This window comes from Gavia stellata, chromosome 2 (assembly GCF_030936135.1).
Source record: "Gavia stellata isolate bGavSte3 chromosome 2, bGavSte3.hap2, whole genome shotgun sequence".
Classification (NCBI taxonomy): Eukaryota; Metazoa; Chordata; class Aves; order Gaviiformes; family Gaviidae; genus Gavia; species Gavia stellata.
In genome coordinates this window covers 35,531,464-35,603,552 of record NC_082595.1, presented here as the reverse complement: position 1 = coordinate 35,603,552, position 72,089 = coordinate 35,531,464, and positions in this window count along the sequence as shown.

Sequence of the window (72,089 nt, the reverse complement as noted above, 5' to 3'; positions counted from 1 at the left end):
AGACAGTTTAATAGGTAAAGCAAAAGCCGCACACGCAAGCAAAGCAAAACAAGGAATTCATTCACCACTTCCCATCGGCAGGCAGGTGTTCAGCCATCTCCAGGAATGCAGGACTCCATCACGCGTAACGGTTACTTGGGAAGACAAACGCCATTACTCCCAATGTCCCCCCCTTCCTTCTTCTTCCCCCAGCTTTATATGCCAAGCATGACGTCATATGGTATGGAATATCCCTTTGGTCAGTTGGGGTCAGCTGTCCCAGCTGTGTCCCCTCCCAACTTCTTGTGCACCCCCAGCCTACTCGCTGGTGGTGAGAAGCAGAAAAGGCCTTGACTCTTGTGTAAGCACTGCTCAACAGTAACTAAAACATCCCTGCTTTATCAACACTGTTTCCAGCAAAAATCCAAAACACAGCCCCATACTAGCTGCTATGAAGAAAGTTAACTCTACCCCAGCCAAAACCAGCACATTCTCCACCCCTTATTCCATACCATTTACGTCATGCTCAGGTCTCACACTATTCAATACATTCTCATTAACCATCACCCCCCTTCCCATCCTTTGATAGAATACACATATACCATTCCCTTAGTCTATGGACCACCCCTGTAAAATGTCCATAAATATCTGCAAATGTCCACAAAATGTCCATTGAGTTCATTTGGTCCATGACTTTGGGCTCCATCTGTTATGGTGGTCACTCAGGACAGGAGAGGTGTTGTATTGCATGGAGCTATTGGGCACCACAGCCAGCTCAGGTGGGGTCACTGCTACACTTGCACTGCTTCTTGTAAGGCTTGTCCTCCAGTGGTTCAGGTGGTTCCTGCTACAGTAATTCCTGTAACATGCAACTCAAATCATGGGTTACAACAATTTAAAGGTATTTCCATTACAATCTCTACCCCAGTCCCTTTGGACCAGACCACAGGGTTTAGCACTGCAATTAACTCCTCCCCTTGCTCCTAGCCTGGCTCGCAACAAGGGGTTCTTGCTATAATAATTCCCATAACATGCAACTCAAATCCCGGGTTACAACAATTTAAAGGTGTTTCCATTACAACCTCCACCCCTGGTCCCTTTGGACCAGACCATAGGGTTTAACATTGCAATGAACTCCTCCCCTTGCCCCTGCTCTGGCCTGAACTTATCCACAGACTGCAGTTCCTTAGGATTGTACCTGCTCCAAGTGGAGCCTTATCTGTGTGCCACAGTCTCTTCAGGGGTATAACTGCTGCGGCAGAGAGTTATCCACAGCCACAGTCGCTTCAAGGTGCACCTGTTCCAGCATGGCCTTATCCATGGGTCATAATGCCTTCAGAGATATACCTGCTCCAGCGTGGCCTTACCCACAGCCACAGTCCCTTCAAAAGTAAACCTGCTCCAACATGGCCTTTCCCATGGCTGCAGTCTCTCCAGGGGTGTACCTGCTCTCTCGTGGGCTTATCCATGGCCTCACACTTTGAGGTGCTCCAGCATGACCTCATGCACAGCCGCTGATGCTTCCAGGTGTACCTGCTGCAGCATGGACGTATCCACAGCCACAGATGCTTCAAGGTGTACCTTCTCCTGCGTGGGCTTACCCTTGGGCCACAATCCCTTCAGAGTTACACCTGCTGTGGCACAGACATAACCACGGCCACAGACGCTTCGAGATGTACCTGCTCTGATGTGGGTTTATCCATGGCCACAGACGCTTCGGGATGTCCTGCTCCCACGTGGACTCATCCACAGGTCACAGTCCCTTTGGCTCGAGTTCACACTGGAGTTCCAGCCTGTCCAGTACAGCAGCACAGAAACAGCAGTGATGCCCTGGCCATCTGCCAGCCCAGGCGCATGGCCATTGCTGTTATCAAAATGTTCCCAGGCATAGCAGAGTAAGATGATAAGCAGTATGGCAGTACAGCAAGCAGCAAAAGCAAAAAGCAGCCACTAATGAGCACTAGACTCTAATATACAGTAAGGCAAGCAAACCCCATGGCAAGCACAGGAGCCTGCCAATTAATAGCTAAACAGCAATAACAGCTATAAATTTGACCTAGCACATTCCAATCAAACCTGTCGTTATCTTGAACCCTTCGAGCCCCACGTTGGGCACCAAAAAGGACTGTTGTGGTTTAAGCCCAGCTGGCAACCAAGCACCACACAGCCGCTCGCTCACTCCCCCCAGGTGGGATGGGGGAGAGAATCGGAAGAGTAAAAGTGAGAAAGCTCGTGGGTTGAGATAAAGACAGTTTAATAGGTAAAGCAAAAGCTGCACACGCAAGCAAAGCAAAACAAGGAATTCATTCACCACTTCCCATCGGCAGGCAGGTGTTCAGCCATCTCCAGGAATGCAGGACTCCATCATGCGTAACGGTTACTTGGGAAGACAAACGCCATTACTCCCAATGTCCCCCCCTTCCTTCTTCTTCCCCCAGCTTTATATGCCGAGCATGACGTCATATGGTATGGAATATCCCTTTGGTCAGTTGGGGTCAGCTGTCCCAGCTGTGTCCCCTCCCAACTTCTTGTGCACCCCCAGCCTACTCGCTGGTGGTGAGAAGCAGAAAAGGCCTTGACTCTGTGTAAGCACTGCTCAGCAGTAACTAAAACATCCCTGCTTTATCAACACTGTTTCCAGCACAAATCCAAAACACAGCCCCATACTAGCTGCTATGAAGAAAGTTAACTCTACCCCAGCCAAAACCAGCACAGCACTCCACACCTTGTGTGTGTTCTTCTGCTGTTGTAAATGAGAACAGGTTTTGGGCTCTAGGCAGAGAAACCCAAATTCAAGCTGGGTTTTATTAGCTTTTCTTAGAGCTTAGTGTCAAAAAACCCACAGCCCCAAACCAAAAAAAACCCAAAAACCCAAAACAAGCAACAACACAGCACCAAAACCAAAAACCACTACTCATGTTCTTTGAGAGGAAATGTGGCCTGGAGAAAGAAGGGGATTTTTCTTCATTGTGGTTCTGCACAGTTGGTGGGACACTGAGACGTGAGCATAAAGGCTAAGGGGCACATGCAACCTCTAAGCAGCACAGTAACCAGGACCAGAAGAAATAGTCTTCTCTGCAACCCAGCTCCTTCCCAGTGAAAGAATTGGAGGCATCATTTGCCCTCTGTCTCCTTCACCTCCCTCTTACCCACTCAAAACGCCTTGTAAAGCATCACCACCTATCGACAAGAAGGCTGGAAATTATGCAGACCAGGAATAACAAAGTAAGGAGAACTGAGGTGTTTGCAGTCAGGTGGCTGAGTCTGACCTCCACCACACAGTAATTTAAGACCTCCATTCCCCTGTGATGGCAAGTGAGTCAATCCAAGGTCTCTTGATGAGTAAACACCTTCAGAAATCCAGCGGGGTGGGGGTGGAGGGAGGTTTGGGAAAGAAAAAATACTTCTGCTTCTAGACAAGCCCATACATTACAAGGGCAGATGCAGAAATTAGTAGAAAGTCAACAAGATATGAATGTCTTTGTAAAGCAACTTGAGATGATACAGGCATACACTTTAAGTCAGGGTACAGGCTTATACCAAATCGCATTTGAGAGAAAAGACAATAACTTGCCTTTAGATGAGCTTCTACCTAGACACGAGTAAAGGTTATGAGTGTGCTACCACTCCATCATGAGGGCACTAGTAGTACTTTCAGTTATGAGGAACCACAGATACACACACAGATATCAAATGGGCAGAGAGCAGAATGTGTGGATAAAGAATGAGTCAACCTATCTGTTTTAAAATGTGAAGAGTCAGAAGCACATGCAGAGCACAAGGAATTAGGCACACGGGCACTTCTTAACAACAATGGGAGTTACGTACCTAGTATGGATTACATGCTAAAAACCAGCAAAACAAAATGAACCCTGAAGTGTCCAGACAATATTTTGCTTGTGTGAAGTCTTAGACTATAAAAAGTCTCTATATTATATCTGCCCACATAAAATCTCCTAAGGGGGTGGGGGGGGGGTGGGGGGAGAAAAAAGAGAACACATTAACTCTCTAAATATGTCATACGAATTTCAGCCTTACAATTGTCCTAGGGCAAAACCTTTCATAAGAAAAATGTCAGTTGTTCCTACTCTTGTAGGAACAAAGCTGTCTTCCACACTCTCTGTTTCTGTACTAAAAGAAGAGGTTGTAGCTTATAGATCATTTTTCAACAGCAGAACCTTGGCCAAGGAGACAATACCACTAACACAGCCCAGAAATTTTTTGACAATGGCATGACTTTTGGCAGACCAACACCTCAAAAATTTGAGAAGGACTGTTTCTAGAGTCCAATGAAACTGGGCCCTTTCAGGCGGAAAGTGTCTCAGAAGGGATCTCATCAAGCAGAAGCACTTGGCTAGTAGTCCCAGAGTTACCAAGATCAGACTTTGTTCCTCAAGCCTGGTGAAATGCCTGCTGGTCAAGCAGACATATTTTCACTGTGCACTGCCATTTTTTTGATTAAATTCATTCACATCACACTGCATGGGACATTTTAAAAGTGTTGTATTGCAGTGAGCATTAGAGATTAGCAATTAATGGAGAGCCCAGTAATAGCAACCTGAGGTACTGGCTAGATCCCCCACAATAAGAGGTGGGTTTACTTCCATTTATTTCTACCGGCCTCTGGAAGATTTGAACTTCTGGTGTATCTTTACTAATAATAAAAAAAAATTGTTTTCCATGCCCTCCACTACAACTGTCCAAGTGATACTGCCATGTATTTTCTTTTCAATTACACTGCCCTTCACATAATAGCAAATCAGAAAAAGCCCCAAATATTTCTATTTTCTTCACTGCAAAACTCCATTTCCATTACTTCCCACAAATGATTTCCCCAAAACACCTAGCATTTTTGAAATCCATCTAAAGATATTAATGGGATTTGCACAGGCGCATCACCTTAAGTGGCTTTGAAAAATACCACTTTTCATTTTTTTGTCTGCCATGGGAATGAACAGAAGTGCTGCCCTGTTGCATACATGGCTCAGCAATTAAGCGAGGGCTCCCTACTGTGTTAGTACAGTTCCTTTCTCCCAAAATAATCCAACTGAGGACAGCCACACAAACATGGCATCAAACCCTACTAGCGAAAAAAAAAAAACAAAACAAAACAAACAATACAAAAACAAATAAAAGACCCAAACAAACAAACCAGACAAACAATATTTTCCAAAGGCAGGGCAGCACTTTTAATATGTTAAGAAAGCTATTTTCTAACATTGACAAGGAAAATCCATCAGGTCTAATATTATACTTGATTAAGCAAGTAGAAGGAAGGCAAGCAAGGGTTCTTTTAACCATAGTTTGCAATTCACCCACCCCAGCTCTCTACTTGTTACTGAAGTTCATTATTGCAAACACAGAAACACAGGTATGTGTATTGTAAAACTCAGTATTAAACCCTTTATTTAAAAGGACAGAGGGGCTTGTTTAGGAATCAGGAACAGATTACTGAAGACATGACAAGTGCCAGTCTAAGCAAAGTGTTTAAGTCAAAGCACAGAAGATAATTACATTTCTATTTCAGTGCAGCTCTTGAGCACGTGCCTATCTTTAAGTGGTGACATAAAAGCTTTGCTGAATAGAGATGAGCCTTCTTGCATCCTGAGGATGAAGCACACGCTTAAGTCCTTGTCTGAATCAGCATCTACTTGAACAAATATAATCTTCTGGATTTCTTCTTATTGTTTGCACACAGAAAACCTGCAAGGACAAACACTAAAAGCATCCTGAGAGCTGATAAATACACTCTCCCTGCTATAGCAGTGGGGCTTTTGCCTTTGGGATTAACTTTTTGTTTCCTTTCTGAGCCCATGCTACTCAAGAAATACAGATAAGCACTTCAGGAAACTTCTTGGAAGAAAAGTAAGTGTCTCAAGATGTTTCGGAAATTGCCCACAGTGGGTCAATGTACTGATGATATGGCCTGAAAATGAGGAAATTACGACTACGCTACCAGCAAAGGGCCCATTTACAGAACCGAGAGTTCCTCATGTACGTAGACCCAGATTAGTTAGCATTAAAAATCAGTGAATTAAAACTGGAATGTTTAAAACAAGTCATTATTTAAAGTCAATCAGTAGGAATCAGCTGGGTAAAGAAAAATGGGGATCACTGCTTCTCTTCAAGTCCATCGCACCTCTGAAGTAAGAGCTCCCAAACTTTTACAGATTAATGATAACCATCTAAGATACTAGATGGCATCTGCTACAGGCCACCACTGCACACTGGAGTACAGCACAACCTTTCCTGTGGGTTAATTATCTGTTGCAAAGGGAAAAAACAAGTTGAACCTTTAACCTCAAATACTAGAGGTCTCAGAATATTAGTACTAAAATATTCTGGTTTATACTTGTTTTACATAAAAAAATTTGACTCACAAATATTCCACATCTAACACATGGTTATTTTACACCAGCCAGCACCTGGACAGATGAAGCATTCCCAAAACAAGAGAATGAACCATTGCTTAGATACAGTCAGATGTCACTATCCTGTTGCATACGGGCGTAAAACTGAAACTACTAATCTAAGTGCAATGGCTGTAAACATATCCATTTGCCAAGCTGAAAAGCAGAGTGTAGTAATCTTAGAGAAGGAAAAAAAATGCAAATTATATTTAAAATAGTTAAGAACCATTTAAAACAAGTAGGAGATGTCCCCAAAATTCACAATCCATCTGTTATGAATGAAAGTTATGTGGATTAAGAAAAGTCTCTTTTAGAGAAATAAGAAAAATCTGTCGATAAATACAAGCACTCACAAAGAGAAGTTGACAGTATTATAACAGTGAATATGAATTAAAAGCTAGAAAGACCAGAAATTTTATACAGTAAACAATAGAAATAAAAGTAACTCTGATTAGCACTCAAAGGTTTTTAAGCACAGCAAAAACACAAGTGGATCTCTGTAATAGTACATATGGATTACATGTTATGTACAATAATATAAAAAAGGGCAGAGGTATTAAATATTTTTCTCCTGAATTTTGTAAAGGAAAAGTGGAAAGTATTTGCATCCTCTAAAGATAAAAAAATACTTCTGCATCATCTTCAGTTACTGTTGGAATGTAAATACCAGTTTAACATTTAAAAAATAAAGTCCTCAGGAAAACAAAACAAAAAAAGCCAAAAGACACCTGTAATCATACACAGAGCTGGCCGAGAAGCAACCTGAACAACTGAAGTACATTTTCAATAGCTTCTGGAGCCCTAAAAAAAAGTTCCACGGTACAAGAAAATAAAGTAGTGATGGAACAATACTTTATGCAAAGGCAAATGGGCTGACTGGTTTAACATCAGCAATCAGTAGACCTGGCACCAATCCCAACAAAATAACGGAATTACTACTTTATGGCACAGTTAGGCATTAAAAGGAATGTAATGTTATCAAAGACAATGAATGTGGGCTTATGAAAACTAAATCTTGCTTTCAGATGAGCTTTTGCTGATCGGAGGGTAAACTTGATAATGTAATAGATTTCTGTAAAGTATTAGATTTTACCTTAATTAATGAACTATAATTATGCAAGATCAGGATGGCATGCATTACATAAATTCAAACCTCCCAAAGTAATAGACCTTAAAATGTTGTTTTAAACGTGGAGCCACCATTGAACAGCAGCATTTCTGGAGATGTGTTCTGAGACCTAAGCTATTTCCCAAATATTAAATTGACCGCTCAGGGGAGGAGAGAAGCATTCCAGATTACAGCCAATAAATTTACAAAATATGCATCCCAAAAAAGGGAGAATGGACAGCAACCCCAAGCCATTTGGATCAACCCAGGCAGTTTTCAAACATTTCCACCCCCACCAAGAATTAGATTACGCATCTTCTAAGAATACAGACTTCTGGGACAGGTAACGGGCATAGTCACACACAACCTCTATTCCCAGCTTAGTCATCCAGAGCCCTTTGCTGCCATTCAGGAGATCAAGGTATCCCAGGAAACGTTTCCATGCACCTTGCTGTGAAAGAAGCCACTTCAGCTAATCAACTCTGAAATACAGAGCAAAGAGCCAAGTCCTATGTGCCGTTGTGATAAGCGCTATAGAAGAATTTAGATCTGGCATCTGTTTAGCAAAAAGAAAATGGCAAAATAAGTGTTTTAAAAATAGCTTAAAGAATAACAAAAGGCCTAGAAAACTTGCTTTTTAATGAACAATCAAAGGAGCTCAGGCTATTTAATGGTCAGAGAGAATGCTAAAGTTTTTTTTTTGACTGTATACCAACATAAACACAGAATAGAAATTTGATAGAGGGCATTTCAATTTAGCAGACAAAGAAATTATGAGATCCACAGCATCTTGAAGCTTTGTCTGGCTATGTTCAGAGTAGAATGAGGGATGTATTCAGGGAACAATGAAGATAACTGAACAGTTAGTTTAATCAGCACAGAAACAAAAAAGCCAGAATATTACACTACTACTATTGCTATTCCTTTTCCTATTGATAATTTATGCAGTGTGAACAAAAAAAAAAAGGGGGGAGTCAGACTGCGTCTTTGACAATATGCCATTCAGGCACATCAGCACAAGTGTTATACTTGTAGCGCTTGGGTTGGGAACACATAAAATAAAGTCTGTTGGTTTTTTTGTTTTAATGCAAAATGCCAGTCAAATAAAGTTTTCTAATACAAGTTTTTCTAACACTTCACAAAATCCAAGCAGCAGATTCAGGCCAAATTTCATCTAAAAGTGTCTTCTTACATTTGTACCATCCTAGTACCACTGCTGTTAAACAGTGAAGTAATAAACTATTTCATACACACTCTTCTCTGTGCAGTCCAGCATTAATCAAAATACCCTGATCTCCTGGAGCGCTAAGAAGTTGCTGACTGCCTTGTCCCACTACTGCAATCTTAGCAAGATTGTAACTGAATGACAAATAGTCACAACCTTTAGCTTTACCACTAACATTACAGACATAACAATAGCACTTCCATAAAGTATATACAAATATAGCGTTATTATTCCATATATTAAGATTTTGCTGATTTCTTACTATAAAGATCTATAATCAATAATAATATAGGCAGTATAATACACAGTCATTTTGCTAGTATCTCTCAAGTCTCTGTAATTGAATAACTATGTTAAAACTACTATAACTGTAAACTAAGAGTTAATTTGATGTTAATCTTCAGTAAAATCATAATAAATCATTGGTTACTTTGTATAAATCTTAACACATTATGAAATATATTATTTAAGCTGAAAAAAAATAAATTTTAAGATCTTTAACAAAAGTTTAAGCATTTGCTTTAACTCTGATTTACATTGCACTCCATAACTTGACTGTAATGATGAGTCCAGCAGATTTGGTCTTTAATGAGTGCCCTGAGTAATGATGAACAGCTGGCTATCTTAAATCAGGATGTCTGCTGAGAGTGGGCAATTTGAAAAACCATAGGCTATTTATTGCCAACGTTTCAGAAGCAACGCCAAAAATCTAAGAAATTAGGGGGCAAAAAAATGCCTTTGCTAGGATTTAACCCTCTGGCTATCCCAGGTGCCTGGAGAGAGTCACCACATTCATTTAGTCAGCAAGGGAGCAATACAGCACAAGAGTGAAATTTGACTGTCTTTTCACAACTGCAGTCAGACGATTTTGGTGAGGGATGTGAAAACCCATAATCTTTTGCTCTCTCTTCCTAGGAAAAGGACCAGAACTTTTTCATAGCTGTACTACACAGACCACTGAAAGCTACTACAAAAGAGCAGCTGTCCACAGGTGAACGGCCTTATCCCCTTGTTGCTATCTCTTGAGAAAGAAAACCTCTGCAACACACTGAAGTTACCAGTAATACATGTTATAACTTGCATTATAGAGCTAAGCAATGTATTAGAACAACTTAGTAAAGAAAAACTTTTCCATTAAATAAGTCTACTGGCTACAGTACATATTCTCTTAATAACTGGGACTAGACTAGAATCCAAAGTCCAGAAGGATGTAACAATGGCAGACTTGCCATCTTTTTTCTTTTAATGTTACCCCTTTCATATTTTACAATTTTCATAATCAATTACTATAAGATCCATCACAAATAGCCCAAGAACATCCCAAACTATGACTAACTATCACAGTAAACTGAGGGAGAACATAACCAAGTTACCTCGTACCTGAAAGATTATCACCTCTCTCCTCACTGTTTTCTTTCCTAAGCCATTATACATCCCACTAGTTTTGCTAACATTCATCTTCCATCCTGCTTTTATGCTGTCATCTCTTACAATAAATTCAACATTCTTTTCTTTAAATCAATACAACATCAGTTGCAAATCCGTGGTGATTCAGCCTTGCTCTCTATTTACCCTAATAGCCATTCTCACCAGAGCTCTTGTTAAACACCATGAGTAGGGTCCAAATAGTACACACATTATGCCAGAAGGAAACAGTGGCTCCTATCTGAAACCTCCTTGATCAAACACAGACAACCTCATGCGTGCTGGCTGCTTCTTCTAATAGCACTGTATGTGCACCAGGACAGCAAAGAAAGAGTGGGTGAAGGGGAAGAAAACTTCATGAACACTGGATGAACTGCCTGTGCAGACTCGGACCATGCTAGACTCAAATCTCAGATTGCGCAGGATTACCAGAGAGAGTCCACTGGCCATTGGACTCTCATCTTATAGGCAAACTTCTGGGTCAGTCTCACTCTAGCGTATGTTATGCTTAAGCCCTCAAACCAAGGCTGAGTTACTCAATGTTTCTTTGTAGAAATGGCATGCTCTTTCCTTGATAGATGTGTTATCTTTGACTTTCTAAGAGACGGTTAAAAGCAAGGGGCAACCAACACTGCAAAGGAATTTCCATCCCAGCCATTTTACAAGCAAGACACCCTTCCCTGAGTAATCAGCAGATCAAAGTGCAGAAGATACCTCTGGAGACTGAAAACACTGACCTAGCTGATTCACAGGATTAATAGAAAGACTTGCTGCTTGCACAGACAAATGAGAAGGCGTGGGAGACTAGAAGGGAGCTTTCACACTCCTCATGTCTTTGGAGATACAAATCTGCCACTAGACTCAGAGAGAAGTGCTGCTTGCAGGCCCCAAAAAGGAGAAGATTGAGAGTAGGCTGTCATCGTTTTCTTCAGTAAGGGTTTATAGAGCATAAAGTAGAGTTGTCTAAAGTAATTGGTGCAAAATGGCTGTCAGGACTTATTGATTAGACTCCATCCTACCAACTGTTAATTACTAGCTATGCCTGACCCCATATGACTGCATAAAGGAAATGGAGGTGCACCAAGGATGGCATTCGGCCTGAGGTGCCTTCATGTGCAATTAGAGCAGAAAAGCAACGGTGGGAACATTAATGTACTTCTCAGTAAAATGTTTTATTCTCCATTTGCAGCTTTGGTTTTAATATCTTACATTACAAGACCACGCTTCATTTTCTCCTGCTTATTTCCTCTCTTAGCAAAGGTACAGAATTCCATACAGTACTTAAATCAATTACACTTTTGAATGTAGAACGTTGAGCTATTCGACCAAAAAATTACATTGCTTTAAAACCACGTATATTAAGAATCTGAACAAGAGATTCTTGCAGTATTTCATAAGAACTATACAATGCTTCTGCTGAGGTGTTTGTGTTTTGCATATAGCTCATGTCCCCTTTCACAGGCAGTTCTGCAGTGCTTGTTTTCTTTAAGTTACTGCCTCATGATTAGGAATCAGAGTGACTGCATTACTTGTATGGCATTTCTTGGAAGGAGACTGAACTGCTGCACTAGGGGAACATGCATTTTGAATGCGTCTCCTGGAGAAGCAATATTTCCTCTAAAGTGACTGAGAGACAGATGAAAGAAAGAGAGTCAAAAATATGGGACACAGCTGCTACAGCTGTGAATAACTATCCATTTTCACCTCATAAACATTTGCATGGGGAAAACTAGTTGTTGCAAGTACAGTGTCTTCAGTGTAATTTAGTCACCAGTTGGCACTTAATTTGATCCTCCATTTAATTTGATCAAGACTTCTGAAACTAAATCATCCAGTGCTTAAAAATGCAACTTCCACTTCTAATTTTTTTTCTGCTTTAGTCAGGATAAATTGCTGCTGGATAAATTGATTCTTGGTTACAGATAGTTGCTATTTAATTAATGATGATGAGCATAAAGAAATGCTTAGAAATAAATGAAGAAGAACATGATCCAAAAAAGATAGAGGCTGATCAAGAAAAACTTGCGAAACAGTTAAGGTTAGCTACAAAGCTAAGAAAATATTTTTATCAGTACTGCCATAATAACACTGAGGGCTTGTCATTTCTTTCCTCTTACTAGTATACTACGAGGATGTCATTTACTTCCAAAGAGTTCTTGTTAAGTAATATTGTGTCCGTTTCACAGGCAGGCAAACACAGACCTATTAAGACTTTGTACATGATTACTTGTATGAGCCATCTGCACCACATCTGGGAACAGAACCACTTCCTTGAGAGTCTCTGTTCAGGAGACTTGACACAGGACTAATCTGACTCCTCAAAGGCCAGACAAGCTACAGCATAGACCCCAACAGCCATATCAATAATACAAGAAACCACAGGTTTCAATAAGAAGGGGGAAAAAAAAGGATTAATATTAAACAGGAAGGCTGGCATCATACAGTCCAATGCAGGGAACACTTTACCTTTACCTTTCAACTCTGTTCCTACAGGGATTTTGCTTTTCATCTTCTGAGTTCAAATATTTGTCCCATACGGATTTGGCAGAGTTCCACCTTGATTTTCTGCCAAACAATATGGAAAATTGATTTGGCTAATGCAGAAAGCCCTTGGTAGATGACCAAAGAGACATATATAGAGGACAATGGATAATGTCCTTGGTAGACAAAGAAAACAGATGAAACACTCTGTAGCATATCAAATTCCAGGGCTCAAACGTTCATAATATCACTTAGCATCCCAAGTCATTATTTAGATTTAACAGACCCAGATACATAATGTATGAGTCCCTGAATGATCCATCATCACTGCACAATATCTTGGTAAAGATGCCGTAAGTAAGAATACAAGCATGGTAGATACTAATATGCATCAAGCATGGGAAATACTGATATCTAGCCTTTCCAGGGCTCAAGAACTTTTGGTTCTGCCCTGTTGTCCCACCACCGCCACTACCACCCCACCCTGAGACATTATGTTTCTCGTTGTTCTTTTCTCCAGCTACACAAAGTCACTTGTATGCCTCCTCCATCCTGTACATGTTCTTCCTTGCTGAATTTTATTTTTCAGGTCAGTGGCTGTACTGTAAGTTGTCCAATAACATTATTTTCATTAATCCATCCCGTGCTAGTCTGTTCTGAGGGTAGCTTGTGTCAGCAGCACATTGCTGTAGCTCAGGTAATATTCTCCCTTTTAAAATAAATCAGGGCACTACAACTCCTCTGTTTTGAAAGATGCAATGAGATACGACATCTGTTATTTCCCCCCGCCCCCAGTCAGGATCTTTCCAAAAAAGCTCACTACAGCATTTCTACACCATCTTCCATTCCCTTGCAATGCCTTCCCTCAACAAGCAAACATACAGGAGGAGAACACTAACAAGCGCCTGAGGCAGAGAGGGGCTTAATGAGACTTGTAGTCAAGGGTTCTCAGGTGTGAAGCCATCTTATTAGAGGATGATGTGGATTATGAGTGTAAAGTGAAGCACTACGCAGCAGCATCTCTGACTTTCAGACAATCCCATTCCAGTCACCGTAAAACCAAAAAAGTAGACCTAATTAGTTACTACTGAACATGAGCTATGCCCATTGCAACCTGCCATGGACAATTTCAGAGTCAGGATTTGTGTCTCAAATAGAACATGGTTTTAATTGTTCATAATGCAGATCACTTTGTGTTGACTACAACACTGCTACAAATAACAGCTACTTGACAGGGAAAGAAACACAGCCATAAAGCAAAGCAGCACACTTAAACTGATGCGTATTTTCATTGTCAGTCATGGAAAGAGGATTGTCGCATTAAGGTGCAAAACAGAGGGACAGAAATTTGAGACTGCCCTTTTGCCCCAGCCCAGCAGGCTGCATCATTGCAGATTATCAGAAGAAAAAGGATGGAGTGGACAGAACTAGGTGGGTGGCAGCACCCAAGATTGGCACCAGCAGAAGTAGCCCTCATTTGAGTCGAATGATGGAGGAATGGATTTTGTCTCTCCCCCATCATGGCTGTGCGCCTTGCCCCATCACCACATACCTACATTCAATTTATTTCAACCTAAGCATTAAGTATTTTTGAATAACTATTATGTGTCTGTTTCCCTACAAAGACTTTGAGATGGAGGAATACCACAGCTGAATGCAGTATTTCATGTGGCTTGTAAGAAGGTGTTATTTTCATTTAGAGGAGATTTTGTTATTATTTTTATGTTCTGTGCTTTACAATACATGCAGCATTTGCCATACTCTCAGCTACTGTAATTATTATGCATCCATACATGTTATAAGAAATGAAACAAAATTCAGGCATCATCTTGGTACCTAAGAATAATTCAGAAGTGCACCAAGTGAAGCAACTCTCCTATCTGGTTTTACCCACATCTCTCTTCCCCAAGAGAATTTTTTAAAAATTTTTTTTGCACATTTAATTAATGAAACAATACAAAAGTATACTTTCTGAAGCTGTCTGTGTATTTGTACTTATATTAGCAAAGGCAGCACTCAGTTTGGAAGTTAACACTTTTCTATCATCTCATAAGGGCTTTTCATCAGCACAGCCAGAAATACACACTTCCTGTAAATAATAGATCAAAGTGCTCTTACCCTCAGTGGTTTCAAAGAAGATCGTTTTAGATAGAAAGCTATGTCGGAGCATGAGCAACACCCTTGAACTTCTTAAAAATACACTGTTAAACAGAGAATGTGAAGGACTTTGGGAAGCAGCAGGGGAGAAGGAAAAGAGCACCAGTTAGCTCAGGTGAGAGATGAAGATGATGTCAGCAGCATACTAAGACAAGCAGAAAAAAATGCTCACCTTTATCTGGGGGTCCCAGTGGGCGCTCAGTGCCTCATGTGCAGCTCTGTGATCGACTGATTACATCACAGCAGCCTTTTGCTGATCAACATATAGGCAGTCTCGCCTCACTGGCCTCCTGAAGGAAGGGAAGGGAAGCTTATCGCTGCATAAGTCTACCTAAAGACTAGACTATTAACCTTCCTTCACCCTAAATTAATTTTGCCCCAAAAAGAATTACATGACTGTCGTACAAGCTGAACATGAGATACACTAGTTATTACATGCTAAGCAAACATCTATACTACTTTCTTAAAAATTATTTTTTCAAGTAGAAAATCAAGAGTCAAAAGGTAGAGTCAAGGCCATACCATGAAGATTACAGCACTGTCAAGAGTCTATATCCAGTTCTTCCATGTCCATGCTCCAACCACCAATCTAAACTATTTCTTACACGGACAGTTGGACCAAAGAAAGTAAAAAGGAGGGAAAAAACTAACTAGACACAGGAGATGTGGACAGAGAGCCTGTCACTTGCTGAATTACCATAGAGCTTGTTATTGCTGCTGCATTACATTCAGTTGTTTCAATAATTTAACAACAGTTCAAACAGGGTTGCTAGCTGCAGACAAAACATGGCAGATTGAACAAGTAAATAGGAGGCAAGTGTAGTCAGATAGACCAGCTGGTAGATACAATTTACTAAAGACATAATTAGTAGGAAATATATTACTATTATTATTATTACTACTACTACTATCATAAAAAAAACCAAATCAAAGCACCAAAACATCACCACCACGCTATCCTGATGCAGTTTTGATAAGCCTTCGTTCACACAAAACCACTCATGAAACTGGTAGAGATCTACTGCTACACACAGAACCAAAAATAAATACTGACAGCAACAAACTCAAGATAATAGTAGATGAATAAAGGTATGAAATCACTACCAAAATAACATGTTAATAAAAAAGCCAAAATGCAATTGCAATGGTTTACCATTGTACAAGCTGCCCTTTATTCACAGAAGCAGAAATTATGTCAGATTTTAAGATTAATTTAGCCACTTAATTCCAGACAAGTAAAATAGGGTAGGAAGATTCTAGCAGGATTTGTTCACTATTCATGAGCAGCTTCTAATCTGGATTTAGAATTTAGCATGTAGAAGTGCCAGTTTTCACAGTAAACTGCAGATTTAACAGTATTACACTTTGTTAATTCTGCAGACAGAGCTTTAATATGACTTTCTAACTCACGCATTTAAGTTAACTCCTTGCTCTCCAACTGAGCAGTAATGGCAAAGCAGAAAAAACAAACAAACCAACCTTTGAAGCAGATGACCTTCCTATCCAGCCTGAGGTAGATAACAGCAAATTTTCATTTCTTTTTCTACAGATTCTTTGTGTCAGAGCACTCTCTCCTCCTATTTGTAACTGGTAATACTTAGATTCCACATATCCCTGCCATTGCATTTGGGTTTTTTTCTCCAAATTCCATTCTTCTACTGTCTTAGTTTAGCTTTATTTAGAATCCTTCAGCCTTCAATTCAACCATCAACTCACCACCACACCTGCCCAAAAAATCCAACTAAATTGAACGGAGGGGACCTAAAAATTCAGTGCTCTGGAGAGCTTTCTGGGCAGCAGGGTAGGAAAGAATTGTGAATGCATTCATTATTTCTCTCATTGAAATGCATTTCTGAAATCTCAGAGCATCCAGTTGAATGCTGCTTGATCCAAATGGAGAGAGTCTCATCAGCTTAATGGACATCAAACCTGGATACTGCATATCAGTGAAAAGGCAAAGGATAGTAATGTCTCTGAAATGCCAGTCTTTTAAAAAAAATTATGAGGACACAGAAGACTTACCCTTGGTGGACAAGGGTCAAGTTTGTGAGTGTTTAAACAAGCTGGACAGGCACAAATCCAAGGGACTTGATGGGATGTACTCATGAGTGCTGAAGGAGCTGGCCAACATCATTGTCAGACTACCCACAATTATCTTTGAAACGTCATGGGAAATAGGGAAGGTTCCCGAGGACTGGAGGAAAGCAAATGTCTCTTATGGGCAAGAAGGGAACTACAGGCCAGGCAGCTTCACCTCAGTCCTAGGAAGTTGATGGAGCAAATCCTCCTGGAAACCATTTCCAAACACATGAAAGTGATGAGGAGTAGTCAGCAAAGATTTACAAAGGGAAAAAGTCATGCTTAACCAACCTGTCAACCTACAACAAGGTGACTGGCTTGGTGGATAAGGAGGCAGGGGGCATGGGATGTGTTGCTTATATCAAATGTAGTAAGGCTTTGATGCTATCTCCCGTAACATCCTCATAGACAAACTGATGAATTAGGGGGTAGATAAATGGACAGAGAAGTAGACTGAAAACTGACTGAACTGCCAGGCTCACAGGATTGTCAGTAGCACCAAAGTTCAGTTGGAGGCAGTCACTTGGTGTTCCCCAGGGATCGATACTGAGAACAATACAGTTTAACATATTAATTAAATGTCCCATTAATGATGGGAAAGAGTGCAACTTCAGCAAATTTTCAGATGATACAAAACTAGGAGGAGTGGTTGATATATCAGGATATTGTGCCGCCATGCAGAAGGGTGTCAACAGACTGGAGAAGGGGGCCAACAGGAACCTCATGCAGTTCAACAAATGAAAATGCAAAGTCCTGCATCTAGGGAGGAACAACCCCATGCACCAGCACGTGCTGGGGTCTGACCAGCCAAAAAACAGCTTTGCAGGTAAGACCTATGTGTAGTGAAGGACAAGTTGGACACAAACCAGCAATGTGCCCTTGCATTAAAGAATGCCAACAATATCCTGAGCTGCATTAGAGAAACATTACCAGCAGGTTGAGGAAGGTGATCCTTTCTCTCTACTCAGCACTTGTGAGACATGTTTGGAGTACTGGATCTGATTCTGGGCTCCCCAGTACAAAAGAGACATGGACATACTGCAACAAGTCCAGTGAATGATCGTGAAGATGATTAAAGGCTTGGAGCATCTGATATATGAGTAAAGCCTGAGAGAGCTAGGACTGTTCAGCCTGGAGAAGAGAAGGCTCAGGGGGATCTGATCAATGTATAATAGATAACCGATGGGGGAGTAAGAAGACAGAGCCAGAGTCTTCTCAGTAGTTCCCAGTGACAGGATAAGAGGCAATGGGCACAAATTGAAATACAGGAAATCCTGTTTAAACCTGAGAAAACACTTTTTACTCTGAGGGTGATCAAACAGTGAAACAAGTTGTGGAAAGACGTTGTGGTCCCAAGGATGTTGTCCATCCTTGGAGATATTCAAAACCAGACTGGACACAGCCCTGAGCAACATCCTGTAGTTAGCCCCGCACTGAGCCGATGGGAGTGGGGGGAGTGGACTATGGGCCAGATGATTTCTAGAATTGCCTTCCCACCTCAGTGATTCTGTAGTTCACCCTGGGAAGAATCACAAGATGGGTAGACAGAGGATAGTCTGCAGGCATCGGTTATCCTAATCCTGCTCACCATTACAAAAGCATTTGCCCAAAAGTGAGCAGATTTGCAGCTTCTTGCAGCAGGCAGATCTCGAAGTTGTAGAAGCATCCGAAAATTTTGCTGACAAGACAAAGGCCCTCCAACTCAGCAGTCAATTCTGTGAAGTGTTCACAGCTGCTTCCAACCATGCTGAACAAAACAAATTTTTTGTCAGTCTCCTGTGACTGTAAACAACACTCTAACATGGCTTTACACTCAGCAGAACTGCATGATCAAGCAACAACTTTTCATTGTGCTTCTAGCCTGCTTGATTGTTTATTCATTCGACTCAGAATTCATTGCATTTAGGTTAACATTAGGAGTTTTTCAGATATGCCTTCCTCTTAGCTCTATGAACCACCAGCACATTAGCAAGGTTGCTTTGAAGGTGATGCTTTTTCAAGTTATATTTTAACAGATGCAAACAGCCCACACTAACCCACTTCTGCTCTGGACCTCAGTTGTTTAACAGGCAACTCAAACATTATGATGCAGACTGACCCAAAGAGCTACAGAAAGGGTCGCCAGCATGCTAGTTTGGTATTATTCCATTATTTCTGTACTGTTGCAAACACTAGTTAAGATTGTCTATGTTGGCTTCTCTACAGAGTCTTGCTTTCAACTCTGGTGTTTGAATGTTTTCTTGCAAAATAATTAAAGAAACAAAAATTAATGGCTTGGCACTCAGACATATGGCAAGGACTCACATTAGAGAAAAGGTTTAAGAAACTGAGAGAATTCATGCTAGTTCAACTTCTGCATGTGCAAAATGGGAATAGTCCATTTGTAAATAAAAAGTTTTTAGACTGCATAAATTCCTAATATTTTTGTCTAATTGAGAAGTAAAACTATATTTCCTACTGATTTCCAGAAAATATTGGTTTCTTTTTTTTCCTGCCAGGACAGGACCATAACTTTTAAGATTTGCTTACATCTCTCATTTCACCTCCATCTTTTAACTTTAAGATTTTTGCAATTTGAGAGTGAATGAGTAGCAGGGACTGAAGAAAGCTTCTGAAGACTGCTGCAGGGGAGAAAAAAACAAACAAAAACCCAAGGAGCACTTTTCTTAATGGCAGTTCAGAATGGCAAGAGTCACGCATGGAGAAGCATGCTGGGCTGGCAGCTTCAAGCGAGGCTTTTCTTTCAGTTGCCATGACACTTGTTTCCAGCTACCAAAGAAACCCCTGAGGGCACTAATATAGAAATGTCCAGCACACTTTCTTTTTAACCCCAAAACTATGAAACTGGCTTTAAGGTTTGGAAAAGAGTGGACCAATCTGTAGAAAACAAATTACTGTGAATTGATCTTCTTGGAGGGCTTGACTGTAAAGTCAAAAACAGAGAGATTTTCAGATGAAAACAGTCTACCATCACAATTGCCATTTTGGCTTTAACACTGGAATGTCAGAACTGCAAGTATTTTCCACTAAATAGAGTTAAAAAAATTCACTCAATTTATCCTTCAGGAGATCAGCTACTCCCACAATATCTCTACAAAGAATGGTTTTACTGTAAATGTATAAGAAATCTATTCCTGCCTGAGGAACTCAAGAGTGGTGAAATATGCAGCTGATTAATATAATCAGAATTAGTGGGAAGATCACTAGACTTCACAGCTGTTCACTAGAAGAGGAAGGATCCATCCACATATTTTTACACAAGAGACAATAAGCAGACTTCTCTACTCTTAATTTGTGGTTCTGCAGAACCTGCCAAATATCAATATGTATCTCTTTGGAGGCTTCTGGCCATTAAGTCTTATCACTCACAAGTCAAGGGCATAACATCTGACTGCATTACAGTGGTTCCTTAGATCATGCGTGTTAGGCAACTCCCTCATGAAGGGGACCTAGTCACAGACATTAGTGTGAGTGATTACTCTTTCAAGTACTTCTATACTTCCTCCATCTTACCCCTTGTGCAGCTTGGGATGCTTAGGGGAAAGGGAAGAGCACAACCAAGGAAGTCTTCATATGAAAAATAATCCACACCCCAGCACCACTGTCCTAGCCTCTTTATTAAAAAAAACACCTAACTTTTGCTACAACTACCACCAAAAAAACCTATCCACACCTGGACACAGAGCACTCGAGACAAATCACGTGCAGATATTTGACATGTAATAACCCAGTTCTCAGAGATACTGAGTACATTAGGAGTCCAACCAAACTCAGCTTGATGTTGTGTCTCCAAATCAGGGATTGAAAATTAGCAGAATGCACACCTCAGAGTGGAAGAGACTTGTCCCAGTGGTTCAGCTTTGTTCACTGCAACATTTTGCCAGGGGATGCTGCATGCCAAGAGGAAAATGGCCTCTTCAGTTCTGAATGAAGCCAAGGAAAGCTGCTGAACCTTTACAAAACAGTACCTGTCCTAGAAAAGCTTCATAGTACACAAGAAGAAGCAGCTCTGTGTTTATTTTACAGAATTTTGCAGAACTGTGCAGGACTCAGCCTCATCACGGACATTACTTGGATGAAAAACCCCTCTATTTCACCAGCTAGATGGAACATTTTAGGGTATATACATGCTACAAAAGTTAATAGATTGTCTGGCCTGGAGCAGAGATCAGGGGGGAAAGACCTCTAGTCATGAAACCAGGAGTCATACCTTCCTGGCAAGTCATAGTTAGTATTATCATCAGGTGCTAGTCTCCTTTTCTTTTGTTGCCTACATCCCTTGAACATGGGAAGCCAAGGCACCTAACTCCAAGTTGCACATTCCTGTAGAAATTTAAGTTTCAGCTCCTCATTACACGACATGACAGCATGCACCAACACCCTTTCCAGGAGAAATCAGCCCTTCAGAGCTTGTTTCTGCTACCAATTGTGCTACATCTCCCCCATCCCCATCAGCACATATCACCTCATCAGCAGGAAATGTTCAGCTGTACGTGGGAGAAGGCTCAGAGACAGTAGGTGCTCCCACCACTGCAGGGCTCAGATACTTTTAGGTTCTCCTGTGCAAGAAAAGGCGTAGAAATAAAAGGATATCAGAATGCATTAGAGCCAAGCTACTGACTCAATAATAATGCAGAGAAGAAAGGAAATTAAAAGTGAGACACTGAAGCACCAGTAAAACTACCCTCACAAGTAAAGGCGAATCTTAATTTTTTGCAAGCTCATTAAAAGCAGTTATACACCTAAATGTTTTCTGTAGACCTAATATTTTGAGGCTGCCTAACTGCAGGACACTTTTCTTGGCAACTATTATGGTGGTGACTGGACTTGGCAACCTACAGTCCATGGACAGTCACTTTTTTAAAGTCAGTCCTCCGATGCACTGGAAAGTTTCTGATTCTTTGAACTTCTCTGGTCCAGAATTGTTGCTCTTTTCCCAGTGCTACGTCTCCTATCAATTACTGGTGTGCTGTGGAATACTATTTAATAAACATCATTTTCTTGGTAGAGCACATCTTCTAAGTGATCGATCATTTAGGAATGATGATCATCTAGGGATCATCTAGTCTAGGAAATAGAGTTCTAAGTACTATATCAGCTTCCTGCCTCTCCTTTGAACGGCATCCCATAGTCATGAAAAAACCCCACCCTTGGCATTAAAATGATTTATTTTAATCTGAACAGAGATTACTTTAATTAAACACACCTTATTCCTCTTGAAAGTGACAGAGTATTCCCCTGAAGCCCTCTATCAGTCTATTTATCAAATGATTTCAGTGGGAGCAGTTAGCCACTCCTCCCAGACCACTTTGCTATGGAGCTTCAGTTTTGATTCAAAAACAGGGAGAAGAAAAATCCACAATAAGAAAATATAACCAGATCCAACTAATCTCAGATAACACTACAGCCATGTCAAGGGACTTCTACTACCATTGATCAGCTCCTGAGTTTGTAACTGGATACTAAACAAAGCTGCAAAGTTTGCATAAAAAAAAAATCAAATATATGTTCAACACGGACAAAACGTAGGAACATCCGTAGCTAGAGTTTTGTTCAAGCAAATGAAGGGTCTGGTCCATCTTTGTGATTATTCTGGAGCATTTGTAGTGACTAAAAGTCAATAATGTCCAGGGTTTGCTGTACAGGGGCTGCAAAAATGGAGCATCAGAGATGTCCTGCTCAGAGAATGCTGCATAACAAAACGTTGCTGGAGAAGCATCAGACAAGCAGCTTAAGGAAATGCTGGGAAGGTGTGACTAGCAATAGATGCACATGACTAACTAGCAATACTAACATTCAATCCTTTCCTCAGACATCCCAGAAGATATTGGGAGGAACATGACTGGAGTCAGAGGAATTACATCTGCATAACTCTAGTGCTGTATATTGAAAGCCATTGGGACTGTTTGAAAAGAGAAAGGTGGACGGAAATAGATGCACGTGCTTGCACCTTTCTTTTGGCAACAGATTTTTTTTAAAAAAGCAACAAAATCCATTTCAGAAAGATCAAAATATTCAGTGGATTCCCTTTTCTTGTCACCTCCAGTATATTTGGGGTGGAGGGGAGTCACCATATTGTCACAAAAAAAAAGACTGATTTACATTAGCATTAAACCAGAATATAACTAGAGGTACTCATAAACATCCTGAAATAATCCATTTCCCCTTCCTTCCAAATTTAACATTTCCAGTCTAATTTACAGGCAAGTATCTGAGATGCATCCAAACTATTATCAAATCAGCATGCTAGGTCACTGACATTCACCCTTCACTGAAAGTCTCCTGGAAAAGAGATGCATGAAAATTCTACCCCAGATGTCTGAGCTTTTTAATGACTAATAGAACAGTGTCTTTCCAGGCTCACCTTTCATTTGTTATTTACTCAGCAGTATTTACACACTGTTAAGGCAGGCTAAGCCATTCAGGGGATAGACATGCACAAATATAAACAGAATTATAATGTCCTGGTTGCAAGACAGCTGTGATAGAAAAATATACGGGCTGTGCAGGAGAACCTAGGGATGAGTCACCACACTGAAATGTTCAGGCAGTTCTTAAAATGGCTGTAATTATCCTTCCTACTCAAGTACGGGATACGCCTTGTATTGCCTTTGAACCATTTACTGCCATGCACTTCAATTCCGAGGAATCGTACCAGAGGAGGATGTCAGAAAGAGAGTATCAGTCCTGCAGTACGCATCTTGGAAGACTTAAGGGTACCCACTGATCCTGATCTTAAACTACAGGGGCAGGTTTTGTTTCCCAGCTGTTTTAAGGCACAAGAGTAGAGACAAAGCCCCACCCAAACAGAAAGAAAATTACTAGAAAAACCCCACAGAAAGGTTAAGTTAGAGTACCTGTATCTCCTAGTGGGCAGTATAAATACATGAGAACCCTGATGAAGCTGTTTATCCTGCAGGAAACAAGTCTCCTTTAGACATTTTCATTGATCAAATTATTTATTTGCACTTATCAGTATTCAGGTGTGCTTAATATTTTTTATTCTTAGAGGGCTAATTAAGCCTATACAAAGTCTCTAGTCACTCCATCTCAGGGCTATGTCTTTCTTCAGACAAAACGTGACAATTTAGCAAATAAAATTGTGTTAGCCTAAAGAGACGTTCACATCTCTTTGCATGTAAAAGAATTCTCTTCCCTGTACCTTATTCTCTGCTGAGGGAACAGTCTAGCTTGACAAGACCATGTCCTATGCCCCGATATCATACAGTGGGAGGACTTCATGCACACAAGAGATTAATACTCCATTCTCCTAGCTTCTATTTCTCTCCTTTTTTAGATGCCACCTGCTCCCTGATTAAGTGTCCTGCAGGCAAAAATAACAAGCAAGTAACATGCTATAGGCAACAACATATTTTTCCTACCTTCTTGGCCTGCAGAAACAGAGACCTCCTTACAGCAGGAAGAAATAACAGAGAGGGCTGCAGCTGAATCAGAAGTTAATCGTTATTGGACAAGTAAAGCAGCCTCAACCTTACTATCTTAGCAAACTTGTTTGAATACTCAAAATATGCAACAAATTCCCTTCAGAAAGCTCTTAAAAATTAGTTTCCTAACACAGTCAGAAGGACAGGCTACAAAATTTCTTCCCCTAGTTAGGACAAGCTGTTTGTTAGTTGAATGAATTACAGATGCCTTTCCTGCTTTAAACTTTCTTCTGCAACTTTTGTTACCTCACCTATATTTTTTAAAAAGGAAATTTTAGTTATGAACACCAACAAACTACTTCCTCATAAATCTCTATGTAGGGATACATCCCAGCTCTTCTACTCCTCCCCACAAGAGGAAGCTCAACCACCTTCTCTTAAAAAGGGAGGGTGACTGGCTGCAGCAGCATCCCCTAAGGCAATCCTAGGCTGTCTCATAGATTAATTTTTGGATTGGGAAAGGTCTTTGGAGAGATACAGAAGACACAACAAGCAGATTACCCGTGCAAGTTTCACCAAGAAAACAACAGATACTAGGCCTTCCTCTGGAAACATATTAACAACAGAAAGGAAGAAAGAGAAGAGAATTTGTGTGGGGAGGTGTAAAGGTTTTCTGATTCAAGGAATGAACTGCAGTGTTTTGGGGTTTGAAGGTGCTAGAAATACTGCTATTTAGTGCCTGGTTATCTAAATAATATTCCACTGTATTTTCAGTCACTCTCTACAGCTTACTGTAGGTACCCATGCAGAAACATCTCTCCAGATATAAGATTACAAAACAATAATAATACAAAGTAATATCCTGTATTCCTAAACATGATTCAGTTGTTATTTTGCAAAACGTATTCATAGTTCATAGGAAAAAGTGACCTGTTCTCTAGGGAAAGGGACGAGGAAGAAAGGGGTGTGGGGAGAGATTTTTCCTATATGAAGAATTCCATCTACACATGTAAATTATGGATTTCATTTTACTATCTCATCATAAGAAGCTAACACAATGCTATCATTTCACTCTATTAAAAACATTTATTCAGGATTTTTTTTCTTTTCCACTTTAAATTAAATACTTCAACAGCCCTCACCACAAGCAAGATCTGTTGATACCTCTCAGCACAAGTTAGTGACTTGGCAAACCAAACACACAACCTTCTCCATCCAGTCAGTTCTTCAGACTCTCTCTACAACTACAAGAATTCAATTAGACAAATTCCTAATTGCTGCAGACTGCTTTTCCCCCTAGCAATGACCCTTTACATCATTGTTAGCAGTCTGTTATTATTAATTAGGCCAATGGCAGCAGAACAAACTTCTTATTTCTATAGACTTCCAAAACATAGCGCTCATTAGAGAGGCAGTGGTGAAAAAACTTTCATTATGCCGTTCATTTTGTACCTCAATTTACCACGGCTTTAGCTCTAGCAGCTTTCTGTAAAAGGCACTTCAGTTCTTCCCTTCCCACAGTTCGGAGGTGCAAGGCAAGTGGCCAAAGACAGAACTTGCTACTACCGGGCAGTCTTGCCTTAGACTGTGTTTTGCTTGCCAAAACTGAGGCTGAGAGACAAGGAAGGAAGAAGAGAAAAAAAGTTGCCTAAAGAATAAAGCAACAAGATTTGCATTAAAGCAACGTGTACTACTGTACACAAACAGCAACCTATGTCTGGACAAAAGCTTAACACATATTTTATTGAAAACATAAAATTCAAAATACCATGGGCAATGAGCATAGCTTCTGCCTGTTGTGCTTGTAGCATTTGCCACTTTCTGGAAATAAGGACTGATGACCTGAAAGAATCAGGAGTTTAGAACCCATTCAAGCAGTAAGCACGGAAATAGGAGACAGACCTTTCAACATTTTGAAGCAACCACAGTAAAAATTCAAGGTTTGGGCTAGGAATACTTTACAAATCAATTCCCTATTCATTAAAATTTCTTTTCACCAAGGTAGTGCTGCCTGAAAGAATTTCCACATTGAGAAACAACTACAAGAGAGCATTAAGATGGATGGAAAGCAGGCTATGATATATTGCACAGTAACAATTCCACAAACCCCTACCTGGAAAACAGAGCTACAGCCAGTTTCACTTAAGGAGAAAAAATAATCTTCTGTAGTGTTTTATGCACTACAAGTTTCCCCAAATGTAATAAAGCAACTCTAATAAGTTACAAGTGAACTTGCAGTTTCAAAACCTCAAAGTCATACTGCTAACACAGGCCAAACAAGAGTTGTCCACATTCATTACATGAAAAGACCCCTCATTTTACAGATTTTTTCATTTAAAAAATAAAAATAAATTAAAAACCACAATTTTCTGATTTCATTAAGGGTTAAAAAAATCCAGACCTCTGTAAACACTTGAAACCAGAATTATGTTGAATATTTTAATTGATATTACATGTCCTGTTTGTTCAAAATTTCCTATAAACCATACTAAAATTCCTCCTGTTTAAGTCAGTTTTTCAAAATGAATTTTAAAAAAACATGGAATGACATCAGCTTGTAAACAAGACTTCAGTTTCACCAGTGGAAATGAAATGGACTACTTTCTACATAAATGAGATTCCAGCATTTCCTTGATCTGAACAGCACAGCAGCCATCTATGCCAGGAGGAGAGAAACAAGACAGTTAATGATGTGTCTTAGTCATGGTAGTCTGCAGAAATAAAATAAAAAAACCCACCACACCAAACAATCAAACCTCCCCCCCAAAACAACTACCAAACAACAAAACAGAAAAAAAACCACCCTAGAATTAAAATAGCTTCCAGAACTACTTTGATTGAGGTATTATAAATAATGGTTATTTGAGTTCAAAGACCTAAGAACCAAAGACCTTTTGGCCACAATTTATACCTGGCTAGAGCTCCAAAACTTTACTTTTTCAAGTAGACTTTTCCATGGGCATTTAAGGAATGAATAAATATGTTAAATGAAAGAGTGGCTCATAATATTACACTGTTTCTTGTGAGTTTGTGTTGAAAGTGTAAGAGTAATTGTCAGGATAAAATACTAACTATTTTTTGCAAAATATAGCCATTTTTACTGAAGTGTACAAACAGTATTGGTCAAGCCTAAAAATCAACCCACAACGAAACTTTACCTCCTTCAGATACATACATCTACAGCTGAGATATTTTTGGTCTGTGGCTTGCCGTTTTCTTTAAAAAAGTATTAAAAAGACATCAGTAGCAATTCTTTAGTTGACATGAAACAAAGGCCCCAGTTTTGGTCCTCTAAAATCTAGATACCAGGTGGGAAAATGCCAAATAAAACTGTAACAACCAGATCAGAGTCCAAGAAGAACCTGTTCTCAGATATATTTTACTGATTAAATGCTCTCAATTATTGTTCAACACCCTTTCCCCATAGGTCCAGAGGAAAAAAAAAAAAAAACAAATAAAAAACTCTGCCTTTTTACGTGATTCCTTTTGATCCAAAAATCCAGTCCTTTACTGCAGACTATTGCATAATCAGTGTAATAAGCAGATTTTTTTTTTTTTTGCACAAATGTAAAAACTCCTTTGTGTAATATAGAGGTTAAAACACCCAGTTATCCTGTATTTGTAGGACAATGTTCTTAATGCCTGCTAGCTCATGCCTTCTTACTGGCTCAAACTTTGCAAGAAATGGACAAAAGCCTGTACTGGATAGCAGCTTTTGTGTCTGCCTGGGGGAGCAGGAGAAAACTGGGAGATGTCGGCCTCTGTTTCAGAGTCGATGCACAGGGACAAGCGAAATTTTAGGAATAGTATTCATAGATTCATCTCTGCCAGCTTCCATCCTCTCCTCACCCCCCAAAGCACCCTTATAGAAATTCATCAACTTGTTGAAACTCTGGGATAGAAGTGCCTCAGTCATCTACTTGACCCCCACCAGATCCAGCCTATAATCACATTGACTCCCACTTACCTGCTTAACCTAGTTTGAATTTCAGATGGCTTCAATCTTATTGCTGTAAAGCCAAATTTAACCTCACTAAAAATGCAAAAGCTCTGCAGTAATTCAGTTGCTCAGAATATTTAATAGTATTTTACTGTGTTTTTAAATATGATACACAGTACTGAAGAGACATAGTAAACAGAAAATCACTTAAAATATTGCAGTTTGAAAGGAAATTATAACTCTATAGTTAATATGTCTTTTATAACAAATTTGCTTTTACATTCAAAGATTTAATAGGTGGCTGTTTGAACAGGTTACCCTACAACAATGAGTAGAATCACACATAGCTACAGCATCTAATAAATTTGTAAACAAGCACATGAATCTGACACACTGGCAAGCCACATACAGCTCTATTAGCCAAACTTGAGTTAAAGAAAAAAAACTATGACAGCCAAGCAGCTTCTTCTAAGGGAACATCAGAAAATATTGAGTCACAGAATTTAAAAAGTTTTCAAGAAACATATCCAGTCTCAGAACCTTTCTAATGAAACTTATCAAAACATTTTCTTTTAAAACATAAAAATATTTGAAATAATTCTGGAATCAGTCACAGTGACTTCTAAACAGACTAATTCCATGAGACCAAAACTAAGTGTTGTGAAAGATAATGTTATTTCTACATTTATTCCCAGTACTTGATTGGGGACACTACTTTAAAATGTCCAAGGAGATGGAAGTCTGTACTGGGTTTGTGTGGCAACGTTTTGGTAGTGGGGGGCAGGGAGGCTACAGGGGTGGCTTCTGTCAAAAGCTGCTAGAAGCTTCCCTTATGTCTGACAGAGCCAATGCCAGCCGGCTCCAAGACGGATCTGCCACTGTCTAAGGCCGAGCTAATCAGCAACAGTGGTAGTGCCTCTGGGATAACATATTTGAGAAGGAGGGGAAAAACTGGGAAACGGCAGCCGGGGAAGAGAGGAGTGAGAATATGTGAGAGAAACAACTCTGCAGACACCAAGGTCAGTGAAGAAGGAGGAGGTGCTCCAGGTGCTGGAGCAGAGATTCCCCTGCAGCCCCTGGTGAAGACCACGGTGAGGCAGGCTGTCCTCCTGCAGCCCATGGAGGTCCACAGTGGAGCAGATATCCACCTGCAGCCCGTGGAGGACCCCACGCTGGAGCAGGTGGATGCCTGAAGGAGGCTGTGACCCCATGGGAAGCCCATGCTGGAGCAGGCTCCTGGCAGGACCTGTAGACCCGTGGAGAGAGGAGCCCACACTGCACAGGTTTGCTGGCAGGACTTGTGACCCCGCGGGGGACCCACGTTGGAGCAGTCTGTTCCTGAAGGACTGCACCCCGTGGAAAGGACCCATGCTGGAGCAGTTTGTGAAGAACTGCAGCCCGTGGGAAGAACCCACGTTGGAGAAGTTTGTGGAGAACTGTCTCCTGTGGGAGGGACCCCACGCTGGAGCAGGGGAAGAGTGTGAGGAGGAAGGAGCGGCAGAAAGAACGTGTGATGAACTGACTGTAACCCCCATTCCCCATCCCCCTGCACTGCTCGAGGGGAAAGAGGTACAGAAAATCAGGAGTGAAGTTGAGCCCAGGAAGAAGGGAGGGATGGGGGGAAGGTGTTTTTTAAGATTGGGCTTTGTTTCTCATTATCCCACTCTGATTTTGATTGGTGATAAACGAAACTAATTTTCCCCAAGTCAAGTCTGTTTTGCCCATGATGGTAATTGGTAAGTGATCTCCCTATGTCCTTGTCTCAACCTACAAGCCTTTCGTCATATTTTCTCTCTCCTGTCCGTCTGAGGAAAGGGAGTGAGCGAGCAGCTGTGTGGTGATTAGGTGCCGGTTGGGACTAAACCACGACAAAGTCATATTTTGAATTCGTATCTGTCTAGTAGCCTACATTGCTGAAAGATAATCTCATGGAAGAGAACAATGATTTTTAAAGAGAGGTATTTGGAATAGTAAGGGCAAGAAGGACAGTCTGATCTGAGCATCGTCAGTGCTTTGGATGAGTTTCACAGTGTATGGGGTACAAACAGCAAATTATAGTGTTCACATTCTGATATAGCACACCCTCAATTTCCAAGATTTCAAGACAAGCCTACTACCATCTTGTATTCATTGCAACAGGTTTGTAGTACATTTAAGTACGAGCATGGGCCACTCTACATGATATTTAATTATAAAGGGGACATGAGATCTGGGTGATGTTCCCCACCATGTAATGAACTGAAAAGAGAGAACCTGATGCACAACTCACCCACAGCTAAAGTATGGGAAATTGAGCGGCCAATAAGATGACAACATTTTCAGCACTATGATGCCTATTACTTGAATTCTATAAAGGGTTTTCTTTTGGTTTTTGCAAACAAAATAATTTTGTTCTTTTTTATTTTGATCTTGCTCCTTTTGGAGTCACAGAAAATAGCAGTCAGAAAAATTTGGTTTTAAAGCCCTATGCTTCTGGTGAAATAGAACAGGGACAGAAAACAACGCAAGGCAAAAATAATCTGGAAGTTAGATACATACCACAGTTGCAGCAAGAGTCACAGAAGTTCAATTTCAATTATCACTAGAGATCATCATCCTCACTTACCAGATTTCAACAGATAATGTGCAACATTAAGGTAGTAAAAAATCTGGTATACGGCTGCAGCAACTATGTAAACCATCTGCTGTTTAACGAGTCAGCTGAGAGAATGACTATGGACATATGGGGATACCAGCAGTGAATCACCCCTTTAAGGGTAAGGCAAGCTCTGGTCAAATCAAGCTCTGGAAACAAAGCAAGGATGGGGAAGGGGCCGTAAGGTGATGGCTGCTGCTGGTTTGCTCTGTCCTTGGGGCTCATACCAGAGCTGCCACCACCTCAAGGGTCAGCCCGTCGCCTGGGACATCGCTTGCTCTAGTTCAGCATAACCTAAATGCTGTCCATCAGTGGAGGCTCACAGGGAAAAACGCAGGCACCAGGGACACCTGCAAAGGCACTTGACCTCAGAGTTGCAATGGGAAGTGTGAAATTATTTAAAAGCCCCAAAAACAGAATCAAAGAGGGATTTTTATTCAGATTTTTAAAGTTCAGATTCTGTTTCCAAAGTAAACAGAGAGCTGGAACATCTCCTTTAACTTAAATTTGCCCTTTTGGCTTTATCTGACAATGCCCAGAAAAAGTTCCACTGCTTTCTCTATTCTCACAGAAAGCACTGAAATGGAGTCAACCAAACAAGCCACTTGGGCTGACATTTTGCCTCCAGGTGGCAAAAATAGTTCTCAGGGAAGAGTATGACATTGCACACCTTTCCGTATGGAGGCAGAAATTATTTTTTCATGCACTTATTTAGCAACCAGATTGTAAACTTGTAGGTTGACACAACAGCACAACAATTACAGGATCTGCTGCTGGAGAACAGTTGCTGTTCGGTTTCAGTAACGAAACAGAAGACACACAGAACAAGTTGCCCCAAAGTGGGACCCAATAAATGCTCTCTACAGACTAAACCAATTTTCATCTGTGCAAATGGAAATAAATGTTGAACAAGACATTTTCCTGAGACCATTTGATTGAGCTTACACCTAGAAACAATTTATTTTTTTTTTTTTTTTTTTACTCACAGGGGACAGGAATTTCTGATATCTTATTCTTTTTACAGGCATTTTGCCTAACCCCAATCTAGTAGGAAACATCTTACACTATCACAACCACGCACACAAAAAAAAAAAAAACGAAACAAACCATCAAAAACCCTCACCCTCCCCACCTCCAAATGCCACAACCTTAAAATTAAAGTATTCTGCAGAACTTCCATCTCCAAAGCATCCCACAGAAATATGTTCACTTGACATTTGCAGAGGAAGACATCTCCTTTCAACTATTTCATATTTTTTCCACCTTTTCATCAAGAGTTCTCATTCTTTGTTACTGGAAAAACCAAATACTGTTTGTGGAAAACATAAATGCTACCCCTGCTACTCCTGATTTGCCTCTTCTGTACCTTCACTTCCCCTTTTTTCCTTGTTAGAGGAAAGCCTCGTTAAAGGAAAATTTTATGTTGGTAAGGAACCAGATGCAAACCAGCTAGCAGGTCCTTCACTCCTAACCTGTGGTATGGAGAGAGATGCCTGGTGAGAGTCTGCCGCTTCCTGGCAAAGCAGTACTTTTGCACTTGATCACAACATCCCTGAGTAGTAGCAACTGGAAGAAAAGTTGTTTTCTACCTGGATGTCCTGTCTTTGTTCTCCAAGGACATCTAAAATACGATAAAAACAGGAGAACCACAGAATCACAGGATGGTTGAGGTTGGGAGGGACCTCTGGAGGTCATCTGGTCTGACTGCCCTGATCAAGCAGGGCCACCTGAAGCCAGTTGCCCAGGACGGTGTCTTAACAGTTCTTTAATATCTCCAAGGATGGAGACTCTACAACCTCTCTAGGCAACCCGTTCTAGTGCTCAGTCGCCCTCACAGTAAAAAAAGTGTTTCCTGATGTTCAGAGACAGCCTCCTGTGTTTCAGTTTGTGCCCATTGCCTCTTGTCCTGTCACTAGGCATCACCGAAAAGAACCTGGCTCCATCTTCTTTGCACCCTCCCTTCAGGTATTTACATACTTTGATCAGATCCACCTGAGCATTCTCTTCTCCAGGCTAAACATTCCCAGCTCTCTCAGCCTTTCCTCATAGGAGAGATGGTCCAGTCCTTCATCATCTTCATGGCCCTACATTATGCAACAAACGTTTTTTGTTCTTTTCCGTGTTTGAAGTTAGGTAAAAAAAAAAAAAGGATAATTAAATCATATGTAATGACTATTTGTCCTATGGAATCACCTCTCTTTCAAAATAATTGTTTTTAGCTGCATGAAGGGCCAGTACACTATATTTTTAAAACAGTGGGTTGTTTTGTGTTGTTTTAAGGTTGCTAACACATTTTAACAGCATGTTACAATGTGGCACTTAAAATATTAACACAATTTTATTTTGGGGAACTTGCAAGGACTTCGATTTATCCACAACTCTGTGCAAAAACAGAGGGCCTGGTCAAAAAAGCCAATGCCTATGCTTCACATTAGCCACAAAAGTAATCTCAATGACTTCGGTGTGAGGTAGTTACTCATCCCCAAATTAAGGTCCAGTATATGCTTCAGTACCTTGTGGATTGCCCTAAACTTGAGGACAGAACTGAAAACACCTGGGGATTCCCAAACTTCTTAGATAGGAGCAACTCCAGTTCCTGGTGGGAATACCAACTAGTGAGACACCTGTTTTCAGAGAGATTCTGGTAGAGCCAGAAAAAAAAAAAGACGAGAACATAGAAAACTTGAGATTATTCTACATTATGCTGTTCCAGTTTTCACCACCCAGGCTGCTGAGGTCAGACATACTGTATTGGGTTTGCATGGCAAGGTTTTGGTAGCAGTGGGGGCTACAGGGGTGGCTTCTGTCAAAAGCTGCTAGAAGCTTCCCCCATGTCTGATAGAGCCAATGCCAGCCAGCTCCAAGACGGACCTGCCACTGGCCAAGGCTGAGCCCATCAGCAATGGTGGTAGCACCTCTGGGATAACGTATTTAAAAAGGGGAAAAGCAACTGCGCAACAGCAGCTGGGGAAGAGAGGAGTGAGAATATGTGAGAGAAACAACCCTGCAGACACCAAGGTCGGTGAAGAAGGAGGAAGAGGAGGAGGTTCTTCAGGCACCGGAGCAGAGATTCCCCTGCAGCCCCTGGTGAAGACCACGGTGAGGCAGGCTGTCCTCCTGCAGCCCATGGAGGTCCACAGTGGAGCAGATATCCACCTGCAGCCCATGGAGGACCCCACGCTGGAGCAGGTGGATGCCTGAAAGACCTGTGACCCTGTGGGAAGGCCACACTGGAGCAGGCTCCTGGCAGGACCTGTAGACCCGTGGAGAGAGGAGCCCATGCTGGAGCAGGTTTGCTGGCAGGACTTGTGACCCCGCGGGGGACCCACGCTGGAGCAGTCTGTTCCTGAAGGACTGCACCCCGTGGAACGGACCCATGCTGGAGCAGTTTGTGAAGAACTGCAGCCCGTGGGAAGGACTCACACTGAAGAAGTTCGTGGAGAACTGTCTCTCATGGGAGGGACCCCACGCTGGAGCAGGGGAAGAGTGTGAGGAGGAAGGAGTGGCAGAAATGATGTGTGATGAACTGACCGCAACCCCCATTCTCTGTCCCCCTGTGCCGCTCAGGGGAGGAGGTAGAGAAAATCAGGAGTGAAGTTGAGCCCAGGAAGAAGGGAGGGGTGGGAAAAGATGGTTGTTTAAAATTTCATTTTATTTCTCATTATCCTATTCTGATTTGATTGGTGGTAAATGAAACTAATTTTCCCCAAGTCAAGTCTGCTTTGCCCATGACAGTAATGGTGAGTGATCTCCCCATCCTGATCTCAACCCATGAGCCTTCCATTCTATTTTCTCTCCCCATCCAGCTGAGGAGGGGAGTGATAGAGTGGCTTTGGTGGGCACCTGGCATCCAGCCAGGGTCAACCCACCACACATATGTAAGCACACATGAAAGCATCACTCGCAGGCAGCTCTTGTTTTGTCCAAGAGGAACATTCCTCTTCTCAACGCTTTACAGAATATGAGTGAAAATGGTTATAGCAAGCAAGTATATAATTCAAATGCCTATCTTGCCTTTCACCAGAGCCACAGAGCTCCACTATACTGCTGTGTATCCATTTGTACCATATCTGCTGCTTGTCTGAAAATAGGCTTTATTAGAGAAGCAAGGATTTGTTCACAGTAGAGTATGTTTCCTCTTCTCCTTCCTTCTGCTATTTTAACTCTTGTCCAGATGTTTCCTTTCCTTTATGCAGGGCAAATGGAGTTAAATGAGAAGATCAAACTGAGGCAAGGAAGATATGTCCATCTGAGACACACTACTTTATGATGATCCAGATTTTGAATTTGTATTAGGTTCATTACCAGAACAACTGTTTTGCCTCTTTATCACTGTATATAAGAATGGGCCCAGGTCTTCATATTTTAAGTTCTTGTTTTGCTTTCAGTTCCCATTCTCTTAGATTCCCTTTGCCCCTTTCCTTTTATTGTAAGCTTTCTGGGAACCTCCTTTCAATTGCTCTATTTCAGTTCTACTTTTTTTCTGGTGTGCAGACCCTCAGTTTCTAGTGTCACAGGATCAGCAGTTCTGCACTGGTCTCTCTATCCACGTAAAATAGTCTGATGCTAAGGCCTCCCAGGGCGTAGATGCTGAAGGCTGTCTCAGCCCCAAGCAGCTAAGGAGCCACAGACATCCAGGCTTCATTCAGGTTTTTCTAAAGCTTGTTCTTAGCAATCCAAATATCAGTCCAAGGGTTTTGACAGACTGTGATCTTCTGGAGGTTACTTAGAAGATGGGAGTGCCCAAAGGGTCAGAAGGTTTGGAAACCTATGCTGAACACTGGCATGCTGTTTGGGAGATCACTGTGGATACCAGACAGGTCACAGCATCTGATGAATGAGGTTAGTCAGCCTGTTATTTCCTCCATCTGTAAAGAGCTTGTTTTCTTCTCTCCCTGGCCTCCCACAAGAACAAAATTTGTACAACATAGATTACTGCAGCTTCTCAAAGGTGCCAATAGAAAATAATTTTTTTCATTAATTATCCTCATAATCACTGGTATTTTAGTAGAACTCTAAGCAGAGTGGATTATTTAAAATACCCACTCAGTTTTAATTACAGTACTTTTTAAGATATTATTTTGTAATAAAGATTGGTATCATTAGCTCTGACACAGTACTAACAAGTTGTAGCCACTGTGTCTTTTCCTTACAACAAACAAAAGTCATCCTTATTCAGATTAACATATTTGCGTGGTGATTGTGCCGAAGACTCCTATCAGTCAGCAAGTACTAGAAATAATGCAAACGAGTACTCTGAGTCTTTGCCCCAAGGAAATACATTTTAAGCACATGAAAAATATACTTGCAGATTAAAAACTTAAATATTTTCCACACAGAGATTCATGCAGGCATCCATTGTGCAGCGTTGTGCCTCCTAAAGGGTGTATTCACACTATTTAAGTTAAGGCACCTAAGTGAGGAAACTAGTTTGACAGCAGCAGGTTTTGAACTGAAGTAATTAAAATAACTTTCAGGAGGCTAAATGGGGAACTGAGGTTCTGGATAGCCACAGTTAGACATGCGCCCCCCAGGTATTTGAAAAATCTGTCCACAGGTTTAAAACTAAGCTTTTTGTCCACACTTCTGAGAGCAGGAAGGACATACTATCATGGTCAAAATCTTGTTTATGGATAATGAGGAAACACATCCTATGTTTAAAGCCAAGAATTTACTGTTAACATAATTGAAATTTTAAGTCTGACCACTGTCAGTCCAGAACTGGTTGCTACAAACAAGGAAAGGATAATAATACTGTTATAATACAGAAAAAGCCTCAATAATAGTTGTAACACTCTTAACACTGTTTTACACAAAGTTCTTAGTCTGTACCCCATTTCCTGGTGTTATGCTAACCCTCCACTGCTCCTCTGAGTCTTAAAGTTGTTGTTTTCACCCTGGGTTGGCAGAAGTGGGTGAAAAGGGGGTTACGGCAACCTACGAGCATCTGGAGGAATATAATGTTTATGTTGGTGGTTTTTCTCTTCGTCACTCTAGGATCCAGTTGGGGTCCTTCTTTTACACACCTGCTAACACAGTTTTACTGCTTTGCTCCTTCTTCATCAGTCTGCAGCTCCATGTTGCCTGTAAGTTTACTATATATGGTGCCTTTTACATATGTTAGATACCAGTTCTTTGTTCTCTTTGTTACCCCTAAAGCCAGTTTCATCCAGCTCCAGGTCTGCATTTTTTTAACCAATGATTGGTGAGTTGTTAATCCAATGTTGGGTCTCCCTAGTCAAGCCACATCTCTTATTATGCCATGCTGGTACTCCTCTACACCACATCTTGCATCTCCAAATGTCAACACCTCTTCTTTATGTTACATCATTACATTAGAGTATTAAATTTCTGATTCTACTCAAAAAAACTGCTTGTTAATGCTATTTATAGGAAAGGTTGTACCACACAAAGATAACAAAAGTTTAAAAAAAAAAAGCCATAGCCACTTGGGCAGTTAAAGAAGCCACTGTCACAGCTAAACCAAGTGAAACAAAGCTGCAGGCAAGTCAAGAAAGTCAAGCAAGCCTGAAAAAGGTCAGTCCTGAGGCCTTCCAAGCTTATGGCTTGTTACTAGCAACAGCAGTGTTGTAATACAGCACTGCATGGCTACAACACACAAAAAATTAAAAGTGCCTCCCGATGTGCCACAAGACCTTTTATGAATTTAACAGGCAGTTTCTTTAATAAAAACATGAAGAGTGAATGAATCTCATAGATTATTCCAGGACCTGAAGCATCCAGCAATTCTCCAACATTCAAGGAAGGAAGGCAAAGGTGTATCTTGTATCCATGGTCCTGCAAGTATTCCCCTAATGCCAGCAACCTTACAAGTAAGAGACTCCTTTATATCCAACACTTTCTCACAGTCCTCAAAACTCACAACTCTTCTGTAATTCAACTCTACACGCTGCCAGAAAAGGCTCCATAGACAAAAGCTTCAGCATTTTGCAGCTTGTACACTTGAAACAGTAACAATTCCACCAGCCAAACTTTACCTGGATCCCAGATCTCTTTATTCTCACCGGCTGTGGCAAAGGCACAGTAATGTTTACACTTCCATCCTAAAGATATATGCTTGCTAAATTAACATGTTAATTTAAATCAAAAGGCAACCTCTGACCTGAGCTGGCCCAGCTGCAGCAACAGAGAAAGATAAGGATACACACCTGGGCAGAAATGCCCTTCCTACCAAAATCAGGTAGGCAAGATCCACAAGACTGAATTCACAGGCTCTTAATTCAGTTAAAGATTAACTATTACTGCCAGGACACACAAACCGCACACGTGGATTTCTGGAAAGCCTGGTGGAACACGGATAATTTAACTGGCGTTATACAAATGAAAAGATCACTTTAATATCACTGCAGCCTTCCTATCTAAGAAGGCTTAAAATATTAACGCCTTTTTCAAAAGTGATTTGATCAATATGATTTGTGTTAAAGAAAGAAGAAATGAGTTATTCAAAACATTTACTTTTGGAAGACAAAAAAGTTTTCCAAGTGTTCACATACTGAAGGCCAGCAAATACTCCCTCCCTTACCCCACCTTTTTACACAAAGACAAGTCCTACAGCAAAGCAAACCCTGCTAAACATGCAGAGGAGAGACTACGGATTATGAGATATGCTGCAACTCTGATAAGTGCTACCGTGGATTTCTTATCTGCGGAAGCCACATGACAAACAACCCTACAACAAAACCTCATTGTGCCCTGTTCATTTTCTTCTGACCCAAATCATACATTGCTCTTTGACTGATATGCTAAAGATACAGAGGGGGAAGGGAGGTGTGGTTACGACCTCAGGAACACATTAACTAAGATACAAGAAGGGACTCAGACACAAGATCTTTTTGTGTCCATGCAGAATTTTTACCAAGGTCCCTAGAGGTCACACATGCAAAACCACTGAATTTGTCCACTGTGCCTCTAGCTTTCTTGAGGCTTTGTATTAGTAAGACAAATGGCTAATTCACTACAGCCAAATGTTGCACATTTCATGATTAAACACAAGCCTCCTCAGACTTGGCTTCATTTATTTCCTCTGCAATGAAATATGTGCAGGTTTATATTTTTTCATTACTACATAAATACAAGCAGTTTATAAAATGCTGGAGGAATTATCAAAGTTGAATCTTTCATTCTAACATGAAAATGTGTTTTGGCCACTATTTTTTCCCTACTGTCTGCTGCCATAGAGTTATTTAATGGCATTATTTAATTGTGTTTAAATAATTTTAATAATTGCCAATGCTCCTTCCCTTAGGAATTCAATTAAATCTAACCCCAGATCTGTAGACATTAATAGGAAGAGTGAAATCTTGCTGTTCTTACTATCTATTGTTCTTAAGATTTATATAGTGTTAATTATCAGTAGTCCCTTATTATTCAATAATGTAATCTCAGCATTAGCATAGCCAATAAGAAGCACCTTGTAATATAGTATGTCACGACCATAAATGCTTGCTTAATGCCCAGTGACATAGGGGCAGGTGTTGTTGGTTGGTTGGTGGTTTTGTTTTGGTTGGGGGAGGGACGTGGTTTGGTTTTTGTTTCTTTTCAAGAGCTGTCCATACTATAGAGACCTTGTGTGCGACATGATCTCTATCAAGTCTGATTCCTTATATGCCCAAGACCGCACAACAAGAATAGGCTTTCTTCATTCACCACCCCACCTCAATCCCTGCTGTTATACTGTTAGAGCAGTCCAGAGGCATTGGCTATGTTCAGCTTTTTCAATTGAGTTCCCCTGTAGAACAGGGCTCTGCTGATAGATAAGGAAATCATCAACTTCTTGAGCTGAAACTCTACCATTTCACAAGCATGCACATTCTCAGTGGTCCTCCCTCTTCACTGTCCACAATGACCTGTGCCCACCTGCTCTGTTGCCATCCAGCCTTGCCAGATTTGCACACAGTCAGCTTGCTGTCACTTCAGCCAAAGGCAAGGAGAGTGCCAAATTTACCCTCTGCTGATATAAATATCAGATCTTACCATCCCTACTGTAAATGAAACTAAAGACACATTACTGAAATTGCTAATCCATGTGTATACAAGCTTGGGAAGAAAACGTGTTTCTGTTTTAAACCTCCCCAGCCATGCAGAGCACTTAACCCAAGTCAAAAAGCTCAGAGAACTTGGCTGTCGCATCTCAGACTACCAAGAAGCAAGATTCCACGTTCTGAAGCAGGTAAGACAGACATAGGGAATAGGCTAATAGGTTAAAAATACTCTTTCAGTTCTCTAGATCAGCCTAATGTCTGAATGACTGTGGCTGTTGGGGTCCTAGCATCTTCTGCCATCACAGGCAGGAGAGAGAGGTATAAAGCATGACTTCAAGCTACCAGATGAATCACTGCAACATCTTCCTTTTCAGTTTTCACTAACAACTACTCCAAAAAGCATAGGAGCAAGGAGATGCCTGATCTTACACTGGCTTTGTACTTCATTTTCACCTCTCCAGCTTCACCGCACACTCCACTCTCTTCCCCTCTCTACCCACAAGTGGTCCAAGGGCCGCGGAAAGGGCCTGTACTTGTCTGGAGCTTGTGCCACCGACTTCTGTACTGCTACACCTACTGCCATTTCAGCAGGGCCACAGTACAAATACACAGCTGCTCAGATATGAAATTATTATTTATCAGGAACTGCAACAGACATTTTTGGCCTATTTAAGACCAACACAATCTGACTATCTTTTGTTTGTGTTGTAACAATACCTACAAGATTTTACATTTTATTAAAATTGTCCATTTTTTTGGTATGTCACTCTTGTGGGGACTAATAACAAGAAATAACCATGGCAACAAAGTAATAAATGGTACCTTTTGAATATCTTTAAGTAATTTTTGAATAACTTCTTGACAGTTACTATAGGCAAAACATGTGTGTATTTTCACAAAATACATGTTATATTATTGTCACTGTAAGCAACAGAGATAAATTATAGGTAATTTCCACTTTTTAAGTCCTGTTTCTATGGTAATATGAGCAACTGCCATTACTTCAGAGCTTGTTACCATGGTTATTTCAGATAATTCCAGGGTTTTAATACCCTTAAACCTGAAGTGATACTTTTTCTTCCTATTTTGCTGTCGAGCAAAATCACAGCTCAACTTTAGGGGGAACACAACTCTTCCAGTTAAAATCAATACAGCATATAGTGCACACATGTAAGAAGCCAAGTCAAAGTGAATTACTCACCATACAACCCCTAGCCAACTCTCTTCTCCTAAAAGGAAACTAGCCCTTTCCCATGCATATTTCTACAGGAAAAGGAAGGTGTTTCCTCCAGGGTGTAAATCCTCTTACTACTGTCAGCTGTGCAGACCAGTTCTCCTGGCCACCAAGCTCCCTGGTGAAGCTGCAGAAGTGGGATACAGTGGGCTAGTGATTTGCTCCTCCAAATCCCAGCTTTGAGAGCTGACTGATGACATGTCAGCTGCCCCCCCATCTCCCTAACAAGGAGGGTCATTGGGGAGCCTGGGTCAGCTCACCAGCAAGTCATCCAGCACTTATGCCTAATTCAAGTACCCTGGAGAGTAAATGGGCTTAATAGAGCCTTCTGGGGTAGTGGGGCAGCCTTCACCAGTCCTGTGCTGATACAAATGGCACCAGCATCTTCACCAAAGCCCTGCAGGCACCTCTGCGGGTTTGAAAATGTCCAGGATAATTCTGCCTGAACCTTTGTGTAGGAAAGAGGCAGCAGGAGGTTTCATGTTCAGCACTGGCTGGTAATAGAAATTATTCTAAATTAAAACTAATTCTTCGTCCTGAGAAATCTTCACATTCTAGCTGTGTGACCACAGCCTGCCTTTCCAATAGGTCTTCTTACTTATGCCTACTGCAAGTGCTGCTCTTGACTTCAGTCCATGCAGACTGCGGGTTTTTCCATCCTTTACCTAGAGAGGACAATTTACATAATCTGCCCCTTTTCCTTCACAAGTATCCAGTGGGAGTCACTTGCTTGAACAAACTGTTGCTTGCACTGGAGAGGGTTTTTTTTCTTACTGTAACTTGCTATAGCTGGGGTATGCGGTTGGGGCACTGGTCCAGTCTCAGTCGCTGGGAGACTGTATGATGCTGCTGAGTTGGCTCCAGTGTTGTCAGGATTTTGGCCTTTTCATTAACATTTCTTTTGCAAACACAAATGAGAGAACATTACCTTTTTAAAAGAAAAAAAAGAAAACAGTAATTTTAAGCCACATAACTGCAGAGAAAAGTTAGTAACTGTGAAGTAAATGGACCCTAATGACTTGGAGGTGGGAAAGCAAATATCAAGATCCCAAGATGTTTCACTGTTTTAATTAATCTTATATTTTAATGTACCTTAAAAACCTTGTACTGCAGGCTGCCGGTGTTATGTCTGTTATATGACTGTGATTTTTTTTTTCTGATACTAATTAACACGATTCATTGTAGTGAGCTACAGTACTCTGTTCAGATGTTTGTTTGTGAAAGAGGTGTTGCGAGTCCTTTTGCAAGGTTTACTCACCAACACTCAAAAGTCAGCTTCAGTTATACAGGCACGGATTTTATCCAAATAATTAACACATGTCCTCAAATTCAACCATTAGTAACATCAAGACAGTGTAGTCTTTTAGAACAAGGGAAAGGAGTATGTGACCTCAGAAATCTGTTTTCCTGCCAGTTGGTGATTAGTGGAACCTAATATTGATGTTCCACATGAACTGCACAAATTAGCTCTGGCTATGTCTATATACATTGTCAAATATCTTGGTATAATAGGACAGATCCATAAATCAAAACAATTGGTGCTAAGGCCCCTCATTAAAAGCAGTTTGGGTGTTTTACCTCATACTAACCTTAGTCTGGTCCCCTGGACAGAACATCCCAACCATGCATGTGATTTAACATTTACGCTCAGTATGCATGTGAATTGTATTTCTTCATCAAGGGTTACAGTGCTTTTGCCATGCCGCTGGAGCTCCTGGGAAATGGGGACAACCAGGGCATGTACACTGTTGCTCTAACCAAAACAGTAATCTGGACACAGCCTTTCTATCCCCTTGGATATGAATATCATTTTAGACAGAAAGCAAGCAGTGGAGGATTGATTTAAGTTACACAAGTATGGTGGGCTGTTGTTGGAGACAGGGAACAGTAAGTCAGGAAATCACCTCTTTTCTTTCTCAGTTGCTTCAAGGACAATGATGAATATGTAATGGCTGGAATTCTTCTACTTCCACTTGGGAGCTCACAAAGAGCATCTCTAACTCTGAAAGATGGGACAGGTCCAGCTGAGCAAGTTGTGCCCACATTACACTCAGAAACCTGAGTATGGGGAGTAGGTACATCTCAAACTCCTCTAAGTCCAAAAGTGTTATCACTGTCTGCAAAACTATTTTATTTCCTAGTAATACTGCAAATGTTGTGTTGTGTGGATTGACTGGCCCAGTTCTGCTACCAGTGAGTTCTCCATCACCGTGGAGGCATGCCAATGTCCTTTATTTGGGAAGTATGGTCATTCAAAAAAGTTTTAGATTTCCTTCAGATTCTTTTATGGGCAGACACTATGCATACATGTTACACATTTTCTAAGCTGATACATTGATGTCACCTAAGGTGTTGGCATCTGTAGAGAACAGTCCTACAAATGGCACGGCAAGCTGTTCCACAAAATTCCGTATCCTGCCAGGCCAGCTGGCAGAAAGGCACTAGTATAACCAATTAAATTACTCAGGCATTTTCTAGTACCAATCCTTATTTGCAGGCTTGCAACATAAAACAATTAGCAAGGCTTTCTGGAGCTCTTTGGACTGCCCTTTCTTTTTGAGACAGTCATGACTTATAAGATCCTGGTAAGCTGAAGGGCTTGTTTTTGCTCCTCTAAAATGTGGGGCCTCTCCTGAGATTTATCCATCACTATTTACAGAATCAGCTTGAACTGTATTTATAGCCAATATCCTTTTATAGTAGTGGCACATTTCTTGTTTGGCTATTCTGTTTCATTTCCCTTTTTTAAAGGCAACCTTGGACTCTATTATGACAAACTCCTGGAATTTTCCTAGAGGTCAATCAGGGTAGGCTGAAGTATGAAACTTTGAAAAAAGCCCAAGACACCTCTCTCCCTCCTGTGCACACCAGCTGTGCTTTTTCCATGATTACTTCTCCTAAGGATTGTGATATTTTTAATTATTTGTCTCCTTTGTTCCTGATAACACTATCTATTTATTTCCTAATCTACCCACCAAAATAGTCTCTGACCTAGTCAGATCCTGCAATAATATACTGGGAAAAAGCGCTGATAAGTGTATCTATATATGATCCAAATCTCTGATCCTGATTTTTTTAAGAAAGCATAAATGTTCCTGCTTTTCCTGTTTCCTCTTCCTGCATTTCAGCCATTGCCAAATTCAGCTTCCAGAGAGGAGACTGGAGGAGACTAAAGCATTCCCTGCATCAAAAAAAGCTAACTATAGCGTCAGTTCATTTGCATTGCAGCAATTATCCATTTCTATTTGGAAACACTCTCTCTCTAACAAAAAATATTTTCGTATCTTTCTCCAGCTTGGGAGGTTTTTTCCCAAATTGGTGTCACAGAACTCAAGGAACTAGTTCCATGACAAATACAGACTTAAAGTCTAAATTGGAGCTACTTTTTTTCTTGCCAGAGAAGCATGGGTTGGAGGTAGAGAGGAGAAGCAGGGGAGGTAGGAGGTGCATGTTCAAAGGAGCCTTGAGGGTTTAAAAGGAAGTCTTCCATTGAAATTAACTGGTGACCAGCACAGAAGAGAGTTGAAATTTCTCAGGACTTGCTTTGGAAAGCTCAGCCAAAGAATTTTTTTCAGAAAATCATCTTTTATAGAAGCTTCCTTAGTGATATGGAATTAATTCAAACGGTTAAAAAGTCATCAGGAGATTCATGTCATTTTACACACACGACATCTATTGCTTCAGAAAATACTGCAGAAGAAACTGACTCCTACCACAATGGACCTTCACTAGGACCTCTAGAAAGCAGGAATAAAATACCACTAGGTGCAAATGATACTGTTGTAACACCCCACTTGCAAAAGTAAGAAAGGCTCACAGGGTGGACATGCCTCCCTGAGAAACATGGGACAGGCTGTGTTTCTTCAGAAAATGGTCTTCTAAAAGGATCTCAGGGTCCTTTGAAACATGAAGAGCCAGCAGTAAGATCAGTCATCGCTGACAGCAGAGACACAGGCGACCCAATTTCTCAATAGCATAGAATACACTTCAACTGGCATTTCAGGGAATATTTAGCTCGGGCAGTGAGGTTCTTGAAGAACTTCTCATTAAGCAGAGCAAGAGCAACTTGCATCATTGATTTTGAGAAGTAGCTCAATCCATTTGTTATAGCCCATCTAACAGTACTTTTGGTGTCAGGAGAATGGCTTTAATGGTCCAGCATGTCCCTTTGAGTCCCACGTTCTTATTGTTACCACAGGGCTAAGGCAGGAAGGCATACCCTACCTGTAAGTGCCTTTCTTCCCTCACACTGATCTTGAGGGACATCATCTCAGCATGGACCTAAGCAGTGCTGCTTCTGAGCTGCTCCATGGAGTGGGATGTGAAGCATGTAGGTGATGTGCTACTACATTGGCTAAGCAGAGGTTTGAGCAGGGCCAAAGGCTTACAGACGGCCCTGGGTGATTGCAATTGTGAGCTTCATAGTTTTGACCTTGGCCATCTGGCATCTTCTATAGCACATCAGTGGGGGTTTGCCTCCCTGACTCCAATCAGTAGCAAGTGGAGCCCGCTCACCATGTGCCAGCATTTCAGAGGGGAAGAACCTGAACATTAAAACAGTCTCTGCTCAACCTGGAGCCTAGAAGACCTAGGAACCTAACACCAACAGGGGGGAAACCATGGGGTTCAGCACTTCAGAAACCTGTGCAGCTGAGAAGGGAAATCTCAGATCACTGATTCTAGTTGTCTTTCATTGAATGCTCTGGACCCAGGTTTGATCCTTCTCTCCATCTCCCTCCTCCTTCCTGGAGTTTTCTCATCAACTGCTTGTCTTCAAAGTCTCAATTCTCAGGCAAAAAGTGTACTGACTCAAAGTAGAGGAGGAAGGTCATGGCGGGTATTTCTCATATGACCTTTTCATCCATAGTTCCCTCCCACAAAAAGGACAAAGCTGCATTTTTATTATAAATCAACCCCAGAGAATAACCACTATCTGAAAAAATGTTAACAATTAAACAATAATTCAGGGATTTTGAAATTAAGTGCCCTGTGTGTGAACAGATTAAGAGAATATTGTCTATGTAATTCTGGAGAAAACCAATTAAGCTTACCATCTAATGAGCAATGATGCTCTCTCACATCTGCCAGCAAAACGAATCAACATAATCTATTGCAGGTGGTTGTGTTTTCTATTCACTATGCTACAGAAATGATTCAGCACCATAACTTGTGGAACCATAATCAGCAATTGGTAACACGGGGGAGTTTACCCTTTTCTTAGTTTATAGGCTCATAACTACTATTACATCAAAAAGAAGCACTCAGATTTGTGCCCACAATTAACATCTACTCAGAAAACATCAACATTATTTTTTTCACCAGCTCTTAGATTATCACATTGCATTTCAAGACCCCAGCCAAACCATAAATAATGCCAGAAGTTCAAGAATCAAGACTTTCTGTCACAGTTTTGGCTTTCACATAGATGGTCAGAAAGTCATCGAATCAGGAGAAACATTTCCTACTTGGATTGCAAGGGGGATAACCCTTTTCCTATTCTGTTTCTATCATATTTGGCAGAATCTTGTTATTCAATAATGTATCTTTTTTCCTTTGGTAAAGTTACTCTGATAACAATCTTACATGATCTTCCACCAACTTCTAAAAATTGTTATCTTCGGTAGGGAACTGGTTTTGGTATATACTTGTGTATATAAAAACCCTAGCCCTTAATATAACGTTATGTAACCATAGGCAAAAGGACTCCATATTTTTCTAAGATTTGGCAAAATTACTACTTTCTGGCACAATGGACCCTTCTAATATAAGTCACATAAATGTGCAGAGTCCCACCATAAATCCGTGAACACCTGATATAAAGCCATTGAACTGAGGGGAATTAAATCAAAGAGAAATGTGGCCCATAATCATTATCCATAGCTGCAACTAAAACTAGTATAAATGTAGCCCATCCTGCAGTCATTCCAAAATTGATATATGGCTCAAGTAACTTGTGCTGGAGTTTCCTCCATAAGAAAGAATAACTCCAATAAAATAGAAATAATACAATTATTGCATTATATCCTTCAACCTGTTATGCTACTGTACAAAGGAAACTACTTTTGGTTTGATAAAATAAATCAAACATTTGCAGGAGTTTTAGGGAAATAAACTTTCAATTCTAACAGTCCAAATAGGAGTTTGACGCAGAATTCATGACATAGTAGGTCTTTGACATTTAAAAGTTTAGAAACCTAAAATAGCAAGTGACACTTCAGAAATTAAATTTTTTTCAGTTCATGTTAGAGAAAGTTTCAAATGAAAATAACAGAAAATGGATTTCCCTTATCCCCATGGTATTCTTACCATTATTTTGAAATTTTCTCAAAAAAAAAAAAAAAGTTATTTATTTATTTGAAATACTTAGATAAACTAAACATTTGGAGGATATTTTCCATTTATATTTTTGGTTGATTGGTTGGTTGGTTTTTGTTGGGGTGTGTTATTTTTGTTTGTTTTTCTTCACTTGGGGAGGCCGTTTGTCTGCTTAACAAAAAAACATTTGCTAACTTTAATTTGAAGGCAGACAGTGTCTTGAGTTTGGCTCATGCTTTTTCTTTTGAAGACAGGGTACCTTAACTTCACAAAGCATCCCAAGGTCACTAGATGCCTTCACAGCCATTCAGCAGATAATTCAGAAGATAACTGTGTGCTCTTCACCCCTTCTACACGTACTTTAACAGAACATTTTTCTGTAAGAATGAAGAATGTCCCTCTTTCCAGCTCACAGGTTTCCCTGTAACGTTTTGACAGAGATCCTGACCAAGCTGGAGCTGCTCAGGGTTCTGAGGAGCAGAGTGAATAACTCAGCATTCAGCATGACTTGTGCCAAGAGACTCATCTGAACCTCTTGCTATAAGTGAACAAAGTTACACAGAAATAAGCAACTTTCTGATAAGCTACAATAGGGTGAAAAAACCCCACTGAATCACAAAGGCTTAGAAGGGAAACTGTTTTGTGATCTTAACTAAAGTAGACTGTGACTAATATCAGTATAAGACATAGTTAAAATGTCATAGAGTGCTTTATTACTATTTCCCTGTTTTCATTCATGAGAAAACCTTGCAAAAGAAAAAAATTTCTTGTGGAATAATGTTATTACCTGGCATCTGAAATAAATCCTCCTTCTTCCTTTACATAGGAGTCTGTTTCTTGTGAAAAAGACACTCAGTCGGTGCTTATTACTGAATATAATCTGGAAATGATCAATAGAGCCTGAAAACCACATTATAAAGATCTGCAGGTTTACCAGGACACAGACAAGGTCTTACTGAATAATCTGTAAAAGTGCCCACCTATTATAGGAAACCTTGCAATAGGGTCTATTTTAGCATTAATCACCCTCAGTGATGAACAAGTGATTCTATAAAGAAACAAGAAAGCACATCGACATGTAACCTGTATACTTACTGTGGTTAAAGAGCTCTAATGTTATCTTTCTTAACAGATTGTACAGCATATCTATTTTTGATATTTCTAATAGATTCACATCTACAAGCTGCACCCCCCGAGGAGCAGGGGAGTGATGTCCTTTTTCCCCCTTCAGCTGTTTTCTCCTCTTAGCTGTAATAGTTTCTTCCTCTCGCACATGGGAATCCTCACAAAAATGCCAAGAATCTCAGGAATCATATTGTTTCTCATTATTTGACTGGACACGAAGGTTTAAAACCCTCATAAGAGTACATATACACTCTTCACATTTCCGTTTCCTCAAATCCACAGGAGAGCAGAAAATTAAACCTTCTGAATTCACATATGCTTGTGGTCTGCTTAAAACAAGACACTACGGAGACACAGTATCTCCCTGATGCAGCCCTGCTGGTCCTCTGTTCTTAGCTATTATTAGCTGTTTTCCTCTTAACTCCGTTTCTAGGAATATCATAAATGAGCACTCCTCATCTAACTAAACAGGGAATGAGACTACGAACCAGTGCACAGTGAAAAAGGATAACTTCTGCCTTGATCCAGACTATAGAAAGACCAACCATAGATATACTGAAGAAGAATGGGTCGTTTTGCTACAGGCTGTCATTTGATATAATCACCACTACAACTTAGAATCAGAATCATTTAGGTTGGAAAAGACCTTTAAGATCATCGAGTCCAACCATAAACTTGACAAGCACTTGGATATCAGCTAGAGGTTAGTAGGACATTATACACCATGCCGTATTTCTTTAAGTTCACCTTTAGTAAACAGCTGGCAGCATGGTGTATTTGTGTACTTCTGGCATTACCTCAGTGCTTCCTAAATTTGGCATCATTTCCCCTTTTTTGTGTACCTTTTCTACCCTGTAGGAAAATTAAACTTGCTTCTAAGATCTTGCGAATGGATAAAGCCACAAGAACTTATGACATGCATTTTCTGAATGAACACCTCTGCTCTCACCTACCTTAAGAACCCTATCAAAAAGGGATTTATGGCACTGGTTCTGGCACACAGTTCTTCCTTGTTCCTATTATATGCTTTCCATTATTATATAGTGCTACAGTTTTGCTATAGCCATCCCTTTGATTGTACAGAAGCTTTACCACAAAAACGCTATCAAAGATAGTGTGATAACTTTCATATAACCTTTGTAGAGCCTCTGCCTTTGAAGAATTTTTATTAATATTGTACATATGCTGCAACTCTACCTATAATCCTTCCTATATAAAGCTGTGCCTCTCCATTCCACAGATGCATGCTTCTAGTAATCTGTAATAATGATGAGCATTTGTAATTACATATATAATGTGTTTTTATTTTAAATGCAACTGCAAAGCCAGCTGTGGAAGGTCCACTCTATTTAACCTGCAGTATTAATGACACAACATAGAAAAGACATTCTAGTGGCACCATTAGAGTCAACTGTAAAGGCATCAGTAAGTGAAAGGTGAAAATTTTCCATGAAGACTATATTATAATAATGAATGTTTACCTGATGCTCCACTATGCTTTTCCTAGTCACTGCATTTGCGTTAGGATTGTACAAAACATTCAAGCCTCCACAATGCAAACATATCTCTAAGATCTGGTGTTTTTCTAAATGATGTCTAAATTAGCAGAGATTACACATCTCTATAGCTGTGTCCTTATGACAAGAAGGCAGAAAAGGATCCAAATGGACTGAGAAACTCACAGGTCAGCAAATTGCTTTTTACACCTTGCTTGTATGCTCTGCTAGTCTCAAAATTTTCAGTCTTGTATTATATCTAACCAGGCACGTATGTGTTCTGCCAAGCTGTTCATTTGTAAGACCTGTCCTGAACTTGTTGAAGCAAGAACACTGTGCAGAAACCTTTTGTTCCCTGAAAAAAAGGAGCTCTTTTTGAAGAGGAAACACACCAAATAGAACAAACCCTTGCCAGCTCTGAGGTCAAGTTATCTCAATGAGTAACAGTAAAGAGTACTGTTTCTGTATCTTCTTTCCCAGATTGGCCATCTTCTTACAAACAGTCCCACCAAAGCAGCAGCTTTGTGACAGAGTTACATGCATCTATATGGGAACACCAATTATTTTCAATACCATTTTCTGAAAAACATGTCATGTGAGGAAGCGAAGTGTACGTGTATTAGTCCAAAAGATAACATTTCTTTTAACATTAAGGGAGCCGCAGCAATAGGCTCTGTGTGGAGTACTTAGTGTATCAAATAGCAGATTAATTGTCAGCTGCACCACGCAATTTACTTTAAAAGAACACATTAGTATATACTTGTATGAATGCATATTTACAAATGACTGATTCTTTGTAGTCACGTTGAATAGCAAAAGCTGTCATAACAAATTGCTACTGTTCAGGAACAGGTATCTAGAAAAAGCTGACATAGAGAACACTTGTGACTGTTGCCCAGGGCTTTACACAATAGGAGCAAAACACTATTGTTTCCTTAACATTCATAGTTCTGCCATCCATCACTACGAATTCTTTTCCCATTCACATAGGCATAATGAGCCTTTCCATAGGAATTTCAGTAGTATTTAAAACCAGCATCCATTAATGTCTGCTTATTGTAAAACATTTGTTTATGCACAGTTGTACTACTGAGATATAGTTGTGCTGCCCATGTACCATGTCGCATTGCAACCTTATAACTCCACAGTAGCAGTGATTTTTCCAGAGGAAAAATGCTCTCTAAAGTGTCACATTAAAATTCCTTGATTTTGCTAAGGAAAAATGTGACCTAATCTTCATTACTTCCAAACAAATATCATATTGCAATTAAGGGAATGTTGGTGATAGTCTGTACCTTTTATGAAATTGAACAAGGATGATATTTCATTCCCCTCTATCCAGAAGAATGATGAGCTGGGTTTGACTTAGATCAGTTGAAAAGGTCATATCTTTGTTTCCGCGACACAATACAAATAGATGGTTATAAAAAAATGTAACATTTATCCCCCTTGTTGTCAGTCATAACTGACAATTAAATAATACAAGGAAAACCAAAGAAATAACAGAAACCCAGCTCATTCGCTGAGTTCCTATAACAGCAGCTTTAATTACATTAAAGATCAATTCCAATATTGAGAAGTGTGCTGTGTAATTCTGTACTGGCACTGCTGGCTTCACTGCTTTATAGGCTTAATATTTTAGCCTAGATTTTTAGGTTAGCCATTATACCTGTGTGCATTTGCATCAGCCAGACTATTCAGTCTCCTGCTTTCAATTTTGCCATAGAACTGTTCTCCTACTTCCAACACACACCTGCTTTAAAAAGATGAAAGCCTCCTCCATGCCAACTATTGTGGTGATAGGGAGGTTAAGATGCAGTAGATGACAATGGGTCAGATTCTGACAGAAAACACATGTGTCTGTGCAGTATTTGCATCCTTTCGGACACAAAAGGATGAGACAAAGCCTGGTGAGACCAAAACATGTGGTCGGTGCACGAGCATCCCGTGTGGAGGCTTTGGCCCACTGAGAATCGCGAGCCTGCAGTAAAGACAATGCTCGTTTAAAAACAATACCTTAAATGTGCACACGTACTCAAACATAGTCTTCACTGTACTCATTATTTGAAGAAGATAAACCACTTCTTGGGGCATTTTCCCAACTAAAAATAGAACTTAAATCAGCCTGCTGCCCTTTTCTCTGCCACATCAGGCACACAGACAGAGCCTTCATGCCATGTAAAACCTTGCCCATAGCCCAGCTTAAGTACAACCCCTGAAAGCATACCTTATCTTAGTACCGGTTCCTATCAACGTCTGCAGGAGTGTTACTCTCTCGGTCTCTCTATTGCTCTTCTGGAGCCCACTGGCAACACTCATATCAGGCCTCTCCTTCCTCTGCTCCCTTACTCTTTCTCCCTGTCTGTAACCCCAGGGGTAACTATGATGGATGGATGCATTTGCAAGGCTGCTGTATAAACCAACTCCCATGCATGCTTGGTTAATGACTTCCTAGTTTATTACTGGAATAAAAAGCCCAATTTCTTTCACTTAAAAGTGCCCTCTTCTCAGGTGAAGGAAATAATTTTCCTCTGCAGACTCCTTCCTTTCCTAATCAGAGTTCAGGCTTTTCTCCCAAGTCTTCAGTCTTTTCCCAGACTCCAGCTCTCCATCAGACTTTCTCTAAACTCATGAGTCTTTCACTTCCCCCAAAATCACCTCTAACTGGCAATTTTCTGTTTTTCCCTCCAGTTGTTCCTCAAGCAGAGGTACATGCTTAAATATTTGAGAACAATGTCTCTGACTGATAAATGGAACCATTGCAAGTCCCAAGATGTTAACTCACATTTTATGTCCAACAGTAAACATTACTCCCTTAGAAATATAGATATGTCTCCCCCCCAAACTAAATTCTCTAAATTACATACTATTTTCTTGAAGAATTTGAAAGTAGCATATCAAAGATTTCTTGAGCTGCTGTTCATAAGTGTAAAGATGTTTTGAGAGATTTCTCCTAATTATCCTTAAAATAAAAGCTAAAAATTATTTATTTACGTTACAAAAAGGTATATGCCAAACTCACAGAAGGGTCACAGCAAAATCTGATTTGCCTTCCCTTTTTGAGCTCTCCTGTCATTTAATCATGAAGGAAAAAGAATAGGATACAATTTTAAAAGGTCAATTACTCAGGAGTAAATGGCTGATGACAGTCCACAGAAATAGTCTAGAAAAAAGCCATAGGTTGAAAAGTGTTTTATTAAGTTTCTGAGTGCTTCCAAGCAAAAACTGTGTTCAGAATACGTTCTGATGATTTATAAGCAGCAGGGGTTAAATTGGAGAATTACATATTCCCTATGAATTAACTCACTTATTAACTGGTGTTTATTTGCTATTCCATATTCTTCAGACATGTGCTAATGTGGGCATATGGCAAAGTTGTGTCATCATGAAACAAGCATGAATATAATTGTGACAGTTAAGTGCTTAAGACCCCGATAAGAAGAAAATGGTGTTTAAAAGACATTATTTCACTTTTTCTCCAGCTCAGTTTATGATCATTTTCCTTCCCTTGCAACATGCACACAATCTTCCTTTGTAGCATCATTAAAGCTATTTGGATACTCCACCCTCACACATTTGGATTTCTTTTTAAGGTTAGTCTCATTCTTAAAAGTGTCTTGAATTTGGAATGCTTGATTTGAGAATAATTAGAGAGTCTCTGTAATATATGTTTATTTGAAATAATTCATACATTCTTCTTAAACACTATTTTAACATCCCTTTGGTCTGACAATGTGCATGTTTGTAAGACTAAATATTTCCTGCAGTAAGAGAGACAACACCACAACCTACTATTTCTACTGTTTTCATATCAAAGTAGCAGGAATAAGACATTTTTCATTTAAATGCCATTTTTCTAGACAAATCAGAAAAAATGTTTTGACTCTTTTTGGCCCCTCTGGAGCAGTGTAATGCAGCCGCAGGGTATTTGCCAGCTGGGTTTCCACCTGTTCTGCTTCATGTGATTAGCTCATTCAACAGGTCTTCATTTCCTCCTTCCTTTCCCACCACAGCCGCACACCTGCCTGAACAATCTTCCCATAACTACCACCCATCACACTTCTTTCAGTTTCTATCTATCCAGATGGAAATGTGTATATTTACTTGCAATTTAATTTCCCCTTCCAGCTAGCCCTCACTTCTGAGTACTCTGTTGCTGCAATATCATATCGAAGTTGGTTTATCGTTGTAGACTGCTACATGGTTGTGGAAATCAGACATTTCAAAACCTTGTTTCTAGTAAGCATGAGGCCATAGGCCAATGTTATATTTCAGGACATCATCAGCCCCCTATATTGTTCTAGATAAAAAGGAAGGCAGAAGTAATTCCCTCATCTCTCTGGGGACAGTGGGGAATATTTGGCCCCTATTAGAAATACGAAGATGGAAGCTGCTCTCCAAATGTCATTGTCTCATCAAGATGAATGTAAGTCATCAGGCATTTGGAAAGAAGGTATTTATACAGAGGTGTGGGGTGTATTTCCTCTGGGTACTGAAATCCCTAGTGGCATTGCACTGCTCAGTCAGTAGTCACCCCCATATTCTGGGTCCTTAACTCAACCAGTATTGCCACTGACCTCAGGAACATCCCCAGTTATCCTAGTATTCACAGGGAGAGAGTTTGATGTCTTCAAAAAAATGTTAGGGTGACAAGCATATTTATTTTGGTGTTGGCAAAACACTGAAGCCTCTGAAATTATTTTGAGGAAGTGGGTTTCTTCTGTGAAGAGCTGGAAAGAAACCATCCAAAATGTGTTAGTGACATGAGAGACCTTGAAACCTGGGTTTCCTCAGTCCCATTTGAGGGCCAACTGGCTGGTTCTCTCCAACTAGAAAGTTTAGCAAATCCAGGGTTAATTCTTTCCCAGCACAGTTGTCACCAAAATGAGTAACTTCCTGAAAATAAATTCAGTTTTAATACATTTTATTTTCTGACTAGAAGGATTTTACCAAAAAAGTTTCCCCAACCAATCCCATTATTAACCTCATTCCATTGCTGGCAGCGGTCATTTGCTAGTCCCCTTGGTCTGACACCCACCACATAACTTTATTTGAAAGCATTTGAAAAACTAAGTAAGTGCATCATTGTATTTGTGAGTTGTATTTCATTATTTAACCCTATCGCATAAGCAGTGATTGCTAGCATTTAAATATTTTCTAAATTAAGGATACTGTCTGCAGGCTTATTCCTCACAAGCAATGCTAACACTAGAAAATAAATAAATAAATAAATCATACAATATTAAGGGAAAGAGAAGAAATGCTTAAAGATTTATTCCAAAAAGCTTGAAATTATTTGGCCTGCAGGATCTGTTTTAATATGGAAAACATTTCTGCACAGATATATGCATATTTTTTCCTATATGCAGAAAAGTAGCACAATCTTCAAGAGGCGTACAGTGTCTGACTTTCAATACCTACAGCCTCTTTTGCTTAAGAATAAATAAAAGCTACTTAAAGCCCTGGGCCACATCTTCATTTAGCCATTTCACATGCAACTTGTGAGGACAAAAAGAGTTGCATGGGCCTAATCCGAACCCTTTGAAGTAAATTTTTTGAATTGTAACAGACCTTAAATCAGGTTTTTGTTTGTTTTGAGTATTTCTCTCCTCTTTTATTTATTTTTTTTTTTTTAATAAACCTCTTTAATGCCAGTTCACAATACTGGAATTATTCTGAACAGGTAAGGAATGTCTTTTTGTTATCAAAATCTACTTTTTTCCCTCTGTTGTATAAGATATTTGTATTTTGCATGAAATACCAAAGACGAAATAAAACTGAAAAGAAACTGCTGAACATTTTTTAATTATAAAACCCAGGTTGTTTGACTTCTGCTGTCCATGACTAATGCTGTTGAAAAGCCCCGATGTCTGGAGGTCCAACATATTGAAGAAAAAAATTGGAAAATATAAAGTAACCATGAGATATTCCAAATTTAGAGCAGAGAACTTTGCTTCAGGACTCATGAAGACTTTATTGCCACCAGTGATTCACTGTATGACAGGGAGCAATTAACATCACTGCTGCAGCCTACTTCAATGGTAAAACAAACCATAATATGTTACCTGTGCTGGGAATTTGAGAAGGGAGGAGCTGCAGCTGAATTGTTTTTACAAATTATAGAAATACACGTGGTCTCTAAACATACAGCCCTTTTTCCTCCTCCCACAAATTATGAATGAAAAAAAATAAAAAGTGTCACCAGCCCTGCAAAAACCCTCACACTTAGACTTCAAGACACTTAAGAAAGACATAAAGAAGCCAGAGATCTTCACTGCAGTGCTCTGAAGATCAGGACAGTCAATCTAAGTAAGAAAATGCTTACAGGAATGCTGTCGTACCCACCCCACAGGCCCGGGCAGAGGAGGCTGAGGCTGCCAGCACGACAACCGCAACTCACGTTTGACACCAGGTTTGTGCAGTATTTTAAGATCCTCACTTGGAAAGGGGAGCTGTGTATCCACAACGCTTGCACTAAAAGTACCTGAGGTACCTCAGCTGTCCTGTCGTGGTAAATCCAGGTCCCTTTAGCTTTAGAATTATGTAGTGTGGCAGTTGCTATGGAAACTAGGTGGGTTTGGGTTTTTTTAAATACTTTTGTCAATAAGCACACACAGTATATTGCATGTCTCAGCTGCCAGAATGACTTATGCCCTCTTTGCTTCAACATGAATACCTGTATTTATGCAGAAATGGAAAGGCTGATTATTTCTTATATGACTGACTGTGCTCCTTTTGGCATAATATGCTCTTATGAATAGTCAGGTGAAAACAACCCACTTACCTTCACAATAATAAATTAGCCTGTGTGACTCAGAGGGGAAGTAAGGAGGGGAAAGGTGAGAGAGAATTAAAGTTTTCTGCGGTTCTGTTGAAATTCAAGCCACATAATCCCCATACACCCATGCATATAAAAAGGAGGCTCTGGAGAGGTAGAGGTTCTATAGAAAAGAAAATTTTAAGACCTGACTGGCCTTTGGTTATGTAAAGAAATGAAGATTGAGCAGCTGCACTGACATTTCATTTCTGGATAACAGAGGATGGTAGTGACTCATTCCTCATTGCTATGCCAGCATACCTTTTCTATACAAGTTTTCATTAAGGTTAAAAACAAATGAGAAGGCAATGCATTTCGGCTTGCATCAATGTGTTGCTGACAAGTAGCATGAGTAAGTGACCTGCCACAGCAGCCCAAGCCAAAGTATTCTCATTTGGATAGCTCAGGAGCAAGTATTTTCATGTGAAATTCAGAAAGGGCATGCTATACAGAGATGAAATTAGGTTTTACACTTGCACTGCAAAAGTCCATAGAGCCTACGTTCACAGCTATTCATGTTATATAAAAGAAAGCCTGGGTTACCACGCAAAATGGAATATAAATGGCAAATATAAGAAACTAATACAGTGCATGATGAATTAAGTGTGGAGATAAAAACAGACACAGTATAGTCAGTATCTGCCTCTGGTAATGATAAAATTCAGTCAAGAAAGGATAGGTCTGTATGCAGAATATTAGCCAGAGCTCAAAAAGGAATATTAGTCAGAAATTAAAACTTCTTTAGCAAAGTATTTATGTACGTCACGGAAAAGCTGCACAGGGCTAGCCAGGATATTTTGTGCTAAGGTCCATTTCCTGCAGTTAGCACCTTTTCAGGTAACACCTCATGTTAATTCTTGCTCAGGGAAGACATCAGTGCCCTCAGACACACAGGTAACACTGATCCTTCTAAGAGCCATTTTGGGCTTCTTTCAAACTCCTGTCCACACCCTGCTTCAGAGTGAGCAGAAAGACACAATCCCTCTCCCAGACCTCACGCAACATCTAAGGAAAGCTCAGCTAAACACCATCCGTGTGCTAAAAGCTCTTCCCCATGCCTTGGACACTACCCCAGAAGATGCTCCCCTGAGCTTCATACCTATCTTATCCTGAGCCCTGGCCTCTTGCCTGGGAGAAGCCAGGGATATCCCATTCTCAGTGAAACACATCCCAGACAAGCCGCATCTGTTAAGTGCAAGAACAGCTGACCCAAACGGAAATACACCTTCCTGCACACAGTCTCACTTCAATGAATGTAGCATCTGTGAGAGTCAGGTCACTGACCAAGCACGAAAACACGGGTAGTGACAGCACCGGTTCCTTTCTGTGGAGTATTTCCATGTCCGACAGCCAGGGAACATTAGCATTTGACCTTCTAGTTGGTGGGGCTGCAGGGTTCTTGTACAGGCTGTTCCAGAAGTGGGATATTGCTTCTGTTTCACTCCTTAGCAGCAGCAAAATCACACAACAGCAGAATTCAGAGCACTGTCGATGTTTTACCTTTTTTTTAACAATAAAAAATACTGCCCCTTTCATTGTTTTTCATATGCTCCTACGTCTTGATCTAGAAGGTTACCTTCAGCCACAGGAGTTTTTATGCTTGTTAAATCTGGCTTTCTCTTCTAATGAATGCATTTATAATGCTGGGTCTTACAACACAGGCATCTGTCCTTGAAGGAGAGAGACAAATAGAGATCTACCTTTTTATCAACATTTTTTTCCCACATAGCCCTCTGAACAGTTTTTATCTAGTAACAACATACAGTAAAACACCTGATAGCTAACAAGAACTAGATTTGAGCTAGTTATGTATGAAAGCCAAAGGTGTCATTCTTGTGTTACTAATCTTATAAGCCAGGTAACTCAAAAATGCAGTATGAACAGAACCTCTCAAAAAAAGAAGAGCTCTTCTTCGAGCCCCACGTTGGGCACCAAAAAGGACTGTTGTGGTTTAACCCCAGCTGGCAACCAAGCACCACACAGCCGCTCGCTCACTCCCCCCAGGTGGGATGGGGAAGAGAATCAGAAGAGTAAAAGTGAGAAAGTTCATGGGTTGAAATAAAGACAGTGTAATAGGTAAAGCAAAAGCTGCACACGCAAGCAAAGCAAAACAAGGAATTCATTCACCACTTCCCATCGGCAGGCAGGTGTTCAGCCATCTCCAGGAAAGCAGGGCTCCATCACGCGTAACGGTTAATTGGGAAGACAAACGCCATTACTCCTAATGTTCCCCCCCTTCCTTCTTCTTCCCCCAGCTTTATATGCCGAGCATGACGTCATATGGTATGGAATATCCCTTTGGTCAGTTGTGGTCAGCTGTCCCGGCTGTGTCCCCTCCCAGCTTCTTGTGCACCCCCAGCCTACTCGCTGCTGGGGTGATGTGAGAAGCAGAAAAGGCCTTGACTCTGTGTAAGCACTGCTCAACAGTAACTAAAACATCCCTGCTTTACCAACACTGTTTTCAGCACAAATCCAAAACACAGCCCCATACTAGCTACTATGAAGAAAATTAACTCTACCCCAGCCAAAACCAGCACATTGTGTTACAGAAAATTGTGGTCTCTAGTATAAGGCAGAATGATTGTTTCACAACTATTACATGATTACAGTGGACTTCAGTAACTGAGTCCCTTCCAGTCCTCAGTACTACGATCCACACATGCTCATCTCACCCTGAACTCTTCTCTGATGGATACCTAATTCATATTTCACCTCTCTCAGGGGGAGTGTTTCTCCTCTTGCTCTTATTAGACCTAGCATTTAAGGTTCCCTACAAAAACCATAAAAGAAAATTCACTGTCCAAATGTTATCTCCCAGCCAGGAGGAGTGTGACACAGCTAAAAAACCTGAAAAAATCATGCACAGACTGCAGACACTAGCGGGTACCTACACACACACACACATACCCCTACACATTCTGTAAAGTCTGTATTTATACATGCACAGTCTTCCTCAGTCTATTCTGATGGCATTTACCTTATCCTGTCAGAAAGCACCTCCCAGGCCTGCTGGCCCAGGAGCAGTCACAGGATGCTCAGTGGATGCTCCATCTGATACACTGGATGCCTGTCCTCAGACCTGACTCAACTATTTAGTTAGTCAAGATGACAAACACTATAAAGATGTGTAACCCAGTCAATCAGCCTCTATCCTAGCAGTCTGCTTGCTGTAATCAAGTTTCTTTATCCTAAAGCATTTCCCATAAACAAGCAGAGAAGTGTCTAACTAGAGTAATTTTTACTAGGAAACAAAACATCTTCTTTGATACATGGATCCCCGGTGCTCTGCTCCCAACATAGACTCTTTCACCACTCCTTCTTTTTCCTTTCACCCCAGATGCATCTCCACCACCAGCCAACTCACCTGCATCTCAGCCTGGATTATGTGCGTGCCCTCCTCCGTAAAACATCCTCTTTCCAGGAAGGACAGGGCAGATAAGGTCACACTCTCTGGCCATACAGGGAGTTTCTCATTGATGCCTGCTGTGTCTTTATAGAGTCATACAGGAAATGATGGCCAAAGCAAGGAAGAAGAGTCTCAATACAGGGCTCATGATGAGAAAGTCTGTCTGCCCACTCCACTGTCATCACAGGCTAGGGTCAGACTAAGGTCCGGCAGGTCCCTAACTCAGGGCTTTCTGGCATCATGATGCTCTTAAGATGGTGGGATGAACCCGCCACTTCTGTGCAGGGTTATCTGCAAAACAGGCCCTTCATGGCCTCTTGTGTTTAACCACAGTATCGTGCAGTGGGGCAAAATGGCAGAGACATGCAGAGCCCCATTTGAGCCAGTATTGGAGCCGGATACTCTTCAAATAGAAAGTTCACAATAAACTTGACCTGATCTTCATCCCTTGTGTTGGATGCCAGACACTGGTTCCTCTTCAGTGCTTCAATAATTCTGGATGACGATTAATTCTTAGAGACAGAGGAGGAGAAGAGCTAAAAAGGAAGAGAGCATTATTAATATTGCTGGTACCTGTTCCAAGAACTCTCTTTCCCTCCACCCTTTTTTGTCCCAACCCCTACTCTGTTTTTCCTTTCCATCGTTGTCCTTTTTTCAGGAGTAAACCAAGCCATCTTTGGGTCCTGCTGGTGTGCTTGGATCCAGAAATCCCAAGGAAGGACAAAAGGAGGCACACTATACCCCATAAAGTCATTCAGGTGGTTAAAGCTGTGCATCTGATCTTGCCAGCCCTCTGTGGGCTGCCAGGTACAGGCAAATCTGGGAGATGAACAAGAGCTGGTGAGCCTACTGTTATAAGCTCAGGTGTCCCCTGTGATGCTTAGGACGACCTTAGTTCAGGTGTTCATGAAGTGCCGGTTCTGTTCAGGAAGTTCAGTTCAGTTTCCCTGAAGCAGATGCTTGAAGCATTGTCCTCACAGTAGCCCCCTGGGGTGACCCAACAGAGAAATATAAACACATTGAAAGTCAACAGGGTATGGTTAGCTTGAAGCAAGCCTAATATTATGGACCAGCTTTGCTGGCATGTTATAATGTTCTTTTCATTCTCATAGTCTTCCAAGAGCCTTTTCCCAACCCATGCTTATGGCATGTCAGGCTGCTGACAGATGCTGCGTTCTCTTCCCCATGAGATGCCTTAAAAAACTGAGTGATCGATCTCCACAGGCAATCTTATTTGTCCTGTACTTAAACTGAGTTACATAACCCAGGCTAAGGGTCCTTTTTTTAACTCTCAGAAAAGAAGAGGAACTTAGTGACTTGAAACAGAGGCAACACTTCATGCAGTACCAGGTGGAAAAAGCTGCTTGAAGAGAAAGAGCTCCGAGAGTTTTGCAGAAAGAAGTTGTAACAACTCTAACACCGAATTCCCCAGCTGGAAGTGATACTGCTGTGAGACATTACTTTAATGTGCATTCCTTGTCTCTGCTACATCGTCTGTTTCATGTTTATAAATTAATAAGTAAACTGGCACAGAACATGGTTCACCTATGGGCTAGAAACAGGTAAAATCCAGAAACTAAAATTTAAATTACAGTAAAATTAGGGACTATAAATTCTTTAGAAGAATTTAAGTCTGAAGGCATTACTATAGACATTTTTGTTCACTTTTAGAAAAATAAATGTAGTCAATACAAACCAGGAATTTATTAATAATCTAAATCTGCAATTTGCATTATGACAAATCAATAAAATATAAGCTATGCATGAGATAACCATGCAATTTATGATTTTAAATCAGTAACTTTATGATCATTTGGAAAACAGGCAAAGATATACTATAGTGTTAATAAATCTTATTCTCAGCAGCTGAGCAACCTTTACTTTTGTGAGCCTTTGCTCTTGGGGAAAGTCCCAGGGAACGTAAATGTTTAAGAAAGAGGTGTTTAGCTAGCACCACTGTTTCCCAAACCTGAATGTTTTGACATTAATCAGCTAAGGTAGGATTACTCTCACCTACTTTTAGAACTTCAGTGTTCACAACTAAGGTAGTCATGAAGAGAAATGGGTGCTTTTAAGACATAGCTCACCTGATGAAATGTAGACTTTTGCTTTAAGATGAGAGGAATCAAGTACCAGAAGTACCTATTTATCTGTGCTCACCACAGAGGGAGCCTAGGATGTCTGATCTGGATGCAAATATCTCCAATATAAAAACCTGCATGGGGTCATATTAATCATATCTCCACTGACCAGCAATTAATATAATTGCAGAGAAATAACTATCTATCTCAGATCTTTGCTTTCTTTTTTTTCCAGTTTCCCACTCCCACTTAGTCTCTCTGCTTTCTTTTATCCTCTGTGTTGTGAGATTTCTTGTGGGCCTCTTGACTGCACATGTCTTCTTGTTCTTTTCAAATCAGCTATTATCTCATAAAAGACCTTTAAAATTTTTAGGTTGAACTGTAGAAAGCAAGAGCACATCTATGAGATCTCTTATCAAGAAAAAGATTCCCTGGAAGCATTCAACCTAATTCATAGATATTGTGAGATTATCAAATGCTCTGAATCAAACTATCTAGGCATCCTGATGAAGAGACAGAACATGGGAATGTTTGTACTTGACTGTACTTGTATTGCGCTATCAAGTCTGAAATGAAAACAGACCTCATCAGTGTTATCATATGGAGAAAAGTGATGTGTTCATTCAAAGGTAAGGAGGACAAGAAGCTGGAAATTTGTTGGCATCAGTGCAATGACACATATTATTAGGAAAGTTGTCCAAGTCTTGGAAAAGAGGTGATAAAGAGATAGGCTCAAGTGATCTTCTCTGAGATATTTCTAGTCATTGAGTGAAAAAGCTAGAAAATGCTTGAGAAGATTGTTAGGTGCACAGGAAGTATGAAGCAGACAGTATGGATTTCATGGAATAGCAGGATGTATTCCCCTGGAAGAAAAAGCCATACTAAGGAAATGGCCTGTATCACATAGGTAAGGTAAATAATTTGCTTGTTAGAGACTATCTGGAAGATTCAAAAGGTCTGAAAACTAGACATGCAAGGAAAGATGTTCAGAAAACAATTCATACAACTTAAATCCAGTATATTCCAAACATTTTGAAGTAATGTGGCAAAGAAAATGAAAATAAATAAAAATTTCTCTTGTTTTTATACCATCACTAGACGTCCAAATAGTAAGAAAAATAATTGAAAATTGTTGTTGATGAGAAGAAATTCAACACAATCGACTTTATTGAAAACTGGTGGGATTATTTTCCTATCTAGAATGCTAAAATCACAGCCTATAAACTGGGAAAGGCTATGTAAAGAAAAGAGGTTGGAAGGGTGCTCATTTTAGAAGGCAATTACTTGCTTTAGAGTTATTGGTAACTCAGAACAGCAGGACCTTGAACACATGTGGATCACACTAACAAAACCCAAGAGGGGATTCTGATGAGGGGTTGTTGCAGACCACCAAATCAAACTACAGAATAGGATGAACTAATCCTTAAATACTTGTCAGTGACGTGGGGAAAGTGGTATCTTTTTGGCGGCTTCAGCTTGGCAGATGCATGCTGCAGGTTTCAATCAGCTAACAGTAAATCAACGTTAGAGCTTCTGATATAACACTTATATCTATTCTAAAACCAAAGCATGCTCTACCCAAAATGAGGCAATTTTTTTATAACAAAGCAGATGACTGAATCATTAGACTGGAAGTTGGCAATTATCTAAAGATCAATGGTAGCAATCCAATTACATTCAACATGGGCAGAGAGGACAGTCTCAAAGGGCTTTGTAGATAGGCAGAGAGATAGACAGACAGTACTTCCAAACTGTTAATTTCCAAAAGCCTAGGAAAAGTACAAACAAAACTAAAAGGGAGCTCCAACAACACAAGTGAAAACCTAAGCTCCTGAAAAATAATTAGTCAAAAGCTTCACTTCCACAGTAAAGAAAACTTGACCAAAAACTTGGGATGCTACACGTATGAAAAGATACCTAGCAAATAGATAGCAAATGACAACACACATGTAAATAGAAACCAGTTGGTATAAAACAAGCTAGCAACCCCAGAAAGTAGATAAGGAAGAATAAAGAGGCAGTATTGAAACCGTATCTACCAATACTAATGCAATCAGTAGTATTTTGTGCAAATTAAGGCTCAGCACCAAAAGCACAGAGGAGCAGTGGCTGGGGGACCCCAATACCTAACCGAAGCCCCCTGTCCTGTCTTCTCCTGAGGCTGTCCCAGGAGAGGCGCCAGCCCACCGTCCCCCAGATGAACCGTCAGGAGAGGCTCTCCCTGGGTCACCTCACGGGCTGAGGGACCTACAGATGCATGGGCTCACCGTAGGGTGCTGGGGAGGACCATTTAGGGAGTGCATTTGGGATGTTTAGGGCAAGGACCTGAAAGGGGAAAAGGGAAGGATCAGGGTGGTTTGGGGAAACAAGTGTGGGCAAACAGAGGGAAAAGGGGATAAAAGGGGCTGGTTGTGTGCAAACATGCTGCTGGTCAGCAGCTTGTCCAGCCGTGCCTGTCCCACCTAAAGCCGTCTGTCCCGTCTCCTCCCTGAGCACTGTTTCCAACTCTTCTCCCAGGAGAGGGAGCTTTTCTGTGCATGTGGATGGGGTCTGAATGCAGCAGCCACAGTGGGACCAGGGGCCAGAGGGGCCCACGTGCCTGGGGCCAGCAGCTGGAGAGACCGAAGGGTGTGTGCGCTGTGCCCGTGCCAGTGCGTCATCGCTGCCAACCTCCAGCTGGGCCAGCCAGTCAGCAGAACAGGAGGTGTCCGTGAGCCCAGGCTGGACACAGCAGAAACCACTGGGTCTGCGTATTGGCTACTGGAGGGGCCAGGAGGGCCAAGCCAGCTGCTAGAGAGACCCCTCTGTGCATGTGTGGCAAGGGGAATCCAGGGGATCATGTGAAGAGTTACTGGACAGGCTGAGTGACACCAGCTGCTCGAGTGATCCACCTTGTACTCATGTCTGCATACATGTGCAGGCTTTTTTCCACTAAGGGGCTTTCATCCCAATCAGCCAGAGGGGAACAGGACATGTGCATGTGCCCGTCGGGAACATGTGCTCAGCATCCCCCCCCCCCCCCCCCCCCCCAGCTGACCCTGGGGACCTAGGTCTGCGGCAGCACCGCCTCTGTTGAGCAAGTGGATTCAGCAGCTCCCCACAGACTGTGCTTGTTGAAAACAAAGAGAAGTACCACAAATAGGTGGTAATATTTCCTCGGTGAAAATGGTAGCATTAGCTATTAGAAATCTGGAGTGTTCAAAACAAAAAGAAGGGGACTGAAGCAGTACTCTGCAAGATACTGGTCAGCAAGAGGAGTGTTAAACAGTACATACTAAAAAAAAAGAATCAAAAAGAAAACAATAACTGAAGTTTCTTTGTATTATTTTCAACCTGATGAAATATGTACAAGACTCATCAAAAGAGTTGCTATTCCCTGAGTTTGGTTTTTTTTTGTTTGGGGGGTGGGGTGTAGGGGTTTTGTTCTTTGCTAAAACAATACAATTTCCGAATGCTTCCAGCACCACAAAGTTGGAAGAACATTGCTTATGAATGTCGAAAAAGAAAACCATTCAGGAGTGGTGAGTTGGGTAGGCTAGCTAGCCACATATCAAGCAAAATTACAGAAAAAATTAAATAGGATTCAACTGATACCAAATTAGGATAGAGAAATAAAGAATTAATGACATGACAATAAAAATCACTTTATACAAAATCACACCAAGATAACCTGATTTCCTCCTTTGAGGGGATTTTTTTTAATTAAGGTAGGTTCAGAGGCCAAGATTCTTGGGGTTTTTTTTGTAGATGTGATGTAGCACTATAGAGCATTCAGATTAAAATTGACACTAGAATGTGGCACACATTAGATGAGGTAAGTGCCAGGTTGTGCCAAGAAGTATTTGTCAGATGATGAATATTTGCCAATGGGAATTTTTTCAAAGGAGTCTTGCTATGACTAGCAATAGGTCTGATCCTATTCCACATTTTCATTAATGAACTGGAATAAAAATAAAATCAGTGACACTTGATTAAATCTTCATCTAAGACAAAGATTGCTGGAATGGTTAATAGCAATCACAAGAGTACTTAGGATTACTCAAACAAAATGTGCTTAAAGATATCCAAGCACAAAACAATAAGGCTAAAAGGAATAGTGCCTGTGCCACCTATAGAGTGGTGGGGATCAGCATCAGGGAAAGACGTCACTCCAAAATGTCTTTTGCAGGGAAAGACGATAAGCAATTCAATACATGCTCCTTGGGCAATGTTGTAGGAAAATGGGCTGTTATAATCTCTGGACATGTAAGCAGCAGAAGTAGGACTGGTATTGGGACGCTGCCAACAGTTTTAGTGGCCAAATTTTGAGAAGGACATTAGAAAACAGAAGAAGGTGAAGAAAAAGGTCATAAAAAATTGACTTTGAGAGCTGAAGAAAATGTGTTAAAGTGAAAAACTTTAACAGCTCAAGCTGTTTAGCTTTTGAGAGGCCAGGCTGAGAGTGACTTGATTGCAGTGTCTAAATACTTTCAAAGGGAGAAAATAGGAAGCGCTAAAGGGTTCTTTAATCCAACAAAGACAGACGTAAAAAGAACCAAAGCTAGAAATGAAGCCACATATGAAATCATGCACCAATTTGTAATTGCAAGAGCAATTAGACACTGGGAAAAAATATAAAGGTAAGTCTGTCTTCATCTCTTGATGTCTTCAGATCATGAGTAGATGCCTTTGTGGAACATATTGCTCTGACAGAGAAGTTATTTTTTAAATCAATGTGTTCAGCTAATAGCCAGCCTGAGAATTATATCCATAGGAAATTTCTATTTGGCCTGCACCTCTTTTCTTAAAAAAGACCAGCTCTCTGGCTTGGGCAGCAGCCTTCCCATCCTCTCTCTTATTCCCCTGCTTCTCCAACGGCAGACGCCAGCTCTGCTTTGCTCCTGCAGGAGGGAGATTTCTGTCATCTGCTGCTGCCCGTGGAGGGTGCCCGTTGATCAGCCACTGTATGGCGGGAGCAGAGATCCCGTGCTGCTGTCAGGAGGGAGAAGAGGCTTGAAACCTGCTCTAGGCCCGTGGCTACTAAGATCAGACCTCCTTGCTTTACCTCTAGCAAGTTATTGAACTTTGAATGATGAGAAGTACAGAAAGCTGCTCGTTTCATCAAGGTACAAAGTGGTTCATCTAGCGTAAGTATTTTAGTTCATGCCCAGATTTATGTATAAAATCAAGCCTGATAAAGCAACCTTCCTAATACAGAAAAGGTGGACACATCCTTTAGCAAAGAAAAAAAGATATCTAATCGTCTTTGAAAGGCTCTTGGAAAGAGGTTGTCCATCTAACTCAGATGCCTACAGCTAGGCAGAGGGGACCCATCTCTGGAGAGAAGCCTCCATTGCTCTCTATTGACTAGGCAAAGTGTTTAGACTTGAACGTTAGAGAGGTGTTTAATCAGGCAATGTGTAGCCAGATCAGGTATATGAAATCTCCTTTGTAGGCTGGATCACCTAACAAATACTTCTACCCTTAAAACCTAAGACTCTGAATACCGTTCAAGTGAGGCAAGGCTTATACAAAGAAGTATTGTATTTTACTAGACCAAGTGATGTATCACAGCTGTATGTCACCAGGGCTACTACTGAAAGGACTAAGAGCAGAGGGAGAGCTGGGACTTGGAAGAAGAGAAATACAGTGTTTGGTCACAGAGATATCTGATAGGCTATGGGAAGGGGAAAAAAAAAAACCACAACAGACTTCAGAAAATTTAGAAGAGCAATTGAATGTTTTCAAGCAATTTCATTTAAATCCTGATATTTCTTTAATCTTTCATAAACCAGAGAACAGAAATTGGGAAGTCAGCTATCAGTGTCTGACCCCAGTCACTCACCCAGGATAAGCTGCAGCGATGCAGGCAGAGCATGGGCATATGCTCCCCTCCAAAAAATCTCAGCATGACACCTCCTTCCCTGGAACACCACTAGCAACATGGGCAAGGAGTGCAGTGGCCTGGATGGTGCATATATTACAATCCCAGATTTACCTATGCAATAAATTGTTTCCCTTGAGGTACACCTGACACTGATGTTGAGCATTTTTCATTGATGAAGCCACCACTGTCTTGAGATTTGTCCAAAAGTAATTTTTTTTCTGGAGACATTAGTCTGGATCTTTGATTTATAACCTCCATTGGCCTCTGTTTGTTTTGGGTTTGTTTGGGTTTGGTTTGGAGTTTTTTGGCATATGAAGGTGGGTAGAAGGAGGAAGAAAAAGACTTATTATGCCAAATTTGGGGATTTGTGTTTTGCTTTAAGGAGAGACATTGCAGATACACGTTTTGGTTTTTTTAAGTATTCTTTTTTATATCAAAACACTGTCAAATTCATGTATGTTTATACTTCCTCCATAAATTAGCAGTTGTTTGCAACTTTGTGGAAAAAAATTTTTTTTAACAAACATTGTTGAGGAAGGAGAGTTTTTCAACCAAATACCCATAACATCATGAAACCCAGGGCTTCCATGTATGAACAACAGGATTTGCTACCTACTAGTTGCGTTCCACAATTTAGACATGCTATCAAAAACCACATCACACAAAGCAATCTAGATATTGAATAGCTCAATGGATAACAGACAATCTATAGTCTGAGTATTTTTTAATCCAAACTATCAAATAAGCTTTTATTAATAATGTACATGCTTCTGTGTTCAGAAATTGTTCACAAATTATTTGCGAACAGAAAAAAAGAGCTAAAACTGCAATGCATATTTTTTGTAATAACCCATTCAATCAGAATTACTTCAGGAAAGATTGTTCAGCATTAGCTAGTCATCATACCATGTACTTTTAGGGAACATATTAGATCTGTAAGTGGTCCATCAAAAACATAATAATTCAGCACTGTAAAACAATTTGAGGACATGCTTTTAAATATATGGTGTTTAGGAGGGTATCTAAACACCCTCACAATTCTAAAACATGGTTCATTGTCCAAAGAGTGCTGAGATTTAAGCTGGCTTGTAGGTGTTAAGCAATCAATTCTTGTAGACACAGCTTCTAAACCACTTCCATTTTGTCTGGTTGAATTACAAATGAGTTATTTCATTAGCAGAATTATTATTTTGGGATGAACTCCAGAACATTAAAGATTTACATTTAACCTCCATTACAGCCCAGAATTGAACTAAGCTCTTTTTCCCATACAAAAGTAGCTAATGCACTTTCCTTGTAAAATGCAAATGTCATTACACTATGTTTTGCAAAAAGCACTTAGAAAAATTCAGTGGAATTACGGTTCATAATATTTTGGTGCATTCAGTTAAAACATTACATTTAAAAAAAAATAGTATATTTTCTTTCCTAACATTGAATACTGACACTTGGAGAAACAAGCACTGCTGACTTACATGCTAAAATATCAAATCAGTATCTCAGGGCAGAAACTCCATGCTGCTGTAAGACACACAGCGTGCAAATACAAAGGCATATGTTGGAAATTCTGTGTTCAGTGTGGTTAAGAGAATCAATAAGGACTTTACTTTTCCTAAAATCTTAAGAATCTTTTTGAAGCCCCTCTGGGCTTTTTTTTTTTTCCCTGTTCCCCATTCAGAATTAGAAGAGAAATAAAGCATAAATTTGCATGTAGCTGGAAGCAGGCTGAATTGAAAGTCCAGGTTTTGTGAGTGTATCTCTGATGCCTATTATCTTCAAATCATGACTGAAGAATCTCAAAATATATGGGTTGTGTCTCTAGTCATATTTCACTACATTTTTCTAATGTTATATAATAGTTACAGTTTGAAAGTAGATTCTTGTGATTGCAAGATTTGGCTTTGTCCTGAATGAGAATGGAAAATTTCTACAGGTACCACAAAGAAAAAATCTGGAAAAAAACCAGACGTCGATTACTCATTTCATTGAACATATTAGTATTAGCTATTAGCTATTTCTTTAAAATACAAACCAATGTTAATCCTGAAACAGGGTATTTCAGCAGGAAATCTGTAAGTTGTTTTTTTTTTTTTTTACGTTTACTGGAAACACATCTGATTTTGCAGTATGTCAGTTTTGACAAACTGCATGCATGGACTTAACAATTCTAGGTTCAAATGGCAACAGTGAACTTGACATTGTTCAAAGCATGATGAACTTGGCCGTAAGATCTTCTCAGCTGAAAAGATCAAGCAGCTGAGGAAACACAAGGAGAAGAGGCTGGAACCTAACTGGTGATGATAATAGATATAAATTTATACAGTGGCTTTTACTAATGCAACATAGTTATATCATAGTCATAGTCACTGTTACTGTTATGGTAAATACTGAATAATATGCTTCATTATTATATTGCGTCAGAAGTATACTCACCTGAAAAAGTAAAGGAGGCGGTCAAAATCCACCATATTTCTGAAAAAATTTTCTAAATGTTGATGGGATTTCCAGAGAAAGAAAAATTTGTTTTCTGACCAGCTGTATTTTCTTGAATTCAGAAAGCACTGCAAGAAAGTCATGCCCCATGAGCTGAATAAGGAAGATCCCAGAGACTGCCAGCTTACACCATCTGACAAGCATCTCAGAAAGGCCACATCCACAAAGAGCCCTGGTTTTAGCTGAAGATTTTCCTTCTCTATTCAGTACATTTTCTGAAAACAACCAAACTGGGAAAAGCAGCCAATATGGAAAGTGAAAATTTGCGACTTAGAATAAAGAAGAAAGCACCACTGAATTGTGTTAAAAAGTAGCTGAGGGAGGTTGGAATATTATTCAAAAATAGCTCGTGGTCAGTTGTCTAGACTGTCACTAATATCAGAAAGAAAATGGGTAAGGATGAAGAGTACAGGTAAAGCCGTCATAAAAGAATAAGGCAATTTATTAAGTATATTAATTTATTTTAAGGATATGATCTCAGAGACTGGCAGGTTCTTCCACCTGTCCAGCTGATAATTAAAGGAATATTTTCACATTTTGTTTTATCCCTTTCAAGTTTATCCCCCACATTAAAATGCAGCTTTTACAGTTTTGAAAGGACATTTAAGAGGAGTCAGTCTGTAAAGTTTAATTGTTTATTTTCTCCTGGGGGTCTTTTGCACTTGTTTTGAACCATTCATTGGAGGTGGCTTTCAATTATGAGCCAAGATTCAGACCTTTGTATAGACAGACCCTACACTGTCCATAAATCTTGGAATTTCACAACCATCAGACAGGCTCTCTAAAAGCTTTTATGAGAAAATATGGTTTAGGATGGAGACAGCTGGTATTTAAATTATCCATGTGAGAGAAATTACTCTTATTCATTCACCAGATGCTTTATTCATATATAGATTTTTAAATTAATAATTCCATAATACTTACAGCTATATAATCTTAAAATTCACACAGTTTTGCTCAATGACCTTAACAAGCTTTGACATCTTTTTTTATTTCTTGCAAATAGTGCAGCAGATTTTCCCAACTGCCATTTTGATGAAACATTACAACAGATGAAGGAAAAAAAAATGTCAGTGCCCACTGACAGGATGAGTAGAGTTCATCAAACTGTTATTTCTTCCTGTACTCTAGGTGAAGGCTCCAGAATCATTTGACTAGGAAAAACATATCAGCTACTCCTATGCAACATCTACCCCTACTCCTCACAAACTGTGCTGTGTTCTCTTTTAAAACCCAATAACTAGGAGGCAGAGATACCTGAAGAGATGGGGAAACACTTCTTATCTACTAGCATAAATTGCACAACAAGACATTTGGGGAAGAAAAATAGGAAAAACAGAGAATTTTAAAAAAATTTGCAGGAACATTCTGGGAGATGATTTAACTTGACATGGTTGGCATTTGTGGTAAATACTAAAGAGGCAGAAATG